Here is a 72,089-nt window from a genome sequence, read left to right on the forward strand (position 1 = left end):
CAATCTATTAAATTTTTTTGAACTATACTAACTTCGGTTACGCGCGCAAAACTCAACGCAATAGGTCCGATATCTAATTTATAAATCATTAATAAACTTCTTCCGATCAGATAAATGATTGAGATTCAAAGGACCTGCTTAAATATATATATATATATATATATATATATATAGAGAGAGAGAGAGAGAGAGAGAGAGAGAGAGAGAGTGTGTGTTAGGATCCGTTGACACCAGGTGTCAAACTTTAATTTGACACCAAATCTCAACCGTCTATGTTTTTTAATCAAAGGCTAATAATAGTTTCCTATATTAACTCACGTGCATATATATTTAGGATATTCCTTATTTTTAAGTTGCATAAAAATTTGATTTATTGTTCTACAAAAAAAAAATGATTTTTTTTTTTAAACATGAGAGTCTAAGCCCGATTTTTAATTTTTTTCTATATGTTGTTATTCTCCCCTAACATTACCTTTGCGTTTTCATTCCCATGGTGTCTGAATTGAGTTTAGGAATCACATATAGGTTATAAATCACCGAAAGCAAGTGCATATATGAATCATCAATCATGGTATATATGAGTATAAAAATTCAATTTATGGTTTTAATATAGAAAACAATTTTAATTAAATTGAGTTGGTAGTCGGTTATTTGTCTGCATAGTTTGCAATTGAAATTAATTTTGACAGTTAACCAAAGGGGAGTGAAAACGCAAGGAGCATAGTAACATGGGGACGACAACAATTTTTTTTTTTTTTTAGAACAACAAATCAATTTTTTTTAGAACAATAAATCAATTTTTTTTACTAAATAAATCAAATTTTTATGCAACCTAAAAATAAGGAATCTCCTAAATAGTACACACACCAGATAATATAGGAAACTATTATTAGTCTTTGATTAAAAAAAAAATAGACGGTTAAGATTTAGTGTCAAATTAAAGTTTGACACCTGGTGTCAACGGATCCTAACTTATATATATATATATATATATATATATATATATATATATATATATAAAGTTAGCATAAAGTTTTAAAACAATATCGATTTCAGGAATAAAGATAATAAATCACAAAACAGAATGAAAGTTTATACACACCTCTGAGTAAATTGAGTCGAATTGAAAGTTTATACACACCTCACATGATAATTATTCTCTAAATTTATGATCCGGTAGAAAAAAATCATTGATCAGGAAAGACAAAAAAATTTCGTGATAAATAATATAGTCAACAATAATTTTGATATGATATACTTTTAAAATTGATGGTGCTTATCAATTATTGTACATAATTTTAATCACAATTGGTATACTTGCCATAGTGGTTAAAATTGCAAGATAAAATGGAGGGAAAACGGGGAAAACAAATTAGGGTTTATGGTTTGCTTGTGTATACAAGCTTAATAATATAAAAGATGTGTGAAGTTAATATATTAAAAATTGAAATGCTTAAACTTACTTGGGTTTGTGTATTGGTATTGGCTTAGGATTTGAGAGTGTGCTTCTCTTGAGATATGAGATTTGATTATCCCTTATGTCAATTTAGGTGGACTAATTTAGCTTCTTAAAAAAAATTAAAATACTTAATTTTTTAAATAAATAACTTTTTTAAATTAAGAAAATGCTAACGAGTAATATCAGAAGCCTTCAAATATTACTCGTTTTCATTTTCCTAATTTAAAATACAGGTTTATTAGTGTAACACACCAAATAAATAGCTTGTAATGTAACAAATGGAACAACTTTTTTACGGATGTAGATATTGCCGACAGTAAAATATCAACGATGTTAAACAGTTTTTTTTTTTGAAAAAGTTAAAATGAAATGTATTACCACATCAGCCTTCCCAACACAAGACGTGCCAAGATAGACTACAAAAGATTACAACGAGTCATAGAAACAAAAACATAAACAAGATTTTTAATTTAAACCATTGATATCATATTAGACTGATAAGATTGAAAATTATGTTTTTATATCAAAATAATTTCAAACGTTGATTTTAAATTAGACAGTTGAAATTGATTACACTATATTTTACCTTGTTACTATTATTAGTATTAGTTTAGATCACGATGTTTTCTCAATTAGACATTATAAGTTTGTGTTCATAAACATACATAAGGTTTGTTCTTTAATTTTATTATTATTATTATAATAAAAGTCATTTTTTACTAAAATTTGTAATAATCCACTTTAAACTATTTATAAGAGGTTCATATTAAACGCACTCTATTCTAATATTTTAAAGTTTATTTTTTTTAAGGTATATATTTAAAGTTTAATAACTATATTATTTGTAAAATATGTAATTCATTTTATCAAACTAACTATTTTTTTTAGAAACAAAATGTTCAAATTTTTATTAAAACAGTAAGAGTAGTTAGGATCCAACATCATATACTAGGAGAATTTTATTCACCTTTCATAATGTGTTAGAGGGTTTCACCAAATAAAAAATGGTCTTAAAAAACTTCCTAACACTTGTATAGAGGACACTCAATTCTACAATTTTACTTTTTTTTTTTTGATAAAAATTCTACAATTTTACTTATCAGTCACTATACCTTGCTCTAAATTTGATCAAATAAATGAACTTAATGTTATTGTCAATTCGTAATAGTCACACTGATAACTGTATGGGGCAAATAAATTGAAGCAATCAAATAAAGCGAGAACGGCAATTACGATAAAGAGCGATAAAGAAAGAATACAATAAAATTGTTTATCCAGATCAGTCAAAATAACAACCTATTCTGAGGGAGATAGCAGTTCTCCGTTCAACTATATGAAGTACTTGCTTACAAATAAATTCTCCAAAGAGATTACAAGAATTAGCATTGATCTTAATTCTACTCTTTGCCCGAATTTCTTCTCGTGGCCAAGAAATTCAATATGAAAATTGTTTTTCAAGGTGATGAATCAATACCCCAACCCTAGAGTTTTCCCAAGAGAGTTCTCTTATAAACCCTAGTCTTTTGTTGGCTTTAGAAACCCTAAAATCCCCTTAAAAAAGTCAGAAAATGCGAGACCAATAAATAGGCTCGCGCTACACCTATCCTGTCTGGCTTGCCTGCGTCTCGCGCAGTGGATGAGTGTGTGTCGCGCCCAAGTTAGGGACAAGCTTCCTCAAGAAAGCCAGAATCGCGCTGCACGCAGGAATGAGCGCGCCCCGCGCCCTGCACTACTGAAACTGATTTTCAATTCGCTGAGATTTTCAAGACAAAAGCAACAAATATTTAATTAGCTTTCGATTTAAAATGAATCGTTTTGAATAATTCGCACAAATTTGATCCATTACAAAATTAATATAGTATGTGATAAGGGGTTTTGGCTAACATACACAAGTGCACCATATGGTGCATGATGCACAAGAGTCTCAATAACATATCAAATGATTGTTAATTTTTTTAAATATAATTATGGATGATCTATATGATATAAACTTTCAATCCAACTGTATATTTTGTAAAATTCGTATTCGTTATAATGAAATCGCTCAATTGTACACCATGCATCATATACTTGTGCAAGTTAGAACTTGCCTATTTATCTTCCAATCAAATTTCTAATTACTAGATATTTTATCTAAGAACTAAGAATGAGAGAGTTGAATTTTTTTATTTTTTTTTAATAATCTTCCAATTTTCCAAACGATCATATTATATACTGTTTGCATGTGTGTAACTGAACTAACACTAAGCCTGCTACTCGAGGATTTCGAGATGCAAGTACAATTCAACTTTTAAATTTTTAATTTGACAAAGCAAGTACAATTGAACTTGATCAATCACCTTTTAATTATTTACTTATATTTCTTTCGATAAATGAACATGTGATTGGGCCTTGTTCTTTGTATGCATTATATATATTATATAAAGTTCTATAGATCTCAAGTTCATTTTCTTCAATTCAATCTTAATCTGGTCATATTTTTTAAATTATGTTGTTCAATGTTGATATCATCACTCTAATGTAGGACCACTATAGTATATTAATCCTCCTTCATGTTGGTTTAAATTCAGTGTGTGTCGTCATGATAAATTTTTATAATCAATTTTTTGGCGCACGTGTTGAAATACCATTGCAAAATCCCTTTTCTCTAAAAAAATTTCAGCTCTTTTTGATGTTAAATTAATTAATTAATACACAAATGGTAAGTACGAGACTTATGTTAAATTAAATTAATTAATTAATTTAAGTGTGAAGCTCCTCTTCAGTCTTCACACTAACTCATAAATGGTGGTCCTCCAAAGTGAACATGAATTTGCATGCTTTGTACAATTAGTGAACATGAATTTATGTACTACGTAGTATATTATTGTTTAAACTATACAAGTTTGTTATGGTTAATTTGAAAAGGTCATGATTAGTTAATTTAGGACTAGTTCAGTGAACATCACATTATAAACAATTTGTCTGCAATTGTAATATGTTCTCTAAGGACAATTATCAAATTAGGGTTTTTGTCCAAACATCTTAATCCTAATTTCTTTACTATAAATGCTATTATGACTTAAATCAACCCTAAAAACCTCACATTCTTTGCTCCTACTTTCTTGATCGTTGGAGCGTACTGTTTGCATGTACATCACTCATGATACAAATCTCGAATCTAGTTTTGATCAAGTAATTATATTGATGTTATTAATTTGAATATAAAAAGCCAACTAATTAAAGTAATTGCATATTTATATTATTATCCAAAAATAACATTTCTAATTAAGTATTATTTAATCAGGACTTTGATTCTCTTTAAAAAAAATTTCTTTCATGTTGTCTCTGCTCCTTTTCTAAATTCAATGATTGGTAAATCACAAAGAATAAAAAACACTTAAAAAGAGATAAAAGAAAAATGAGCGATTGATTATGATTACTACAATATGACCAACATTAAAGAAAAAGTTGGAGAGGATCCAAATTCGCTTAATCATCATCACATGTATACATGCATGCATGGTATGATTGCTAGATTCAGAGAGAGAAGATGAAGCAAAAAATTCTCATGTTACAAATGCAAGTGGTGTGTGCTGGAATCACTAATATTTATCTGAGAAAGCTGAACATGAAGGGCCAATCAACAAATGATGGTGTAATTTTGCATTTTATAGGCCTAACACTTGAAGGAACAAGGACAAATAAAAGTAAACAAATTAATAAGTATATAGTGTAACAAAAATAGCTTATATAAAAAAGCTCATTAATAGTGGAAGACACTGCAGCATGTGCCTTGGACAGTAGTGTTTTAATTTCTACATCTTTGAAGTGATTATTATCCATGTGTATGTTTTGTGTTTTGTCCTTGAGTAAATTATTCTCTCTCACAAGAAGAACAGTTATTGGCAATTTCAAGAAGGAAAATTAAAACAGCTTGTTTTCATGAACTCATCACATGTTTTTCCACTGACCATTCACATAGTTTTTACTGTTAATAATCTCTGCATATCTTATTTTTTGAAGATTTGTCACTGTCTGTGAATCTAACATGGTCCTAGTTCTCGTTTTCCACAAAGTAACTTGGAGGATGGTGACATGACTCTTAGTCCAAGTGAAGTACATTTGAATACAAAAGTGTGGTCCAGGAGGTGAATGTGATGACATGAGCTGGAAAATTCAGTGATACGTTGTGTTATGGTAAAAGAAAAACACATGCATGTTTTTTTTATTAGGGTTTCGGATTCGCTACAAACTTTTATATTACGGTAAAATGTGGTTGATGTGTTCGTAATTGTAGATAAAATTGTTGAATATTGCCTTGAAATAATATAAAAATCAAAAAATCATGTTTTGGTAGATTCTGTCTGCTCACGCCCAGGCGTGGGAGCTGGCGCCCAGGCGTGAAAAACTGGGCTGAACACTGCCTGCTCACGCCCAGGCGTGGAAGGCTGCGCTCAGGCGTAGTGCCTGCGGGCCTATATATATGTTATGCGTTTTCTGACTTTTTTAAGGTGATTTTAGGGTTTCTAAAGCCAACAAAAGACTAGGGTTTATTAGAGAACTTCTCTTGGGCATACTCTAGGGTTGAGGATTGATTCATCACCTTGTAAACACTTATTGATTGAATCTCTTGGTCACGGGGAGAGATTCAGGAAAAGGGTAGAATTTAGGATCAAGGCTAAATTCTTGCAACTCTTGTATTGAATCTTTGTAATCAAACTTTTCATTGATAGTGGAACGGATAGTGGCTCTCTCCCCCAGAGTAGGTCGGTTTTGACTGAACTGGGTAAACAATATCTCGTGTTCTTTACGTTTTCGCGGTTTATCTTTTGTTATTGTTATTATTGTCATTCTCGCTTGTTGATTGCTTTAATCCATTTGCTCCACACACATCAAGGTATTGGTATGATTCAATCCGAATTCACAACAATTGGCGCCCACCGTGGGGCAAGGATCAAAGGATTAAGGTATCATGGGTTCTAAGTGGGAAATTGAGAAGTTCACCGGGAGTAACGACTTCGGGTTGTGGAAGGTGAAGGTTAGGGCAATTTTATTAACTCAACAAAAGTGCGATGAAGCTTATGAGGAAGGCTATGAGAGTGCGGGAGCACTCATAGTCACAAGCTGGGAACCATAGATGATTGTTCGGCCTGGAGAGGCGGTGGAATAATACTCAACATCAGCCTGGAGAGGCGGTGATAAGAATACTCAGGCTCGGCCTGGAGAGGCGGTGAAATAATACTCAACATCAGCCTGGAGAGGCGGTGATAAGAATACTCAGGCTCAGCCTGGAGAGGCGGTGGTAATAATACTCAACATCAGCCTGGAGAGGCGGTGTAATAATACTCGGGATTACGTTTGAAACAACAACTTTATTATTATGAGAATGCGGATGTGCTAGTGTGGTGAAGTTGGGAATCAATGGAGTTGAAGTCATGGATTTTGGATGCTCCGATCACATGTGTTTTGAGGAAGGAGTACTTTGAAGCCCTAGAGCTAGTTGAAGGTGGAGTTTGTTCATCTTGGAGACGGGAAAGCTTATAAGGTTCAAGGTATGGTTGAATTTCTTTCACACAATGCGAGGTATTGTTCTTGAACTTTGTTACTAGTTGTGATTCTCATGGTGTGGATAAGTTGTGAAACTTCGGTTGGTTGTTAGTGACATTGGTTGGTTTTAGATGTACTAGTGAAATGAAGTTTACTAGGTGGTGGAACTAAACCGGGAAGTGTTGGAGACTAATTCAATGGTTAATTAAGCCACAAAGGAGGGAGAGAGAGTGAGAGAGTTGAAATGTTAGAGAAAAGTACTGCGGAGAATCCAAATCCATCAAACGTATCAAGATTTTGAGTGATGAGATAGTCTTCAATCTTCATTAATCTACTAAACAAATAGTCTCTAATTAAAATGTTATTCTCATTGGAGTAAAGTAGACTTCATATTATACTATCTTTAATAAAAACCATTGATAAGTGAAAAATAAAATAGAAATTACATTGATAATGAGAGAATATTAAATGGTGTTCTTGCGAGCATAGTTCGAAAGATTGCTATATACAAAAGCTAGAATTCAAATTTTAATTTATTAACTTATTTATTTTAAAAGTAAAATTATAGTCACTGAATTATTTATAAAAAAAATTAGGGTCTTGCTAACCGGTGCTCCCGGGGCACTAGTTAAGGAACCAAAAGAAGAAATAAAATAAAAGTTGTGCATGGAAAACATCAAAATATAGACTTTTGTTGTATTGACTACACTATTTCCAAGTAAAACTTTCTAAATTTGAATCCTTAACAAGTGCCCCTGGGGCACTATTTAGCATTTGTCAAAAAATTATAGCAAGTGGTATATATATAAGACTTAATGTGAAAAACATCTATCTAATTGGTTTTAGATGCCACTTTGGAGGGATTCATTCGGCCAACAAAAAACAATTATGTTAATCTATAAAATTGGATCATAGTTTCTGATATGATCTCCACGCTGAGGTGGAATTCACTAGTAGTAGACTTTCTGTCTGGTGTGCAATCAAACCTCTCAAGCAAATTAATCTTTTAATTGGTACTTGTTCCTTAGGTTATCCACCAATTAAATGTCACCGGCTTTTATTATTATGGAAACATAAATAATTTTCTTTGTCAAGTAGCCTAGTAGCTACACACATATAAATGTGAAGAAATGTGGAATCCGAGTTTCGAACCCCGCCACTCCAATAAATAATGTCTCTGGGGTACTATTTGAGCTACACTTATGGTACTATGAAAGCTTAAATAATTAAACACTGCATAGCTTGAATCAAGACTTCCGATTGGACGTGAAATCGATTTTTTTTTCACCACCAGTATTCAGTCCATTGAACCTCCTAATCTGGTTCGAGTGTCAATTCTGACATCAAGTGGTTACAATTACCTCTCGATTGCACATGAAATCGATTTTTAAGCAAGAATTTGTTGTTTTTGCCAGCAGTGTTTATAAAAGAAACACACCATTCGATAACTCAAATACACCATTAGTAAGGCTTGCAATGTTAGTTTCCATGTTGAATGGGTAGTCAAAAATGTTTGATGAATCCATCCATATCTTGCAATGATTATTGATTAATCCATATCCTCACTAGATTTGTACAATAATTGTCTAGTTGCTTTTATTAGACGATCAACTGATGACAATGTTCACTCTCTAGCTAGAGCATTTATCTTTGCACTTCTTGTAGTACTTTTAAATTATTTTTTTATCTTATGTCTTTCATTATTACTAGTCGACCGCCCGTGCGTTGCACGGGTTCGACGGAACGTCATATATATGTCAATCATGGACGTTGTCAATCATGGATGTTGATATTAAAATATTTATTAACAAAGTTATGCTACCCAATTATATGAGCAACGCCCGTGCGTTGCACGGGTTCGACGGAATGTCATATATATGTCAATCATGGACGTTGTCAATCATGGATGTTGATATTAAAATATTTATTAACAAAGTTATACTACCCAATTATATGAACAACGCCTGTGCGTTGCACAGGTTCGACGGAACGTCATATATATGTCAATCATGGATGTTGTCAATCATGAACGTTGATATTAAAATACTTATTAAAAAAGTTATACTACCCAATTATATGAGCAAAGTGATACATTAATCAAATTTAACACGCGAATGAGTCTCATCATATTCAAAAACCAACAATGGAATGGTGATAAATAAATGAGATGAAAAGTAATGCGGGAATGATATAAGTTAATCGTAAAACATAAGTTATATAAGTTAATCATAAGTTGGCGGAAATCAAAGTCCATTTGTGTGGTGAGATGAGTCATTGATTTGCAATAATTAACATTTTCCTTTTGTTTTACAAATCTAACTACGTCTTGGAAGAAAATAGTATTTAGAGAAAAATGAGAAAAACTTAAATTGTGTAAATAAAAATATGGAAGGATTTAGATAGAGATAATAGTAGTTATCAACCCTCCCTAAAAGATAGCATTCATAAATAATCCCTTAAAAATAGCTGGTATTGGCTTGGGACCGGAGAGTGTGCTCCTCTTGAGGTCTGATGTTCGATTCTCTCTGGTGCCAATTTGAGTGGGCTAATTTAGCTTCTTCAAAAAAAAAAAATCCCTTAAAAATAGCATTCATTGGGGTACACTTTTTTTTCCTAGTGATATTGTCATATTAATTACAAATAATTAGACATTGAGTAATTGGTATAACATTTATAAGGGTGCACATTTTTATTTTTATTTTTTAGGATTAAGGGTTTGGCATGACCAACTTGAAATTTGTTTAAAGTCAATTGATTTATATGGAAATTAATTATATTGTTTCTATATTTTTTTTTTGCACTTATATATATAAACAAAAATAGGCAAATAAAAATAAATTAAAAGACTTAATTTTAAATAAAAAAAATAAGAAGGAAAGGGGTGCAAATAATAAAAGTTAGGGTGTAAATAATAGGGGGAAAAAAGTACAGGCCCAGTGGACGCCCAAAAAAGCAAAAAAAGGGAGGGGATATCGTGGCTGTCTGATTAATCAGACATCCTTGACTTGATAAGGGGAGAAGCACGATGGGCCGTTTGTTAAAGCTCAAAGGTCAGGATGGTGCGGGTGCACACTTCTGTCGTAGGCGCGCGTACACCGGATCTAGTCCCTATAAATACCCAAGAAATCTAAATTTGCATTTTTCCATTCATTTTCTCTCTCTTCTTCTCCCGCTAATCCAAAAACTCTCTCCTCTCTCTTCTTTCACCTTCACCAATGTGCTTTTGTATTCATTTTTTTTGGTTAAGTTTCACTAAATCATGCTTAGAAAAACATATATTGTTACAATATGTTCATCACATTTTTTGATAGTGCTCTCATGTTTAAACAAAATAAACAACATTCATATGTATTTTAATCTCATTTTCTTCAAAATCAATCTCTTAAACAAAGTGCTTGAATCCTCTGTTTTTTCTTATAGTTGCATGTTTTTTGCTCTAACTTGATGCACCTTAAATAGATGGATTACTTGAGCAAGCCCTTAAACAAAGTGATTGAATCCTCTACTTTTCCTTTTTTTTTTTTGTAAAATTGTTGTGTAAAAATTTGTGTTGTTATTTTTTTTCAATCTTGTTTGTGAGAGATAGAGGAATAAAAAGAAATAAGTAGTTGTGGTAGTGGTAGTTTTGGAGAAGAATATGAAGATTTAAGATGATGTTGGATGAAGATATATGTGGTCAATGCATGCAATATGGAGGTTCCAAAAGTTTCTTGAATGATCACCAAGACACAATTGTCACATGAGCATTAGACTTATTGCATCACAATGACATAAGGCACTAAGTGCAAAGATAATGACACACTTGTCATATCACTATTAGCTCACACATGATAGACCCACACATGCTTATAGGTGTTAAGAGATGGTTGGCCATGATGGAATAGGGTTATTAAAGAAGTTAGGGTTTCCCATGACATCATGCATGATGTCATCCAATTAGGGTTGCAACTTCTATCTTTTATAATAAGTAAAGATAAAGATAAATAAATGAAATGTCTCGAGCTGTTTTCACATGCCCTGTTAAAAAAAATTCTCCAGTGGGACAAATCACTTATACAGATATAATAATTGTTTAATTCTAAGAATAATTATTTAAAAGAAATAGATATTTCTAATATTGCTTGAGAATCAAATTCAAATATAGAGAAATGTGTTTTCATAAGAATCACACTACAATAAATCTAGAGAAAGTAAACAATCTTTTTCTGGAATAAGATTATTGAATTATGCCGCTCTACAATAAATTGAGCATGAATTTTCCGAATTCACCATTATAGCAAATTGACGCGCCCTTCTGCATTACCCAACAATAAGGAATGTGATACTCGTGCTGAAGAGACCTTGTAACCGGACTGTATCACTAAACTTCAAAATGGTCTTAAATACATTATGCGCTATTAACATTGTGCAATGCATTTTTTCCCCTCTCTTGAACAGAAAAGAAGATGCTTTCTTCTATAATCTTTATGCTCCCAATTTGATGGCTGTGTCAATTGCATCAATAGTGTTATTTTGCTGTCCCCAAAGCTGTGCATATCTTCCTGCATTTGCTAAGAGAACTTCATATGGTCCATGCTCAACCACCTTTCCATTTTCCAAAACAATGATCTGAACATTGCCGAAAGAAAACTTTTAATACAAGTAATGAGATGGCAAAAGGGAATATATATATACACAAACACACACACCAAGTAATATATAATGTTGATTACAACAAGGATGTGATATATGAAGGGGTAGAAAACTTTATCACAAATCTACTGTTATGAGATGTATTTTTTTTTAAGTGTCTTTGCTTATGGTGTAGATGTGTCCAACATATATATTACTAATTGAAAGAAAATGACTTAAATGTGTTTTGGAATCATTTGTGATAACTTCTGTAGATAGAGTGAGAACTGTCAAGGATGTTAATCTAGATAGAGTGAGCTTACATCATCACACTGCATTGCAGTGGTGAGCCTGTGAGCAATGAATATGGAAGTTCGATTAGTTGATAGTGACTTCAATGCACTTAAAATCTCTGCTTCTGTTGTGCTGTCTAGAGCACTTGTAGCTTCATCACACAACCTACGAAAATGACACGGCAGTTTAAAGAAATTGGATCAATATAACAAGTGTGTGTGGGTGTGGGTGAGTGAGTATCAAGTTGAAAAAATGACTACCTATCAAAATGGTAACACAGACACTTGTAATCTAAACTAGGAAAGCACCTCTCAAGTTTAAATAAGATAAAGGATAATCCTGTAGTCAGAGGAAGAGGGAAATTGAGAAAAACTGTAGGTCGAGAGATTTGCAGGAAAATAGTATGTATTTAGAAGCTACGAAAATGTTCTGTATTTGGAAGCAACATGTGACATATTTTTATAAAATCAATTGATTCATGTAGCTGATCCTACATGGTGGTGGTGGTGTTTTTAGTGTCAAAAATCACAAGTTAGAGTATACCCAATAGAACATAAGTGTATGGTCATAAAGGCTAGGATACCATCTTAAAAACAAAAGGCAATAGTAGGAGAAATTTTGACACCAATCAATACACATCAAATACATTTTGTAATAAGTAAATATCTTTCTTGACAAAAAAAGTCAATCATCATAATCAATAGGTAAGGTAATATTCAGTCTTTAAGATGAAAATAGCCAAATTCATCGCATTTGTGATCAGTGCATATCATTTGTACTTATCATCATTCAAGTTGCACAAGAATTTAGTAAATCTAAGAATAGAAAGCTACACAGCACAGAAATGTGCCCCAGTATATATATGATCAAAATACTTACAGTATTGCAGGTGCTTTTAAGAATGCCCGAGCAAGGGCAACACGTTGCTTCTCACCACCACTTATAGTCCATGAAATTTGAGATTGTCATGGTAAAATTTTATTTACAGTCCTACATTAGGGAGGAGGGGACCCAACAGTAATGTGAGGTCTTTGTTCCTTTATTTCCCCACAAGCATGTCGATAGGCACTTGGGTGTCAAGGGATGCCCATTGCACATGTCCCACATCGAGTAGTATGAAATACTTGGTGAAGTATTTATGTGGCTTGGTTATTCCCCCATTGAAAGCTAAATTTTAAGGGAGGATTCTCCAAGTGCTTGTCCATATCAAGTTACAACTATTACAACCATTTTGGTCCCTGAATGTGTGAGGCATTGTCACTATTGTCCCTATATGCATTGAAATTGCAAACACATCCATATGTCTCTTTTATTAGTCACTTTGGTCCTCAAATATGTTTTTAAGTAGTCTCATTAGTCCTCAAATGTGTTTATCGTTGGTCAATTTAATTCACAAAATTACTAACAGAAGAGGCACTAGGGATGTGTTTGCAATTCTGATACATTTGAGACTATAGTGACAAAATGGTTGTTTCCTCTAAAATTGCATATTTTAGATCAGTTTTATATTAACTTGACATGTTATCATATATGAAAATAACATTGGATTTTCTCTTATGGGTCCATCTCTTGATATTTGCAATAACAAAACCATATATACCCCTACACAAAATATCATAAAAGCACACTACTGAAAAACATTATCCAAAATAGGTAGTGGTTTCATCACCTTTAACCCTCGCTCTCCCACAACAGTGGAGTATTTCTCAGGAAAACTCATGATAGTGTCATGGATTGCTGCTTTCCAGGCAGCTTCACAGACCTGTAAGCATACAGTAATTCATAAGCCAACAACAAGTTGGAACCTAAAAAAGGAAATTTGTAAAATGAAAAGGCAAGCAAAGGTACAGCACTACAAAAGTTACCTCCTCTTCTGTTGATGAAAGCCGGCCATAGTGAATGTTATGAAATATCGTATCATTGAAAAGTACCTGCACATAATCACTCAAGTTTCAAGACTTGCAAGATCATGCAAGGGCAACAATACGTGATTCAAGAGATAAGATGTTTTGTTAACTTACAGTATCTTGTGGAACAACACCAATAGACTTCCGTAAACTCTCAAGCGTTACCTCCCGAATATCTTGATCGTCTATCTTTATCTGTAGAGCAGGTTGTGAATGAGAATGTGAGAGAAGCAAAGTCCAACTTGAATATAAAAGACAACAACCAAGTTTTAAAATAGTCATTCAGCAGATCAATTACATGTATCAAACCATGGCGTTGGACTCTACTTGCAAGAAATAACTTAAGTACACATCCATATAGCAAAGATGTATAAAAATCTAGTGTTTATAAATCCAAATAGGATGGTAAACATTAAATGTCATATATAGCATGGCAATATAGCTTAAACCCAATACAGAGTATATTCAGTTCTTACACTTCCAGAATGGGGATCAAAAAATCTGAATAGCATTCTGAGAATGGTTGATTTACCTGTCAATCATATATGAATATGAAAAATGTCAAAAATAAACACATTACTAGCATAGACTATTCACTAGCCAGAAAATCCGTTAAAGTGTAGGAAAAAAACTGAGAGAAAAGAGAAAACTGAAATCGAATTTTGTATTCCTTTCTATTGACTGAATGAATCAAAGATAAATTACAGAGTTTATATGGTGCTTAACCTGCACCTGCTGGGACTAACGTACACCCGATCTAAAAAACTTGCTCTGTGAGTTAGACAGTTATAACTGTCATCTAATAACTGATGCTGATGTGGCACAGCTAAACTAACGAAATAGATAAGGATCCTCGAAATGAGCATAACCAGTTTTGGATAGTTTGGAGCTCCAGGCCACAGGAGTGGAGATGGGGTTGGCTTCATGCATATTGGTCCTAACAAGAAGATCCTTGATATATATTGGTTTCAGTTAAGAACATCACCTGAGGGTTGTTTTCTCACCTCAACACTCAAGAATAATCTTACAATCTAGTCCAACAAGCTATAAGCTAGCTTATTGGTATTACCAGAAAGAGCCTTAGGGGTACTAATTAGGGGTATATTTGGAAAATATAATAAATGTATATAGTAATTTAAAATGGGACTTATATTTTTGATAAGTTTTGCCAAAAGGTGCTTATAATTAGGGACAGAGGTAGTACCATGGAGAAAATCATTTGTGATATAGGTCTAAAAGGCTAAAATCTATCCATGGAACAATTTTTCATTCCGACCATAGGCAGCAGGAAAAAGTTTCTAGCGACAATTTTGCAAGTATGATAATTTGAGAAAATAACTAATTTCATCATGGTGAAGCTTACCACTTCCACTGGTCCCAACAATTGCAACACTTTTACCAGCTGGAACAAGTAGTGATATTCCATCTAGTATCTTTCTTTCTGTGAGGTAACTGAATCATGAATCAATATATAACCACAAAAATATTAGTCAAAACATGAAAGAATTTGGTTTGACATGACTGTTGAATAAATAAAAAGGTGTAGTTTTATTTTTCAAGTAGTAATAACATTGGGACAACCGTTGTCTCATAGTTTGTTGGAGTAACAAAATTTAAGAGTTTTATCCTGTATCTCATTTCTAGATTTGAACTGTCCCATAACCATTTTAAAAATTAAACAAAAAATGTGTCCTTTCAAGTACCACATTTTTAAGATAATCAAACAGATCCTATGTCTTGGCCAAAAGTCAATTAAAGGAATGGTAGCATTTTTATAGGGTAGGGACAATCACGCACCTAAAATGTACATTCTCAAATTGGATCCTCCCACCATTAAATCTTAGAGGCTTTGCATTTTCTTTGTCCTTAATGTATGCTTTTTCCTGTAATAATATTAAGAAAGGCATGCGATATCTCAAAGTGCTGCAGAAAAAGAAAATTACCAGTAAATATGGTGACATACACAGCATGTAATCAAATAAATGAAGGCCACAATTTGTGGGGAAAATCATAATCTGACACTGATAAGATTGCAGTCTATATTACGAAATATAATATATTCTGTAACAGAGATCCCATCGTAGAATTGACACCTTTGATAATTGATTCCGGCCTAGGAAACCCCAAGTGTCATGCGATCCAAAGTTAATGTGCTTCCTTTTCTACCTGACCTGACTTCGGATAATTCTAACATAAATGTGTATCAGAAATAAAAGTGAATAATATTCTTTTATTCTTTAATTTCTGAGTTTGCATCATGAACATAGTTACCGATGTGGTATCTACTATACAAGTACTTAGTACTCCAAGAAGCTCACCAGAATGTAAAAACTTCATCACTACTTGAAAGAACTAAACTAACTAATATATTAAACATATTGGTCAAGTAGCCTAGTGACTTAAATTCCACCTTTTTTATGTGAATAAGTGGAGTGTTCAGGGTTCGAACCTCGGCTCTTGCATATAAAATGTGATGTCCCTACCAACTGAGATATGCTCACGTCGACGATATTTTGGTATTTTATTACAAAGAATAGGGAAAATTTACTTAAAAACAGCAAGTACAACTTTGAGAGTCTGCAGTTCCCCATGCCCCAAGGCCACAATTCTTTCCAAAATAACGAAATCACTACCTGTAATCCCTTCCTCTTATGAATATATATTACAGCCAAGCCCTCTAACTAACCCAACCTAATTTTTCCAACTAACTAACAAACTGAGTAGCAACTAATTGGGCAGTACAACCTAATACTTGCATATAGTAATATATGCATACCATGTTCACACACACAAACAAGTGCATACTCAGGCCAAAGAAAGGAACTTCATAATAGAAAATACACATTTAGCATTTAAAAGGAAGATAAATTTTTAAAGTTTAAATAGGAAGATACCTCAAGTAATTGGAACATTGATTTCATGTCAATCAGACCTTGTATAGTTTCACGATAATCACCACCGAGGAAATTGAGGGGAAGAGATAGTTGGAAGAGAAGCCCATTTGCCATCACCTGCATACTGAGCTAGATTATTATTCAGGTCATGATTATTAAATATGGACAGAATTTTTATATTTTACTTTTATTGTATACAAACAAAACAACAAATACATTAAATCGAAGAGAAGCTAATTACCAAGAGACAGGAAGATAAGTGATCCTCAATATAAAAGCAAAACACATGCATTAAAGAACTAATAAAGACTTCATTGAAGAAAAGCTACCCTCAACATGGAATTTAATGCCATGAAACTTTACCAAATCACCAACTGTCATCCATGATCCCATGAGAACACAGAACCATTGCTGTTGAAAGAGCGATACTTAATATAAGATTTTGACCAAAGTTCAACAAAGCAAGACTGTGTTGGGCTTTCAGAGCAGCATCCTCATACCCTGAACAATGAGATCAAATATCACAATAGCACAAGCACATAAATCATACATCAGAAATGTGGAAATATGCCACATAAATGCTGATTATTGAGCAAAATTTATTTCCCAGAAAAAGAGGGGTTTGGTATATTACCTTATCTCCTCATTGCTGGATTTCAGTTTTTATTTTCCTTGTTTATGAGAAATTATTATATTTTCTTTTTAGTTTCCTAGACTGAGAGTGGCTATGTACCTCCTCCGTGTATTAAATCCTTGCAACCCTTTTGTTCTAAACATATGAGAATGCAGAATTTCTATTCTTTGAATCTCTACAGAAAGCATTCAAAATGAAATGAGAGAAGCTGCTACAATCCTCGTTGTTTTATAAAATAACAAACCAAATTGTACAAAATCTACAGACAACAGTGTCATGTTATTCTTTGACAGCAAGATATTTCCAAATCGGCTTGTAAGGCGAAAATTGTCTCAGCTATAGAATCTCTATTTAGGTCGTACCTCTAACCAGTGTACGACATCGATTTTTCCCAATATACCACCTCATGCCGAAGGCTATTGGGCTTGGTATGTGAATAATATGGGTGGTCCACAAATCTAAAATAGGCACTCATACCATTTTAAGTTTTAGGTTTAATAAACCCCACAAAACCATCTTGTAAACTGATGATTGCCTAAGCTTTATAAGCCCTATTTAAGTTATACATCAAGTCAATGTAGGGATTGGGTCTTTTCCAATAATGTTTCTTTCAAGCTTTTTTAAAAGTTGGTCAAGAACTCAGTCTCAAACTCTATTTGACAAAAAGACCGATTACTTACTCTTTAGGTACTTATCGCAATGATCGACTTCATGAGCTTCATTATTGAAATATTTGACGGTCTGTAAAACAATAAAAAGAGAGAAGAAAAAATTAATCCCATAGTGATAACCACATTGAAGCTAAAATTAAACAGCATAATAAATGAAAATATATTGGTATTAGTGAATGAAATGCTGACCTCATAATTAATAAGTGAATCAATTTGCCTAGTACTAGCATCATTATCAGCCTTATTCATGGCTTTCCTGAATTTAGCCCTCCACTGAAAAGACACGAAAAATAAGAGTAAAGAACTTTTCAAGAACTCATTTGTCCTACTAGTGCAGTTGGCCAATATCAAACATACGAGAACTGAAAATACAAAAAGTGAATGAAGTAAAAAGGTGCAACAATACCAATAAAGCATATGACAAGGCACCATCATACCTGTGTGATAGAAAGTGTGAAAACAACATAAGCAGTAACTGACAGGGAAGTAATCCATGCAAAAGGTGCTCCATATTTGTAGGCCAGTATACCTGATACCATAGATATCTGGATGGATATGTGTTAAATCTGTTGAAGTTGTTCACAAAGAAAGAAGCAAGAATTGGGATGGTAAAATAATTTACAAAAACCGTTAATGAAAACATAGACACCAAGATGTTAAAGGTGAAGATACAATTCCCACTAAATAACTTCCGTTTTCCTAAAGCAACAAGAAAAGAAGGAAAACACTGAGGCATACCTCTAATATGGTGGGTACTACATTGAACAACGTAGAGGAGAGAATGAAATTTATTGCACGGCTGCCACGGTCAATTATTCGATTTAATGCACCAGTTTCTCGGCTGGAAAAAAATAACTAGGTGAGAGGCATACATGACGAAACAATTAATAACACATCCACAATCCATAAGAGAAGCATAGAGGTAAATATTAGCAACTGGGCAGAGAAGTCTCTCTTTTCAGTATTTCATTATTTGCTCATTACGTGTTAGTTGTTACTTGTGTAATCAAATATCAAACCTTGCTTTTCAGAGTTTTATCAGTCATTCACTCACACACACACACACAATCACGCGCGCATATGTAAAGGTAGAGACAGATTAGCCACATCTGCATGGCAGAAGCCATACCTTAGATGATATTGAAGGTCAAGGTCGTGCAAATGCGAAAAGACCTGCAACAGTCAGATACTAATATAAATTGAATACCATCATGCAACCAACTATTCTGGGATTTTGAAAAATAAGTGGAAGATACACCACAACATAACTGTCTATATAAAAAAAGAAAAAACTGTGTAATGTATTAATACAAACAAATTTACAGAAATTACTTCTACTTATCAGATGAACAAAACTCATGAATGTAGCATACCTTTCTTGAAACTAAACGAATTGTTCGCAGTGCTACCTTGGAAAACACAGCACTCCGCAGTTCTGCCACAATTAGTTATATCATTTAAATAGAAGTCAACAGAAAGAATCTGGAAAAACCAAAGCTCTTCTCAAAGAAACATAGATAAAAGTAACTACATCAATATTGTAATGCCAATATCTAATAGAGGAGAATCACAGCTACCACGTTGGCTCATGAGCTATTTGAGGCTTTGCTTCCTACAACTCTATAAGCTAGACTCGTTAACTCATTATTTTGGTTTCAGCAAGAAATTTTGGTTCATTTAACTTTCATATGTTCACCTATTTGGTGTGTGTGTGTGTGTGTGTACTCGCCCGCGCTCGCGCATAATTCTAAAATATGTACTAACTTCTCTTTCTCTATTTCTTAGAAAATACGGAGTATTTTGTCTCTCTTAGATATTTGGTTTAGAATTATACTTCCAAGTCAATCCCAATGAGTGAATCCAACATCTATATGTAGACAAAACAAAACAAGTATATCAATCATTTCATTTATAAATACCATTAAAAGCAGAAGCTCCAGAACGTGCAATCCCATATCCGATCAACACACGGGGGTAGCAAAAAGGGCGACCACAGTAGGATTTGAAACAACGGCACCAGCATTGCCTGTGGCAGTATTTAACCAATCAATGGCACCAACATTTACTACTAAGGCATATCAATATCATATCAATAACCTTAGCTCCAACAAGTAAGAACAATGCAGCAACAACTCGAAACTGAAATTCGAGATTATCTTTTATCCAAAGGTAACTAGCTAGCGATTTTAGGATCTTTATATCAGCAATTTGTCCATCACCTGGAGACGATTTAGCAACAGTAAGTAATAGAACTTTTTTAGTTCTTTTGACTTCCATCATCATGAGTTTTAGCTGAAGTTGAAAACAACAACAACAACGATTTTCCATCTACCTTCAAATTCTGTTCCACACAATTTTCCAATCACATTCAAAAACGAAAGAAAGAAAAAATGTAAAATGAGATGTTGTGGTATGAATGGATTGGTTGGTTACTCTTTTATGGAATGATGATAAATCGGAGAGAAAACCTTTTTTTATAGAGAAAAGTAAAGTTGGGGTTATTTTGGTGTTGCGGTTACTACTGTAACTGTAACGGTAACCGTTTGAAAGTGAGCGCACAGTGGTGGGTCTGGCGTACCTCGAAACAACAGCAAGCATTTTTTTAGAAGTTTCTGGAAGTCAACTTCATTCACTTGCAGCGGAGACTTCGATGTCTTTATTTGGGATCAAATTAGGGGTGTACATGGGTTGGGCAAATCCGGTCGACCCGGTCAAACCCACCCAACCCAACCCAAAAAAGTGGGTTGGGTCGGGCAAGTGGGTGGATATGGATTTCAAAAATGAAAAATCCATTAAAAAAATCGGATTTCGGGTAAAACCGGACCCAACCCAAAAAACCCACTAACCCACTAGTGCTATGTTTCTTGAATTTTTTTTATCAAAATACTAAAGATTTTTTCATTTGATTATTAAATATTTTTATATTGAAAATGAGTTATACTGTTTTTTACGAAAATAAAAAAGATTGAATAATTTTTATAAACAAATATGATAACTTTTCACATTATTTTTTTAAAATTTTAAAAAATTGAATAATTTTCATAAACAAATATAGTGATTCATGGTTTAGTCATTTGATATTAAAAAAAGCAAAAAAATCATTTGGATAACACGCTATCCAGCCCGTAAATTAGTAGATTTACACAAAAAAATGGATGATTATTTTTTATAGTGAAAAAAAGTTACCCTATTTTTCAAGAAGATACATTGATTGAGTTATTTTTTATGAGAAACTATGATGATTCAATATTTAGATATTTAATAAAAAAAATAGAAAAATAATTTGGGTAACCCACAACCCAACCCAATCCAACCCGGAAATTAGTGGATTTACCCAACCCGGCCCAATGTTATAACAGGTGGTTATTTTACTAAACCCAACCCGGAGTACCATATGTGGTTTGGGTTTTGGCCAAACCCAACCCAATCCGGCCCACGTACACCCCTAGATCAAATGAACTCAATGTGGGTGGGATTCATTTCATACCTCTAATGAAGTACACCCTCCTCTATTGGCAAATATTCATATTTTTGCATATTAATCTAATAATTGATACATTTGTTACTAGATAGTGGATAGTTATTATATTAAAAAAAAAAAAATAATAATAAGGGTAAAAATGGAATAAAATATAAAAAGTTATAAGCTCATACGCTAATTGAAATATCATCTAAAAAAATGTTATAAGCTACTCTATCCGGTCCTTAATATAAGAGGAATTTTACATTTTAGATTCATTGAGAATCTGATGTATCTAGTCCATATTATTGACTAAATACATTAAAATCTCAATAAATCTAAAAAATAAGTTTTCTCTTATATTAAATACTGGATGGAGTAATTATATAAGTTTGGTACCAAAACACGTCAATTTTTATCAAACAAGTTTACAAGCTAGTCTAATAAACTATAACATAACTTATTGGACTTACAAAACACACCTTAACAATAATATCAAAAAAAATAACACAATTTAATATAATTATATCTCGTTGTCCGACAACATGACGCATTTAGAGTTTTCATGCTTCATTAAAATGTAATCTCTTTCAAGCACATATGTGGGTTGTTTCTCTGCTATCATATTGTATGCCATGCTAAACCTTTGAATGGATAACCAACCATTTGTATTGTATTTTAAGGTGATACATGTTTGCCTCCGGCTTAGTGACATGTTTTTTTTTGTGTTCTCGTGCTGTTTTTTTTTTTTTTTCAGGCTCGAAAATTTGTCTCTTTCGTCTCTCCTCCCTGTCAAGTACGCCTTGTATTTAACCATGTCAAGTACCCCTTGTATTTAACCCGAATTGTAGGTAAAGTATTGTTTGTATTTTTTTTCCATTTGAATAAAAAAAATCATTAAAAAAAAACGATTATACTGAATATCAGATTACCTGTCTCTATTGCATGATTATCTAGTTTCTTTTGTTAGGCGATCAACTGATAACAATGTTAACTCTCCAGCTAAAGCATTCTAGCACTTCATATACAAGTACTTGTTATTTGAAAGTGCTTTAAGTTATGCAAATAATACACTTTATAATCTACATAGATGATAATAATACAAAATCTTGCTGTCCACAGAGAGCCGATAGACTTCATTTATCTATCTAACACTGATGTGTGCCTTGCTAACACCAATAAATTGTGCATGAATTTTCCGAATTCACCATTATAGCAAATTGACGCGCCCTTCTGCATTACCCAACAATAAGGAATGTGATACTCGTGCTGAAGAGACCTTGTAACCGGACTGTATCACTAAACTTCAAAATGGTCTTAAATACATGATGCGCTATTAACATTGTGCAATGCATTTTTTCCCCTCTCTTGAACAGAAAATATGCTTTCTTCTAGAATCTTTATGCTCCCAATTTGATGGCGGTGTCAATTGCATCAATAGTGTTATTTTGCTGTCCCCAAAGTTGTGCATATCTTCCTGCATTTGCTATGAGAACTTCATGTGGTCCATGCTCAACCACCTTTCCATTTTCCAAAACAATGATCTGAACATTGCCGAAAGAAAACGTTTAATACAAGTAATGTGATGGCAAAAAGGAATATAATGTTGATTACAACAAGGATGTGAAATGTGATATATGAACGGTAGAATATTTTATCACAAATCTACTGTTAGGATGAGATGTATTTTTTTAAGTGTCTTTCCTTATGGTGAAGATGTGTCCAACATATACATTACTAATTGAAACAAAATCACTTAAATGTGTTTTGGAATCATTTGTGATAATTTCATTAAATAAGCACTAAATTGAGAACTGTCAAAAGGGTGTTAATCTATATAGAGTGAGCTTACCTCATCACACTGCATTGCAGTGGTGAGCCTGTGAGCAATGAATATGGAAGTTCGATTAGTTGATAGTGACTTCAATGCACTTAAAATCTCTGCTTCTGTTGTACTGTCTAGAGCACTTGTAGCTTCATCACACAACCTACGAGCATGACACGGCAGTTTAAAGAAATTGGACTAATACAACACAGAAATGTGCCCCAGTATATATATGATCAGAATACTTACAGTATTGCAGGTGCTTTTAAGAATGCCCGAGCAAGGGCAACACGTTGCTTCTCACCACCACTTAACTGTTAAAAAACCATAGTCCATGAAAATTTGAGTGTCATCGTAAAATTTTATTTACAGTACTAAATTAGGGAGGAGGAGACCCAACATTAATATGAGGTCTGTGTTCCTTTATTTCTCCATAAGCATGTCGATAGAGATTTGGGTGTCAAGGGATGCCCATTGCCCACGTTCCCCATTGATAGCTAAATTTTAAGGGAGGATTCTCCAAGTGCTTGTCCATACCAAGTTACAACTATTGCAACCATTTTGGTCCCTGGATGTGAGGCATTGTCACTATAGTCCCTATATGCAGTGAAATTGCGAACACATCCATGTCTCTTTTATTAGTCATTTTGGTCCTACAATTTTTTTTTTGGGTCCTAGAATATGTTTTTTGGTAGTCTCATTAGTCCTCGAATGTGTTTCTCGTTGAGCAATTTAATTCATAAAATCACTAACAAAAGAGGTGCTAGGGATGTGTTTGCAATTCTGATACATTTGACACTATAGTGACAACGTCTCACCCATCCAGGGATCAAAATGGTTGTTTCCTCTAAAATTGCATATTCTAGATCAGTTTCATATTAACTTGACATGTTATCATATATGAAAATAACATTGGATTTTCTCTATTGGGTCCATCTCTTGAGATTTGCAATAACAAAACCATATGTATCCTATAAACAAAATATCATAAAAGCACAATACTGAAAAACATTATCCAAAATAAATAGTGGTTTCATCACCTTTAGGCCTCGCTCTCCTACAACAGTGGAGTATTTCTCTGGAAAACTCATGATAGTGTCATGGATTGCTGCTTTCCGGGCAGCTTCATAGACCTGTAAGCATACAGTTATTCATAAGCCAAGAACAAGTTGGAACCTAACAAAGGAAATTTGTAAAATGAAAAGGCAAGCAAAGGTACAGCACAACAAAAGTTACCTCCTCTTCTGTTGATGAAAGCCGACCATAGTGAATGTTATGAAATATCGTATCATTGAAAAGTACCTACACATAATCACTCAGGTTTCACGACTTGCAAGATCAAGCAAGGGCAACAATGCGTGATTCAAGAGATAGATGTTTTGTTAACTTACAGTATCTTGTGGAACAACACCAATAGACTTCCGTAAACTCTCAAGGGTTACGTCCCGAATATCTTGATCATCTATCTTTATCTGTAGAGTACAGGTTCTGAATGAGAATGGGAGAGAAGCAGAGTCCAACTTACTAGATATAAAAGACAACAACCAAGCTTTAAACTAGTCATTCAGCAGATCAATTACATGTGTCAAACCATGGCATTGGACTCTAGTATAAGCCATAAATAAGAGACTCTACTTCCAAAAAATAACTCAAGTACACATCTTTAGATTCATATAGCAAAGATGTATAAAAATCTAGTGTTTATAAATCCGAAAAGGATGGTAAACATTAAACTACCACAAACAAAGTAAATTACCACCAAAAGAAAAAGCTAAATGTCATATATAGCATGGCAGAGATATTAGCTTAAACCCAATACAGAGTATATTAATTTCTTACACTTCCAGAATGGGGATCAAAAAATCTGAATAGCATTCTGAGAATGGTTGATTTTCCTGTCAATCATGTATGAATATGAAATATGTCAGAAATAAACACATTACTAGCATAGACTATTCACACACCAGAAATCATATTAAAGTAAAGGAAAATTGAGAGAAAAGAGAAAAAACTGAAATGGAATTTTGTATTCCTTGAACATTCTATTGACTGAATGAATCAAAGAGATATTACAGAATTTATATGGTGCTTAACCTGCACTCTGCTGGGACTAACCTACACCCACATCTAACAAACTTGCTCTGCAAGTTAGGCAGTTATAACTGTTTTCTAACAACTGATGCTGATGTGGCACAGCTAAACTAACTCAGACACAGAGGGTAGAAACTGCTTTTTATTATAGCAGTAAACCCAAAGAGTTGCGAACTCATATATTCATACACACACCCTCAAGATCAAGGTGGGTCAACTTGAGAAAGAGAACGAGCCACATTGAGCTTATCACGTAACTCAAGAAACCTTGTAGTAGATAAGGGTTTGGTTAGTATATCTGTCTTTTGATGAGCAACATTAAGTTGTTTAGCCGAGACCTTTTCTCTAACAAAGAAAAGGTCAATTTCCATATGTCCTGGCATGGAGCAAAGGATTATGGGCCATGGCAACTGTGCTTTGATTGTCACAGTAAACAATAGGCTAGGGCAGGGCAACTTGAAGCTTCTTAAGAACATAGCGCCTAAGGGTTGTTCTCTGACTCAGTACCCAATAAATAAGCATATAAGCTAGTCCAATAAGCTAGCTTATTGTCATTACCAAACAGAGTGGATAAGCTATAAGACATAACTTGTAAGATAGCTTGTAAGATAGCTTGTTTACCAAACAGACCCTTAGTAATTAGGGGTATATTTCGAAAATATAATAAATGTATCTAGTAATTTGAAATGGGACTTATATTTAGGGATAACTTTTGCCAAAAGGTGCCACTAATTAGGAACAGAGGTAGTACCTTGGAGAAAATCATTTGTGATATAGGTCTAAAAGGCTAAAATCTATCCATGGAACAATTTTTCTTACTGACCATAGGCAGCGGGAAAAAGTTTCTAATGACAGCTTTGCAAGTAAATAATTTAAGAAAATAAATGATTTCATCACGGTGAAGCTTACCACTTCCACTAGTCCCAACAATTGCAACACTTTTACCAGCTGGCACAAGTAGTGATATTCCATCTAGTATCTTTCTCTCTGTGAGGTAACTGAAGCATGAATCAATATATAATCACAAAAATATTAGTCAAAACACGAAAGTTATATTTGATCAGTGTGTTGTTAGCTTTGTAATATAGCAAAGATCTTTTATCAAATACAATTTTCCATGCCTTCTATATTCTGCAACTAATTAGCAAGCATCAACTAAATTATTAATTATTAATATCCAACATGTGTAGAACAATTATATTTGTATTATAAGGCAGCTAGGGAAGATCATGGGTTTGATTTGACTGGTTGAGAAATAAGAAAACGAAGATGCACACAGGAGATTGTGTTTTAAGTACACACCGGAGAATATTATATATTAGATTACATAAATATAAATACAAGGATTACAGTTACCCTAAGTACCGTAATTACATAAAGTCACTTCATAACTATCAATATCATATTTATGATAATTCTTATCGAAATTATGGGGTTTTAGATAGAGAGAAGAAAAAACATAAAATTTTGAATTAAGAATTTGGTTTGATATGACTGTTGAATAAAAAAATGTGTATTTTTATCTTTTAAGCAGTGTTAACATTGAGACAAGAAGTTGTCTCATAGTTTGTTGGAATAACAAAATTTAAGAGTTTTGTCCTGTTTCTCATTCCTAGATTTGAACTGTCCCGTAACCATTTTAAAAATTAAACATGAAACTCAAAATGTGTCCTTTCAAGTACCACATATTTAAGCACATCAAGCAGATCCTATGTATTAGCCAAAATTCAATTAAAGGAATGGTAGCATTATTGTGGAGTAAAGGGACAATCACGCACCTAAAATGTACATTCTCAAATTGGATCCTCCCACCATTAAATCTTAGAGGCTTTGCATTTTCTTTATCCCTAATGTCTGCTTTTTCCTGTAATAATATTAAGAAAAAAGAACAACTCAGTTAAGAAATAATTCAACAAATGATATTCTGGTATTTTATTACAAAGAATAGGGAATATCTATTTGAAAACAAGTGCAACTTCAAGAGTCTGCAGTTCCCTATTCCCCGAGGTCACAATTCTTTCCAAAATAATGAGATTACTACCCTCTAATCCCTTCCTCTTATGAATATATATTACAGCCTAGCCCTCTAACTAGCCCAACCTAATTATTTCCAATCAACTAACAAATAGAGTAACACCTAATTGGGTACCTAACACTTACATAAAGTAATATATGTATATTAATCATGTTCACACAAACAAGTGCATACTCAGGTGAAATAAAGAAACTTCAAAATAAAAAATACACATATAATTTAAGAGGAAGATAATTTTTTAAAATTTAATGGGGAAGATACCTCAAGTAATTGGAACATGGATTTCATGTCAATTAGACTTTGTATAGTTTCACGATAAACACTGCCAAGGAAATTGAGTGGAAGAGACAGTTGGAAGAGGAGCCCATTTACCATCACCTGCATATTGAGTTAGTTATTATAAGGGTCATGATTATTAAATATGGACAGAATTTTTATATTTACATTATTGTATATAAACAAAACAACAAATACATTTAATCAAAGAGAAGCTAATTACAAAGAGACCACAGGATAAGAGATCCTTCCTCAATATAAAAGTAAAACACATGCATCATAGAACTTATAAAAACTTCAATGAAGAAAAGCTACCCTTGACTTCAAATTTAATTTGATTAAACTTTACCAAATCACCAACGGTCATTGTGCCATCCATTATTCCTTGAGAACATAGAACCATTGCTGTAGAAAGAGCAGCACTAAATATAGCATTTTGACCAAAGTTCAACAAAGCAAGACTGTGTTGGGTTTTCAGAGCAGCATCCTCATACCCTGAACAGTGAAATCACAAATCACAGCAGCACAAGCACATAAATCATACATCAGAATTACAATGCATTCAAAATAAAATGAGAGAAGATTCTACAATAGTTGTTTTGTAAAACAACAAATCAAATTGTACAAAATCTAATTACATCAGTATCTAGTTATTATTCCTTTTCCACAACATAATTCCCTTCCTTCTTAGGCTTTGGATCTCACGCAACAACACAAAATCGGCTTGTAAGGTGCGAGTTGTCTTAGCTATATAATCTCTATTTAGGTCATACCTCTAGCCAATGTAAAACTTGGATTTTTCCCAATATACCACCTCACGCACAAGGCTACTGAGTTTGGTGCGTGAATAATATGGGTGGCCCAACAATAACAAAAATCTAAATAGGCTCTCATACCATCTTATGTTTTAGGCATAATAAACCCCATAAAACCGCCTTGTAAAGTGATGATAGTCTCAGCTTTATAAGCCCTATTTAGGTCATACATGAAGTCGATTTGGGGATTGGGTGTTTCCCAATAATGACACTATACCAAGCTTTTTAAAAAGTTGATCAAGAACTCGAAGTCTCAAATTCTATTTGACCAAAAGACTGATTACTTACTCTTTAGGTACTTGTCATAATGATCGGTTTCATAACCTTCATTATTGAAATATTTGACGGTCTGTAAAACAATAAAAAGAGAGTGAAAAAAAAAATCAATCCCATAGTGATAACCACATTAACGATAAAATAAAACAGCATAATAAATGAAAATATTGGTATTATTAGTGAATGAAATGCTGACCTCATAATTAATAAGTGAATCAATTTGCCTAGTACTAGCGTCATTATCAGCCTTGTTCATGGCTTTCCTGAATTTAGTCCTCCACTGAAAAGGCAGGAAACATAAGAGTAAAGAACTTTTCAAAAATCCATTTGTCCTACCAGTGCAGTTGGCCAATAACAAACATACTGAGAACTGGAAATACAAAATGTGAATGAAATACAAAGGTGACACGATGCCAGTAACGTATATAACAAGGTATCATACCTGTGTGATAGAAAGTGTGAAAACAACATAAGCAGCAACTGACAGGGAAGTAATCCATGCAAAAGGTGCTCCAAATTTGTAGGCCAGTATACCTGATACCATAGATATCTGGATGGATATGTGTTAAATCTGTTGAAGTTGTTCAAGAAGAAAGAAGCCAGAGTTGGGATGATAAAATAATTTACAAAAATTGTTAATGAAAACATAGACACCACGGAGTTAAAAGGTGAAGATACAATTCCCATTAAATATCTTCCATGTTCTGTTCCTAAATGATCTACACTATGGGAAAACATAACTAAGAAACAAGAAAAAAACTGAGGCATACCTCTAATACAGTGGGTACTACATTGAACACCATAGCGGAGAGAATGAAATTTATTGCACGGCTACCACGATCAATTATTCGACTTAATCCACCAGTTTCTCGACTGGAAAAAAAATTAATTAGGTGAGAGGCATACACAATGAAACAATGGACAACACACCCACAATCCATATGAAAAGCATAAAGAGAGGTGAATATTAGCCACTGCGCAGAGAAGTCTCTCTTCTCAGATATATTTTCCTTCTTTTTGTTTTTATTTCATTATTTGCTCAGTGCCTGTTGGCTGTTACTTGGGTAATAAAACCTTACTTTTCTGAGTTTTCTCAATCATTCATTCACACACACAAACATGTGTAAAGGTAGAGACAGATTAGACACATCTGAATGGCAGAAGCCATACCTTAGATGATATTGAAGGTCAAGGTCATGCAAATGTGAAAAGACCTGCAACAGTCAGACACTAACATAAATTTAAATTGAATATCATGACATCATACAACCAACTATTCTGGGATTTTGAAAAATAGGTGGAAGATACACCACAACTGTTTATATAATAAAAAAAAATTGTGTAATGTATTGATACAAACAAATTTTCAGAAAATACTTCTACTTATCAGATGAACCAAACTCATGAAAGTAGCATACCTTCCTTGAAACTAAACGAATTGTTCGCAATGCTACCTTGGAAAACAAAGCAGTCCGCAGTTCTGTAACAATTAGTTATATCATTTAAACGGAAGTCAACAGAATGAATCTTTAAAAAACCAAGGCTCTTCTCAAAGAGACATAGATATAAGTAACTACATCAATATTGCAATGCCAATATTTAATAGAGGAGAATCGCCGCTACCACGTTAGCTCATGTGCTATTTGAGGCTTTGCTTCCTACAGTCTATAAGCATGCAAAAGCCAATTCATCTCTGAAGCAAAAGTTTGGACTTTGAATAGGTGCCTAAAATTGGGAAACCTTTTAATACATTTATTAGTAGCTATTTGAGCAATTTTTGTAGTATTTTATGCTCTTTAGGAAAGATCAAACCTTATTAGGCATGACTATGGTCTCAATGTGTTTGAACTTGAAGTCATTCTTAGTTAGTTTGGATGGTTCCTATCAGATGTCATTAGTCAAGCTCATGGCTCAGTCATTGAAGGTCCATCTGAACCATTGTAATTATTTATTGCAGAGTTAATGTTTAGTTTTCTGAGAATTCTGCATCTTTAAAAATGTATCTTTGCCTACAATTTTCATCACTAATATTATGAGAATGTCTGTTTCAAGGGTGTTGTGGTTGCCGTGGCACTACTGCACTCCTATTTCCATATTTCCTTTGCTTTGTTTTAATAATTCATTTCAGTTCTTAAATATATACTTTATCATTGCTGTTACTACTAGTTGACTAAGAAAAAAAAAACCAAAGTTTAAATCTTTAACATGATTATAGGTCGAAATCCAAGGAGTATAAAATGTAACTTCAACAAGTGTTTTCAATGGCTTAGGCACTAAAATTTAGAATTATAATGACTTTCAAGTCCATCTCAATAGGTAAATCCAACTTCAATAGGTAGACAAAACAAGTATATCAATCATTCATTTATAAATACCATTGAAAGCAGAAGCTCCAGAACGTGCAATCCCATATATAATCAACACTGACACGGGGGTAGCAAAAAGGGCCATCACAGTAGGATTTGAAGCAACAGCAGCAGCATTGCCCGTGGCAGTATTTAACCAATCAACTGCAAGCTTGAATAAGAAAGGGACCTGAACATTCACAACCTGAAACATAGAAATAGAGCATGGACCATCACAAGTGAATAAGTGACTTAGCAGCAAAGATCAACTACCAACAACAATAGTCACTAATCAATAGTATCATCATGTTACGTAGTTAGCCACAACACAATGAATAAAAGGGTGTCTCGAAGAGCTAATTTGGGCTTAACTTATTATGGCATTAGTACTTGGGTAATTTTTCACAAGAGCTTATAAAGTAGCTTATATGCTCATAAGATGTTTTCAATTTATTTACAGTAAAATACCCAATACAGTACCTAAAATTATAGGATCGTATTAATTTAGTTTTCCACAGTCCAAAATAAACCCTAAACTTGTAAAATGTTAATCCAATTCGTACCTCTGTTTGGATATGTTATCCAATACATCCCTAACATTATTCACTAAGTTTGAAATGCATCTCCAAGATTACCATCATAATGTCATTACTCATTACAGTCGCTACAAATACCAAATACATATAGATGGACGACTTTGACTAATATTTTTCTATTTTTGGAATCATTGGAATAATGTTAATATAGAGAACTAGGTTGGTACAATCCTACAATTTCAGCAACGAAATTGGACATTTACTAGTTTATTTATTTTCGCAATCTCCCATAACAATTTATAAAATGTTTATACTTTATACAGAGCAAATGCATAGTTACTCTCATTCTCTCTCTACAAGCATAAAATAAACAACTTCTACATAATCACTTAAACAATAAGCATTTTATTGAAGAAAAGCTACCAAAACCCACTAACCTTAGCTCCAACAAGTAAAAACAATGCAGCAACAACCCGAAACTGAAATTCGAGATTATTTTTCATCCAAATGTAACCAGCAAGTGATTTTAGGATCTTTATATCCGCCATTTGCCCACCACCTGGAAGCGATTTAGCAACAGTAGTAGAACTTTTTTGGTTCTTCTGACTTCCATCATCAGTTTTAGCTGAAGTTGAAAACAATGCTTTTCCATCTACCTTCAAATTCTGCACCACACAAAATCAAAATCATTGAATTTGAATAGTAGAAATTGAATCCAACAAATAAAAATCAAAAACGAAATTAAAAAAAATAATTCAGTTAGGCATTTGAACAAACAGGTAATGATATGAATGAATTGGTTACTCTGCCAGATGGTGATGATGATGATGATGATGATGATTCAGAGAGAAAGCCTTTGATAGAGAAAAGTAAGCTTGGGCATGTTTTGTGGTGATAGTTACTGTAACTGATTCCGTTATTGTAACCGTAACGGTAACCGTTAGTGGTGGGAATTGAGTAACCGGTGGTGATGCCGGAAGCAGTTAGAAGTGACCGGATACGATTGCCGCTGCCAGCTGTAGGTCTGGCGTGCCTGGAAGCAGCGGCAAACATTTTGAGAGAGAAAGAGACCACTACTTCGCCTCTTTGTAACTAAATCGAATGAGAGAGAATAATAAGCAAGGGGTGAAGGGGAAGAGATCTTTCAGTATTAGCATGTGTAGCTGGACCAAGAAATGTGGGTTATGAAGAAACGGGGGTTCTCCCTTTTCCGTTTCTCTCAGTCAAGTTCATTATTTTGCAGCGGAGGGTTAGATACATAAACGTGTTCGACAAGGACGATGTAAAATAATTTTATATTTTCAATCAATATTAATTATGTTTTCTGTCACATCATCCCACTTCATCCCATTTTTTTGATATGACATGATAAAATAATAGTTGTTTATTAGACGATTGTGTAAAACTAAATAATATTGTCGGTGCATATCAATTAAACTTTTTTTTTAATATTTTATTTTCTTTTGTAATGAAGAGAAGTGAATGCAGGGATTCTCAATTCGCCAACAAGACTGGATACGTTTTTTTTTGTTTTTTTTTAAGGAAGAAAGGATATTTTCTCACTTGAATAAAATGGAATATTCTGACCAACACAATATTGTTAGTTTGTAACTCTTGTCATCTCAAAATAAATGATTTGTTATTGACTTGTTTACTATTCATATGATTTTCTTGGACCATATGTATATGAGATGTGTTAGAGAATAATATGCCTAAATATCTTTTCAAGATTTTACATTTAAATATAGTTTAAATTTATATTTAAAAGAAGACAATATTAAAATTTAATATTTTTATTTCTATTTAAAATTTTCAGGAGAATATGTTTAGAATTTATAGGATTAGTTTGTTTTTTTATGTTTGTTTTATTTGTAGCTCTACCTATCCTTTATAGAGGATATGCTTGTTTTATTTGTAGCTCTTCACATCATTCATCCCTCACACCTATCATTTCTTCTCTCAACTATTTTGTTGTCAATTATTCTCAAAAGTTTCAAGTTTGTGGGTAAACGACTCCATAGTTCGTCATTGATTAGTCATAACGTTCTTATTGTTCTTCTTTGATGATGATTGAGAATGTTATGCTAATCAACAATTGGCTGTTTGGAAATGAAGAACGACAACATTATATGACCAATCGAACGAAAACTACTAAGTTGTTTGCAAATTGCAACAGAAATATAACTTATTTAATGGATGGGTAATTATGTCACATTTGTGAGTGTGGACAAGATAATTCATTTGCTCTCATCCTGCCTTCAAAAGTGGAGAGTTGAGCCATCTCATCTTTTATCCCTATAGAAAGATGTCGACGGCAAACCCTAGTTAGTTTCATTCTGACACAATTTTATGTAATTTGTTTTTATTGATTTTGATGTAATTTTTATTTAGAATTCAGATGCAATTTGCTTCCTGTTAAAATTTAAATTATTGTACAAGATTAATTTGAGTTCTAGAACTTGAATGAAGGAAAAGAAGGTTCGATTTCTAGGACTCAAAACCGGGAGGATACCATAAAAAATAAAAATAAAAATATTACATCATCAATGAACATAGCAAAAGACAAGAATGACATAAATAAGTACATTATATCAAAATATCATTTCACATATAATAGTTAGCCTATAGTTTCTAATTCTAATCATTTTACATCAAAATATCAATTTCTTTTGTTTATTAAGTAGTCTAGTGATTAGAATTTTACCTTTTAAGTGGATAAGTGAGACTACCATGATTCGAACATCGGTCTCTGTATATTATATGCAATGTCCCTGTCAACTGAACTATGCTCACGGGAACTTGAAAATATCAATTATAATGATATAACCTTTGGCTAGATCTATTGTTTCATCCTCGACACTCAAATATTCAACCTTCGTATCATCGTCTTTCTCAATGTCTATAACTTTCTTATCTTGTAGAGGTTTGACACCATCTCTAATTATCACATCACCTTTTTGTTGCACCTTTATTTTAACCTTATTTTGACATGGACACATTGACGTTATTTTTGGATAAGCAAACTTACGAATATGCTCTTTTATTTGAGATATCTAAGATATGAACACATGAATTGATTTAAAAGCAGAGTCCAAAATTTATAACGGAAAACGTTTAAGGGACTAAAACTTGCTTAAATTTTTTAGAGTAAAAATAAAATTTGAAATATTTATAAGGGCAACAAATTTATTTAACGCTAAAATTAGATATACTTTTATTGAATCATTGTATCTTATATGTTTCATCAACAAGAGTAGAAAAATATTTATATTTTGGAAAATGTTAAATAGTGCACCCGGTGCACTAGTTAAGCAAATAAATAAGGAAATTTTGTCTTGAAACTCTTGCATTCAATGCATTGAAAAGTGTAAAAAGTTGTTTTTATCAACATTAACTTTATATTTTATTTCTATTTTTGGTATGTTTAATAAGTGCATCATTTAACATGACCCTTATATTTTTTTATCAAAAAAAGAATGTCAAATATTTGGCTATTGCACCACCATGTCATGTTTATTTAAACTTTATATTAAATTTTTTTTTTTTTTTACGAAAAACTTTATATAACTTATCTATGTTCTGATTGAGAATGGAAAATATAAGTACAATAGTGCTATGTTTGGTTTGACGTTTCTCTCCGCTTTCTCACGTTTCATGACAATTTTATCGTGAATACTGAGAAGTTGTAAATAGATGCTTCAAGGAAGACGCACTTTAAATGTAATTTCAATGTGAAAACAAGCATGTACCAAATAATATTTATTTTTGATCTACTTAGTTACCGATCACCTAAAATTCTTTAAATGATGTGCAATATCTCAGTGTTATTTTTAGGTAATTCACCTGCATTCATAAAAGGAATTTATATTTAACTCCTCCAAGACATTAAAGGGGTTCGAACCCAAAACATTCAAGTACAAAATCTGTTTTTTTTACCAATAGACCAAACTCTTGAATTTACATTTTACTTCAATAATATAATCTTTTAAAAACTTCAACGAGTCTTATCCGTTGTTACTTTTTTAAAACAAATACTTTTTATTCCTAAATATTTATAAGAACCGATTGCTTGTATAAGAATTGGTTTTACAACCCGTCAAAAACAAAAATGGTTTTACAAAATAAATATCATTCAACGGTAAAATCTATAAAAATATTTAAGAAACCTCTACTCTGCATAAGAGTATTTTAGTGAATTTTATAGAAGGATGGATTTGTTTCTTATTTTTTTCACACCATTGAAAGAACTTGATGTAGCAATATGAATAACATAAAATTTGCAAAAATAGCTTAAATAAGATACGGTATTATCATTAATCTTTGGTTGCAATAAGATATTCTATCATCATTAATTTATGGCTTAATTGCATTTTTGGTCCTTATATTTATTTTAGGTTTCAAATTGGTCCCTTGTCTTTTAAGTTTTAAAAGTTTCAAATTGATCCTTATCTTTTCTGTAGGTTTCAAGTTGGTCCCTCCGTCAAATTTTTCACTATTACCGTTAAATTTGGACATGTGTCATCTTTCCAAGTGTGGTTTCTGTTTGCCACGTGTCCAAATTTAATGGTAATAGTGAAAAATTTGACGAGAGAAACCAACATGATACCTGCAGAAAAGATAATGGACTAACTTGAAACTTTTAAAAGATAAGAGACCAACTTGAAACCTAAAATAAAGATAAGACCAAAAATGCAATTAAGCATTAATTTATCATACCTTAACATTGAAGCAAAATGTTTATGAGTTGCAAAAATATGACAGTGTTGAAAGGACTACTTATTAGTGGCGTATAAAAATCAAAGTAAGTTCTATGAGAAAGACCATTACATATGCTCTTAGAATACACAAGTCATTAATTTCCTAAAAGAAATAATGCAAATACTATTGTTTAACACTTTTGCAGTTGATTTCCAATATGACATCACTAAATGAGAAAGCAAATTGACATCTATTAACTAAAAACAATGGCTTAAATAGCTGAATTGAACACAAGAAATTCTAACTGAACTACCTTATAGAACCTATTCTACTTTTTTCTCTTATGATACAACAACTCTGTTATAATAATATGTTAACATGTTAACCAGTGAGTTCTACTGTCTATCATACTAGGAGTAACAGAGTACATCTTAAATTAACTGTACAGGATCTTCAACAGATGCTTTGCATGAAAGACAAACTTGTTGACGAGAGGTAACATCATGAAACCTTCTGGATGAAACTTGTCAACCTGCTTGCACCTTGGAGTAATTACCTATAACTAATTCACAATAATGTACCAGGTTCACTTCCATGAGGAAAACACTATATTCTCCGTTTTCCATGTCTTCTACTACTATTACCATCTATATCAACTAGCCTTATCGATGGTTGAAAAGGTGAAGGTGTTGACAGGCCAATAGATTCTGGAATATCAAGATTGATGCCAACAGTTGGACCTGCCATTGCACGTTTCATGTCCAACTCATGGAGCTGCATACCTTCAAATCTTACTTTGTCAATCTGTTAATCAAAATGGTGAAACAAATTAATTCACTAAAAGCTTAAACACAGAGATAGTGCAACTTTGTCAATATAAGCTTACTATTTCGATGTGACAAACGGATGCTTGTGCATCAGCTAATCTCTTCTGCAAATCTTCTGATTTTTTTGTCTGATACTCAGCATTCTCCATTACGTTTCCCTTTTCTCCTAATTCTTTATATAAAGCTGCAACAACGAAGAAGTATATTCATATAGTATTTTTTATAAATAAAAGTAAACATTTACAAGAAAGAAATGGAGAAAACACATCCATCCACCCATCTGTTTGTCTATCAAAGTTGCCACTATATGACAGCTAATGCATCTGCTAATTACTGAGCTAGTTTTCTATAGATACTTGTCCGAGGGATTGAATCAAAGTGGCTTTTTTTTGGTATTAACCCTCTGGTTCCCAGGGGAAGGGGGCCCCGGTAATCCAGAGTTCGGCCGCGAGGTAAGTAAAGCAAGCCTGGCCAAGAATTGTTCCCACCAGAAATTGAATTCGGGTTCTCCCGAACGATCCGTCCTAGGGGGAGCTCATTAACCACTTGAACCAAATGTCTTGGTTTGAATCAAAGTTTTCAAACATGAGAGTCTATGAAAACTCATTAAATCTCTGTGGACTCAACTCGTATAAGACTGTAAGATCGTGCGGGCTTATGAGTAGAATCACGATTTTTAACTACCATTATAACACTCAAGTTAATGTTTTCTTCTGCACCACGCAGCCTTATCATTCAACGATATCCATTTCAGGCATTCATGGGAGAAAATAACCATTATGTTATTGACTAGTTCAAAGTTCAAACACCCTCAAACCTCTGATTCTGTGTGAATCTCTACGAGTCTGCCCAAGTTTACACTAACAAATCCATATAATTTTGAGTAGTCAAGAGTTTGACAACCATGGATAAAATCTTTGAGTCTAAGTAATGAGGCTGAAACAGGGCTGGGATCAATTGTTCCAAACAATGATATCCTTAGATTGCTGGTTCGAATCTGACAATTTGGACCAATTGATAAAAGACTATAAATTAAAGAAAACAAATAACTGTATACCAGCAAATGAGCCATATCAGCTCTTACAAAGAGAAGACTCACCATATCTACAGGATTCTTGGGAAAAGATTTTCGTCTATTCGTTTAAAGATTAAAAAAAAAAAAAAAAAAGACCTGCCTCTTCACTCTCCCACTATAACCCATGACAAAATTTGACATATCTGGAACAGAGGGGATTACTTTGTGAACAAGATTGAATCAGGGTGACCTAATCACTGAAAAACTGCATTTACAATCTGCAAACCTCTTGCAGATCATTTGGACAAATAAAACCCATAGAGAATCTGGCCTAGAGTTACCATGCAGTGCAATACTCAAACAAGTAAAAGATTGCTGTATAAACTAGACAATCAGTCCATGCTTTCGGAGAGAAAAGACGCCGGACTTTCCATACCCGGTACTCTTCAACAATATTTATCAATAAACCAGAACAGAGCACAATGCAAGAGATGCAAGACATGGTGGAAGCTATCTAAATACACAGACAAGAATAAAATAGCGTGAGCTGCAAACTATAACTTGGGCACATTTAAAAGTAATAAAAAAGATGCTACAATAAAAAAACTAGTAAACGAAATACCTGTCAAAACAGACAGCACCCATACTTGAGTAGGAACATCATAAAGCTTCTTTGCCAAGGTCAAAGATGATCTCAATATCTCCCTGGCTTGTACAGTGTCACGCAATACAAGGGCCAAACTGCCAAGGGTTGTCAAATATTGGGAAATAAGTTGAAGGTTCCCCAAATAAGTATGTGTCAGCTGCAATCCCCTCGCCAAGCGAATTCTACAACAAATTTGCAACTTAGAGGAAAGAGGAAGAAATAGAAACATTAAACTAAGGCACAGAAACTGTTCTTATTGTTTGTGTCCATTTAATGTTTAAAAAACTGAACCATTGAAATGAAAAAATTGAGGGTCAACCGTTAAACTGCGGATCACAAATATAGGTAAAGTATATTCTTTCATGTAGATACATAGATAAAAATATATTTTATCAAAAATAAATACTCACTCAGTTCCTTATTATAAGCAAAAAAAATCACTTTTTAGATTCATTGAATGATTGATGCATCGTATCTATATTATAGACCAGATACACCGGTTATTAAATGAACCTAAAAAATGATTTTTTTTTCTTATAATAAAGAATGGAGGGAGTATAATAACACCGTTTTTGCCAAAGAAATATATGTATAAGAACAGTGCGATTACATGCACTATATAGCACGTTCGGGGCAAGAAAATTGGTGTCCATGTTGTTTGGATTGTTTGACGAAATGGAATGGAAAAACAAATCCAGCCGATTTAAATGATTTGACTGGTCCAGAGCCAAGTATTTGACCAGATATTTCAACTGAAACAATTTTGATATGTGTATTCACCGGACCAGATATAATGCCCGTTCAACAGTTTTCCGGTGGAACTGGACAGTCCGGTCTGATTTTCTAAACTGATTTGTAACTCTCTTCAAGCTCATGAATTTTGTGATTCAAGTCTTCTTCACTTAGACATGTACAAATTCAAATAATCATGAGATACTGAGATATGTGTGGTAAATATTTTCTTTAAGACAAATGTTCTCTCATTTAAATTGCATTTGCACATAAACTAATTATTGATCTTTGCTTATTATTTCCATGAAAAAAAATGACTTCTATTTTGAAAAATGAAAATAACTAGCTGTCAGAAAGCTTGATTGTCTTTTGTGTCCGAAAGCTTTAAATGATAAGCTATTTTGAAAATAATCTAATCTAGAATAAGTTATTTTAAACAAATTGAAGAATGATAGTTGTGATGCAGACAAAGCAGACGGTGGCAATGTTATAGTTTGTATTTACAAATGAAGTGAACCAAATTCTTGGGGAAATCTTTTTTGCCATACAAACAAGACTATTAATTGGAGTTTCACATCCAGTCAAATAACCCTGATCGAATTTGAACAAAAATTACACGAAAAATTACCTTGCTTCTTGTAGATCCTGTTGCTTCATCAATAAAAGACCATAAGCAAAAAGAACACCTGTTTTCTCTCTAACGCCTACAAAAGAATCCATTACTCCATAAACTGGCGAAATCAAATCAAGTGCCTGCAGGAAAACTCTGTTTTGGTTAAAAAAAAATGCTCACGGAATCAACCTGCATAATAAAAAGTAAGTAGCATTGATTCAATTAGAGGTGCTACTACACCTGCGAAGTAGATTCAGCATCCCCAATGCAGATATTAGAAACAGCTGCATAAGTTTGGCACATAGCTTGCATTGATTTGCTGTCTGTAAGCTACACAAAAATATGAAGTTATTTCTGGATGACCATTAAGTAATCCACATCAACAATTCATATCATTATCTAAACAAAAAAACCTTAAGTGTGATCTCAAGCAAGCTAAACCAGCATATGAATGTATATCACCATTAAAAAAACTGAAAAGACTGAATCTTGATCGCTGCAAAATTATCACATGTATGTTATAGACATAACCTATATATACCTTTACTGCTTCAATATAATGAAAGATGGCTTCGTTATAACAGCCAACAGAATGAGCATATTGGCCTCTAAGCATCTCAATTATGCATTCACATGACTGTAATATAGTTGGAAACCGCATGAACCAATTTTTCATCTCTAACAAAGCCTGAAAATTCGTACAGAATGCATTAATTATTTCAAATTTGAAGTATAACAGGATGCAAATTTACTGCCAACTTTTCAAATCCACTACACTAGTACAAGAAAAACATCTGCAGAAGCAAGCCAGCTAATAAGGTGGGTATTTATTGAGATTTGAAGTTTAACAGAATACAATGCAAAAGCTATCACATCTTCTCAATCCCATCATCGTTGTTCTTAAATGAGGCCATGTGGGGCGGCTTTTACATGGAAGTCACTATTTCCTTGACAGCATGGCAGAAAAACATCCAAATCACTAATCAGCATAAAAGGAAAAGAAAGATGGGCAAAACAAACCCAAATTGTTTTAAACGCTAAAAACCCATTTTACACTCAACTCACTGAACGTTTTAGCCATCTATCATTTGCACTTCTCTGTTGCCTATTATCACCCACACATCTCTATCATATCTCACTTGCCCATCTTTGGTGAACAGCACATCTCCAGTGAATAGCCTATCATCAATGACTTCAGTTTTCTAAAGTATATCATTGATGCAAGCAAGCCATGTTTTGTTTTCCTCCTTTTGTATTATGTATTTCCATTCCTTTCATGCCCTCTTTATTCTGCTCAGCATATATCCCATTTTTACTGTACATCTCTCTCTATTTCTTTCACACTGTTTTGTAAATTATGAGTTTCTCAGACTCTGTTCTGCAAAAAAATATTATTCTTGTCCTACTGTTTTTTTTTTTTTGTTGTTGAGTTTCTATCAAATGATTTAGTTTTCTTTGTTTAACAGGGCTTTAATTTTTCTCCTTGTGTTTTTAATTGTGTTCTACAACATGTTTAGTATACTGTGAGCTCTTTCTCCTTTCACGTGAGCCACGATAAGCCATTAACATCTTTACTCGTCCTTAGGGATCACATAATATACAACAAGAACCCAAATATATAAGCACAACAGAAACATAACCAACCTCTTGTGCTTCGATGAATTCTGCTCGTGTGAGCTCTATGGCCACTTTGTTTTCAAGAAACTGAATCAGTAGCATCAAGTATACTCCAGCCATATAGATAGAAGATGGTGGCAAGTCCACTTCTGCTTAACAAGAAAGCTCAACAAGGTTGAATATGGAATCCTTGTTGCATGAAAGCATAAAATCTTGTAGGTAAAATAAGTAAAATGAATCTCACCTCTGACACAATCAGTAATTCCAAGCTTCGCTAACTCATCTGCAAAGAAGAAAAATTATTTCCATAAGAAATATGAGTTGAAAGTGGCAAGGATTACTCAGTCTCCACAGCAATGATGAACAATATGGAAATCCATTTGCACGAATAACAGAAACAAATCAACTCATTGATCACACTTTCAGAAAGAATAATCCAAAGGAGCCATGTTTCAAAAATGCATTTGACATTAATTAAATCCTAGAAACCAACATAAAAGACATTTTACGGCTGTGAATCTGTGATTGGACATATAGAATATTTGGCAAGTAGTAACGATGATAGGTGGCGGAAGTGCAAGTAGAGAGGTATAACTCAGACAAAACAAAAGATCATCAGAGACTAAGTTGGACGGCATATTAATACAAATTGCATTCATATACCATAACAAGCAATTTCTATTTTGTATTTGCAGTCTCTAATGATATATGCCACCAGCAATAAATCGATCCAAAGCCAAAAGAAGTAAAAGATGCAAATAAACAAGGCAAAAACAGTTGTTGAATAACCTTGAACTATACGCATCCCAGACTGTATGCGCTTTCCACACTCCTTAAACAGTCCTTTTGGGCGCCCAAATACAACAACTATCAGATCAACTAGTGCATAGACAGCACTTTTAGGAAGCCATTCCCCATCAATAGGAGGTGGTGCTAACTGAAGCTTATCTCCCAGTGTCCTTCTGCTATTCCCAAAATATACTGGTTCAAGAGATTCCTGCCCAATTGAACTGAACCCATTCATGTTTCTCAGCTGTTCTTGAATCATTGCTTGCTTTTCAGACAGTGCTGCCCTTTCCCTGTAGTGAAGATCATTCCTGGAAAGACTTTGATCTAAAGCACTGAGCTCCTTCACTAGCTCTTGCATATGTTGTGTTTGCTTCCTATCAGCTTTCACAGCAGCATCCAGATTGTCTACATGGGGTGCAGCATCCTTGTAATCACATAGTCGCGTTCGATAGAATACGTGCAGTAACTCATTATAAAAGAGCAAGCCAGGGCATTGTCGTCTCTGAGGATTGTGTGGAAGCAAATGAATAAAACATTAGATTAAATTAAACAGGAAACATGATACAGTTCAGTTGAAAACATGCACATGTCTATAAGTGTACATTGTCTACATAGAAGAGCATGAAGCTAAGGAACATTTGTACTCACTTTATCTGGCTGAATTGACTCCCAAATCTCATTGCATTTATTAACAGCTTGCTCAACCAAATTATTATCATCCCATTGCATGAGGTGGACATGCAATATTGAAGTGGCAAAGAACATCTGGTCCATTATGATAAAAACAAGGAATTACAGACAGACAGATGGCAATATTATAGCAAACTCATAATAGTTGGAGTACCCATTATTTTAGAAAACTAGAGTGTTGACACACATGCAACATGTGTGAAAAGAAGTAAAATTGTCATAATGTAAGCAGGTAAAAAAGATGAAGGTGAGGAGTTAAGAACAAGGGAAGGAAAAACAGAAGGGGGGTTTATTCATTAAAAAAATTAGATTTACATTATAACTTTATTAAGAGTTATTACAAAAGTGATTTTAGGGTTTTTGGTACAAAAGTTGAAAAGGTAAAGCTGCCAGAAGATTCTACTACCTATTAGTGGTAAGAATTCAGTTAACTAGAATCTCATGCAAATAGCTGACAAGGAAGCAAACGAGATGTCTTTTCTTGTAACCTTTGACAACTAACCTGCAACTCTGGATAGCGTACTTCAGTAGCACAGATATATCCACATTCTAATGCGGAGAATGCACCCCGGTAGTCTCCTTCAACTGTCAAAGCATTTGCAAGCTGTGAATTGAAGTTGCAAGACCACAACTTTGTTGAAATCCTTCAACAAAATAAATAAAAAACTATGAACATGTAGTGGAAGCAGCATTAGTTAGTAAGATTGGCATGCAATTGTAAATATATGTGATAAATAATTTGCTATCTTCCAAGCCCGGAATTTATTAAATAAAATTAAGGTTTCCAGATGTTCATCAATACATAATATTGAACACCTTTGACATATATTATTAGACATTAATACCCATGTGAAAAAGCAAAAGGTAATTTTTCAGGCTGAAACTGTAGGCATAGCCGTATAGGTATACAATTACTATTGAGTTTTTCTATTTAGCAAGAAACAAATGGTACAAATGTGTGAAAAGGAAAAGCAGAAATGATAGGGGATATGGAAAGAAAAAAAAAGCAAATGTAAAAGGTACAATTATGAATTTCCTTTCATACTAATCACCATTACTATTCACTATATACAGGCTATAGCTACTGTTTTTTACACTCTCTCCCTCAAGTTAAGAAATAAGTATACGCACCGAGCATTTTATAATTTACAAACGAAGCATACAACTATGTATTTCTTGACATCTAGCTATACATGCCCCCCCCCCCCCCCCCCCCAAACACTTACCTGTTGTACTAACTACTCTGTTTGATTTACATACAAGAAAAGAAAGAGAAACCTCCCAATGCATTTTTCACCAAAGCAACAATATGTTAGCTTTGTTCGAAAAGCAAAAGCTAAACCAGACATGCTAATAACATTGTCCAAAGTAGCCAACAAATCACAATTTTATATATTCATCTAAACCAGGGTAAGAAAGCAAGATCTAACAAACAAACAATAAATCAAGAGCAATTGTTGACCAAGGTTTTAACTTGTGGTTGCAGCCGCAATCCTTACTATTAATTGTGATCGCAAAGACGTAAAAAAGTTGGGATATCACAACCCAAATTGCGGTTGTCGGGTTGCCAATAGTGACATCATTAAATTTTGTCTCTACGACTGCAATTTGACTACGATTGAAATTGTACCAACCACATTTGACTCCAACTCTCCGCAGTATCTAGGATCACGACAAGATGGATACTGAGGTTTTAAATAAAGGACCAAATCACAATCTAGGCTGCAACATAACAGTTTTTATGTTGCAAGAACTAGGTAACATTGTAATGAAATAGAGCGAGAAAAAAAAGCATCTTTGACCAAGGTTATAAATTGTGAACTTGTTGCATTCCTTGATATTAATTGCAACCGCAAAAATATCAAAAACCTTGATTCCAAAGCCAAAATCAGAGTTACGAATCTTTTCTTAAAACCCTATTGTTGACCAAAGAACACATTTCATTCATAATTTTTAAAAACCATCCACAGGTCGCAACTTGACCAAAACAAAACCCTACTACCCACTACTTAACAATTCTCCACTCCACCAAGATCGCAGTTACAAAACTTTTCATAAAACCATATTGTTGACCAAAGAACACATTTCATTCATAGTTTTAAAAAACCGTCTGTGGGTCACAACTCGACCAAAACAAAACCCTATTAACCACTATTTAACAACAAACAATTCTCCACTCCATGAAAATCGCAATTCCGAATCTTTTCTTAAAACCATATTGTTGACAAAAGAACACGTTTCATTCATAATTTTAAAAAACCGCCCACGCGCCACAACTCAACCAAAACAAAACCCTACTAAGTATTAACCACTATTTAACAACAATTCTCCACTCCACCGCAATTACGAATCTTTTCTTAAAACCATATTGTTGACCAACTCAAAAACACATTCCATTCCTAGTTATAAAAAATGGTCCACGCGCCGCAACTCTACTAAAACAAAACCCTATAACAACTTTCTAACAACAATTCTCCACTCCACAAAATCTAAAATCACAAAAAAACCGCAATTTAAAACCTCTATCGCTAAATCCAAAAAAAAATACAAATTAAAAGCAAAGAAAACATAGGTATAATAAATATCATACTCATTTCCAACAGAAGCAGCAAGATGAAGACCCTTAAACAACACTTGTTTCTGAGGTTGAATAGCTCCAATAAGATGATAACACTGACTCAACAAACTATAAGCTCTACACTTCAATTCAAAACATGAAGGTATAGACTTCAAAAGCAATTGCTACAAAAATCAAAAAAATAAATAAATCATGAACACGTTAATTAATTAAGTAAAATTGAATACTAAACAGAAAAATTAAGGATTAAGAAGATACTAACGGAACGTTCAAGATGTGATTTAGCGTGATTAGAGTTGTGAGAATAATGAAGAAGGATTGTTGCGATTCGAAGACGAGTTTTGACTTCGACGATTGGGAAGAAAGAAACTGAACTTTGACAGATTGCTTCTAAGCATTTTACTGCTTTTGCGATTTCGCCTTTGGTTTCGTGATAATCTGCTAATCCCCATAGTCCTTCTGCTATTGCTTCCATTGTTGATTCTTTGTTTTTTTTTTTTTTTTTTCTGTTGTTGTTTTCGAACCCTTTTCCAATTTTAACTCATAATCTTAATTTTTTTAGACATGTTTAATTTGGTTTTGATTTTGATTAAAATTGGTTTAGACGATTTAGTCAACAGGTCCACTGCAGTGAAAAAATAAGAAAGGAAAAGAAATGTGTCCGCGGATTTTGTTGGGCTTGATGGGCCTTTTTATGTTGGGCTGGGCTTTCGAGATACTATTCGCACCCCTAGCGTTGATAACGAGCGAAAAATGAAGAGCGAAAAAATGAGAAATAAAAAAAATGTGATGCGGTGAGCGTGGATCGAACACGCGACCTTCAGATCTTCAGTCTGACGCTCTCCCAACTGAGCTATCCCCGCAACTCGTTAGATTTTGATATGTTATATTACTTATTCATCGCTAAGCTGGCTGAATTATGTTAAATAACACTAACTGAACATGAATGGGTGAGAAGAAAACAAGTGCACCTTAGCAAGTTGATATCTCCATGTATTATTCCCCTTCATCTTATGTTTGGGAGGGGAAGGAACTATCAAATGTAATGATGTGGATTGTGCTACCTTTACCGTTGAGAACAAGATGGGCTATGGCCGTTATTTCAGAGGATCAGTTGATGAATTTATGTTGGAACACACAGTTTGTGCAGGTCAATATGATCCGATATAAGGAGGTTGAATAATTCAATTGGTTTGAAGTAAGAGTTAAATAGTAAAATGATCCCAGTAAAGAAAAAAATTATTAACCCTAACAATTAATTGTTAACTTTAGCCGTTTCAAAAACTAAAATAAAATATAGTTTGGTATAAGAAGGCGAGGTGTATGACATTTTTCATACTTTGCAGCTGGCTCATAGTATGAGACCAACTGATGTCTATTTCAAATTACATGGTAAATGTATTGTTGATGCTATCAATATAGTTTGAATAATTATTTCAATGAGTTAGACATCATTGTGGTTAACTGTCATTTTGTCTTATATTTCCATGCTGATTATCAGCTCCGTTTTATTAAAAGATAAATTAATAGAGTTGCTTATAAGTTAGAGAATCAATATTATAATCTAGCCTCCATACCTTTTACACTATTTCTCTATGTATTACAACTCTTTGATGAAATCAATAAAATCTACTTTGGCCTAAAAAATGTTACAATAAAAAAACTTATGTTCATTTTTTCATGCTCCAATGGGTTTGCTTTGGTTTTTGTTTTTTCTTTCTCATGCTCCAACTTTTTTAATTACTCTTTCTCTAGTATCTAATTAATGAAAAAAATGTCAACATAATCTATATTTTTAATAAACAAATGTTGGCAAATTAGTGGGGTTTTATTAAATTTAGAGTTTGAATCATGAATCTCTTCTTAGAACTTCTTTGACGTCTATTATTAACTCAAGAGTATAAACCACAAAGTTTGATGTGATAATGATATCTACAAGATGCTTCAAATAGTTTCTGAGACATTGTTCTTAAAATTGCATTTCATTTTATGAAACTCTTTCTAAAGTCTATTTGAATTAACTATACAAAACAAAATTGAGTTGTAATCTAACTCAACCTCTACAAAACAAGTTTATAAGGTGAGAAACGACCACACTTTATAAACACATGTTCATGTCATATCTCATTTAAAACAGAACTCTAAACAGTACATAGCCTAAAAGTAACCAAAATCATGGATCAAATCTTACAAGGTGTGATTCACCATTGCTCATGTGCTATCAATAAATGGAAGTATATGTAATATTCTTTTGTATTTAAAAGTACATATAGCCGTTAAAGAAGGAAAAAAGATGGTGGCTCACAAGTTACAAGCCAGAACAAAAGTTGGAATAAGCTTCTCCCCACCAATGTGAAAATAGAGGGGGAACAAAATTAACTCGGTAAGGACAAAAAGATCGATCTTTTTGAATACAAATTATAAAACCGCCTGAAAATTGTTAATCCTTGTTTAAAGCATCATCGAGATCGACATCAACTCCTATTCGATTTTTCAAAATGGTTTTCGCATCTAAAGGTGTTTTACACTTGTGTTGAAGCTCCTTGCATCTGCCAACATCGAAGTTATACCTCTTGTAAAGCTTCCTTTGCCTCGAAAGAAAGAGTCTCTTCATGAAATCTTGGTATGTAGGGTCTCTTGAAGTGAATAAAAAGTAGGCATAGCCGATTACTAAGCCGGTTGCTGTTGTGAAAAATGTAATAGGCTCCATTACATCCCATGAGAATTCCCAAAATGTTAGCCTGAAAAAGAGACTAACAGTAACGATGCCGAAACCAAGTCCGGACCAAAGGACTCGACGCATCTGCTTATGTGCTAAAACATCGATTTCCTCTTTCTTTATGAGTAGCTTGCTTAACTCTTCTCTTAATGGATCGTTTTCTTCGGTCAGTGCTAGTGGAACTGCTCTTCTAACCAGATCAACCACCTGTAAACATGTGAGGCGATGACCAAGCAACACAAGCGGAATTAGTAAGTTTGAATCAACAAACATTCATGTTATAAACTGAATTCAATGTTACATATTCAAAGTTCAAACTCTAAAATGCATAACTTAGAACAATCAAGGAATGAAAAGTATTTACTGAAAAATGCAAACATTTGATGCATTGTTATGCTTATGCTACAATGAGAGAAGTAGAAAATATATATAGTACTAGGCACTTAAAAGACTAAATTACCCTTCGTAGTACAACTCTATAATAATATTTAGCAACTCTATAACAAAGAATTCTATAACAATATTGGATGACTCTATAACAACAAATAAGCATATAACGTTATCTAAGAAACATTGTTCTAAAATTTGAAGCATTGCGACAATTTTCAGCTTCCAAACAACGAACTGAACGAAGCATAACTGAGGCTTTAGTTTGAGACAATATGGCTAGTTCAAATAAATATAAACCATGCTCTCGAAGGATAGAAATGAATAACAACATTGAAAGTACTCGTCAAGACTGTTACCAAATTTCTAGTATCTCTTATTAGTTTATGTTGCAGCTTTAAACCAGTGAGGATGTTAACATTTAACACTCATTATCATATATCATAGTGTACACTTCCTCGGGTATGTTTGGTTTGAGAGAAAGAAAATGGGAAGAGAGAAAAACACGGATTTCAATGCATGTATTTGGACTACTAATGTTTTTTTTTTGTCAACTAGCTCAGTGACTAAAATTTCACCTTTTTAAGGTGAATAAGTGAAGTGTTTGGGGTTCGAACCCCGGCTACTGCATATAAAATGTGATGTCCCTACCAACTGAGTTAAGCTCACGGAGACCCTCTAATGTTCTTTTTACCTGACCTAACAATTTCCATTAAGAATTTTGATTTTGGCAGCAGATTTCCAAAGAAACACTCGGATATTAAAACAATTATACACTTGATTCTAACTTAACAATAGGATAACCCTCTTCACCACCACAAAGGATCTAAGCTCTTTATTTTCAATAGCTTCCACACAAATCTAACCAAAGGCTAGGGGACCATGAAAAGAGGAAATAGGTAAGCCCCACAAAATCAATTTCAGCATTTAAACCTATCAAACAGAAACAAGAGGGCAAAATAAGGGTGTGTTTGGTTATACCTCCAAAATTGGTTCTAACTTGAAGCTAAAACTTGAAAATTTTGCTTCTACAATTGATTTTTTTACTCTCAAATATAATGTTCAATTCACTTTTACATTAATGTATCCAAATATAAATCACTGGACATTCAACTTACTTTATAGTCGAATCAATTTTGTCACTGCAAAACCAAACACGCACTATAAGAGTTGGTTGTTTTGATTTTTTTTACCTAATCTCAAACCTGATTGTAGACTAAAAAATTTCTAACATATACTTAACTTCAAACTCAATTCACCAAACAACTAAACACAAACCAAAAAGGAAAGGTGATGCAACAAAAGTTAAAGACAGACCTTATCAGGATGAAGATAAACCTTATCCCTAAAGAGAAGAATAACACCAGCTTCATCCAAAACCTTAGCAAATGCGGAAGCTTCATCAGAATTCCTAGCCACACCCATACTCTCACAAGCTTCAACAAGTTCACTATAAGCAATAACTTCTTTCCCATCCGTACCAAGTTTCAACTTAAGAGATTCAACATTCACCAATCTCATAAGTTTCTTAGCTTCAGAAAAAGATATAGCTTCTTGTTTCCCATTAACATTCTCAGATGAATCCTTGTTAGGTGAAGAAACAAATGATGAAGACGATACATTTCTTTTCATTTGGTTCATCACAACAACTGAAAAATATGTAACCCCTTTTCTCTTTTCACCACATTCCATTGTAAAATCCCTTAAATTCAACAAAAATGGATCAAAAGATTGAATCTTTCCACCAAAAACATGATTTTGATTTCCATTGAAAATAGAACACACCCTTTTTCTCAATAACCCATTATTCCATCTACTCCACATTTTGAAAACCCAGTATAAAAATCAAAACTTTATCTTAAAAAAACACAAATCAAACACTACCCATTAATTTTATTAACATAAAAAAGTAATGTAACAACAACCCATTATTTTTTATTGAAAAAAAATGAAACTTGTGCATTTAATGGAAGTGAAAAGAAAAGAGGAAAGAGAAAACTAAATTGCGAAAGAAAAGGGAAAGAAAAAGCGTGAGCAATGGCATGAGGGAAGGAACATGTTTGACAAGGTTGATAGAGTTAGAACCACAATTCAATTCAATATATGATGTTCGGTCCCGTTTGAATAGCTAACATTCTTTGTTGTAGTTGGTAGTTAACGGTTATTGACGGAGGTAGTGAATTTTGTGTTTGCGTAGGAAGTAGGAATTGACACGACACGACATGACATGGATGACTCGGTTTTGGATATAGTTGTCGGGACAGATCCGAGTCACACGTGAGTTGAATTTTTTACTTTTTTTTACCACAAATCCATTTGGCCTAACATTCAAAGTGGTCAATTATACATTTGTACATCAATTAAATTTATGGATTATGGGTGTGCAGATATTTTAGCGAATATAGGTCGTATGTCCTTCGTGGACTCTATAGTTTATGATCATCTTCCTCCAGAGTTGATTCAAGTTTTTGCCGATGATTGTCGAGGTGTATCTCTCCCCCGTTTAATCACCCTGTAATTTTTTTTAGTTGGGCTTATGCCCCTTTTATTACAAAAAAAAAATAAAATTATGGATAATGTTACGAGATCACATTCACAAGTGGTCCATCGTGGATAAGTGGTTTATCGAATACAAATTTTATAAAATTTATTATTAGGTTGAAAGTTTATATTATATAGATCATCCATAAAAAAAATTAGAAAAATTGAAAATCATTTTATATGTTATTGAGACCAATCAAAATGTACGATATTTAATAAACATTTTTTTTCCGCGCTATATTTAATAAACTGTTAATGTTGATAGATCTCAATAACATATCAAATGATTTTTAATTTTTCTAAATTTTTCTATTGATGATCTATATTATATAAACTTTCAATCCAACTGTAGATTTCGTAAAATTCGTATTTGTTATAATATATTTATTTTTTTTACGCAAGTATTTGTTATAATATTATTAAGGGTAAAATATGTTTTCAGTCCCTACTTTTATATTAAGTTTTGGTTTTTGTCTCTGTACTTTAAAATCACTCTTTTTAGTCCTCATTTAATTTTCATTTTGGTTTTAGTCTCAAATGTTAAGTCAACTAACAGTTGATTAATGGAAGTCTATGTGGCGTTGCCACGTTGAATTCAATTGACACATGACATCCTACATGGACTCTTAAGATATTAAAAAAAAATTAAATAAAAGATTAAATTAATGTAGGTAAGATAACTTTTTACATTAAAATATACTCCTTCCAGCCTTATTTTAAGCAAAAGTCAACAAAAAAATTTGACCTTCATTAGTCAACAAAATTTTTTTAAGCAAAAGTCATATAAGCAAAAGTCACCAAAATCAATTTTATTTAATGCTATTTTTCCAAAATTACCTTTACCTTCATTAGTTGTTCTACTTTATAAGATTATATTGTAGAGTCCCAATACATAAATAATATATTATAAGGTTATCTTAGTAATTGTAATAGAACTTTTACATAAAATCAAGACAAAAAACAACTTTTTAATAAGTGTCAAAATTTGAATATTTGCTTATAAAAGTGGCCGAAGGGAGTATAGTTCATATTACAATTTTTTATACGAGATTTATGTATTTAGAGCATGTTTTGTTACACGTTTATATAGCTTGGTTATGACACAAATTAAAAACAAATGTTTGATATGTTCATAAACTAAAAAGTAATATTTTGAATTTGGACCTAGAGCTGTTGCAAAGAAAACTTTTAGATTTGTTACAAAGAAAAAGATATTTGCTTGTGTTCGATGATGTATGGGACGATGAACAAGAGAATTGGCGGAGATTGAGATCTATATTGGCTTGTGGAGGTAAACGTGCTTCGATTTTGGTAACCACCCGTCTTTCAAAGGTTGAAGCTATCATGGGATCGATGCCCTCTCATGATTTATCAGTGGTCTCTGATACTGATTGTTGGAAGTTGTTTAAACAATGAGCATTTGGACCAAATGAGGATGAACGAGAAGATCTTGTGATCATAGGGAACGAAATAGTAAAAAAATGTGGAATGAATTATATTACAGATGATTTTTTCAAGGTATTGAGACAAATGAATTTGGACAAATTGCATATTTCAAGATGCATGATCTTGCTTAATATATCACATAATAGATTTTTCACATTACAAATGATAGTGGCGTACCTAGTATGTCCAACAAAATCCGCCATATCTCAATTTGTAGGCCATTTGGGGAAGTTGATTCAATCACATAACATAATGTTGAATCATTAAAGACATGTATAAATAATGTTAAATGATTTTTTTTTTCTTTGTTTGTATATATATAATAAAATTAAGATTAAGCAAGCGGCCCTTTCATGACTTTCACCCCATGTATTGAAATGTTTTTCTTTACGGGTGCTTGATTTCGTTGAAGAAGAAAAGTTGTCATCTTTAATTGGTCGTTTAAAATATATCTATGGTGCTTGAATCTTTCCTGTGGCAATTTCAAAACTCTTCCAAAATCCTTATGTAAGTTGTGGAATTTATATATTTTAAAGTTACTATTGTCTAAGCCTCCAAAAGTTGCCCAATAGTTTGGTACACTTGAAATTTCTACAACATCTATCTATGAATTGGTGTAATTCATTATCAAGCTTGCCTCCGCATGTAAGGATGTTGGCTTCCTTGAAAATGTTAACCCTATATGTGTTGTAAAAATTGGACCTATTCACAATAATAAACAACATATAAATTTGAATAACTCAACAAATATTATAGAGAATAAATTAAAATAGAGTTCATAAGAACATATCTTCTAATTGCGGTAATTGATGTCGGCAACCGTGAAGTATGCAACCACGATATCACAAATGATGAACGACCTGCAAAATATCAAACCGTGATACAATACCTGAGGCGTGCTGATCGCACTGTCCTTAAGGATTTATCCGCCTCATAAGCGCAAATCCCCCAGGATTCAACAGGTCCTTCCCGGATATGAATCATGTCCGAGGTGACAGAACTAACAAGATATTATTAGACACCGATAACAATTATTATTAGAAAGAATAAAATTAGCTTATTGTATATAGGGACTGCAACAATAAAATCAAAGCATCACAACAATTATTTTTTTGGCTATTTTTGTGTTTACTACCTCCGTCACAATTACCTCCGTCACAATAAAATCAAAGCATCACAACAACCAAAGCATCAAGTGACTATTTTTGTGTTTACTACCTCCGTCACAATTACAAAAAAACTTTGCTAAAGAAGTCTGCAAGCTATCAGATTTGCGCTGCAGGGATACATCCCTCCGAGTCCATTTTCCAAACCTCTTAACACTTGAAATCCAATCTAAAACAAAAAAAAAATATTAAACATAAGTTATAAAGTTGATAATTGCATAAAAAATACATAAACAACCCAAGAGATGTTGTTTGTTTCCAATTTCGGTTCCCCCTGGTGTCAATTTCGGTGGGCTAAGTCCATATAGAGCAAAAAATCGATGGCTTTAAATGGGCCTCCGCAAGTGAGCGGTGGGATTGGTCCCCTTAGTCGGTCCTAAGACCGGATACCAAGTGTTCAAAAAAAAAGAATGAAGTTAAACATAAAATAGAATTGTACGACATGTGAACACTTAAGTCTTGTGAATGTTACAACATTAGATATTCAGGTACTCCTGATTTGCACAACTCACTTTTAATCTCAATAGAGTTTTGTTTTGATTGTTTATTCTATTTTTAGTTGGTTTTAATCTTATCTTATAGTAACAAAAGATATTATCTCTTTTAGGTTGTTTAACAATGATGCTTAAAAACATGTTTTGTTGTTAGTACTAGGAAGACAATGAAGTCAAAAAGAGAAATGGAAAGCCACGCACCAGAAGATAAAGGTCTTCCTCTCTAGAATCAGCAAAAGCAACAAGAAGAAACCCAAAAAATATGAAGATGAGAATGGCTCATGAATACTCATCTTTATCATCTTCATAATTTTTTTTGGTAAATTTAGGGTTTATGAAAATTGAGGATTTCAATTTTAGAGGACACATAAGCTTATACCATTTTGAGGTGTATTTAAGTGTTTTTTGTTGTAGGGTTATTGATAACACCAAAAAATGCATTATTTATTTAATAAAATTAGCTTAGTATTTTACTATTTCTTTGCATTTTTCGTATTATTATTACTATTATTTTTACGTATTTCAGGAATATCCGGAAGTTACCAGATTAAGAAATGGGAAGCATGGAAGTAAAAAAGGAGGTGCAGGCGCAGGAGGAGAAGCAATTGGGCTTAAAAAAAAACAATGCAGCAGGCCAGCCCAAGCCATCGCCCTCGCCATGAGCTATGTGGCGGTCGCCACATCCATTCAAGCAACCAACATAAGTCTTCTTGTGGCGTTCGCCATGTGTGTGTTTTGTATGTATCACGTGATGCTATATTCTAGGAAGAGTTATGATGAGTGGCGTACGCCACACTCATACGTGGCCCTCGCCACTCCTCCCAAATATCACACAATAGCTTTATATCTTCCAAATATCACGCAGCTTTATCTCTTCCGGCCGAATCTCACGCCAACAAAGGCACGATTAGGAACAAATATCTCCTCTTCGCAGCTTTATTCTATTTGTCTATTTATTTAGTTACTGCAATTTATTTGTTTTTCTTCAATTCAGTAACTGTTCGTCACTGTTTAATTAATTAATTAATTTTAAACAATTTTAACTATTATGTCGTTACCGGTAACTATGCCTAACTAATTTATTAAAACTGGGATGTGAAGTTGAAAGCTAATTTGGACTCGGTAGTTAATTTGTATACTCAATTTTTAAACTAGTTTTCTGTATCAGTTTTTAATAATTAAATTAAAGATTTTGCACGAGAGTGAAAACTAACTAAGGTATAAATTAATAGCGCGACAGTGTTAAATTTATACCAGATAGTAAAAACTGAACATTAATTTTAAACACCGCGACAACTCTTTAAAGTTAATTAAATTATACTGATTTTCAAAAAGTATTTTATAAACAATGAGTGAGCGACAACAAAGCATTAGTTTTATTTAGTATAGTACAAGTCAATAGTGCGACAGTGTGAGACTTGTTTTTTTAAATCAATATAGTTTTGTGAAAACTGGATCTTTTATTTATACAAATTAATTATTGAATCCATTGAAGTGACTAAAATTCACATCCCGGTTATTAAGTCATATTATCTTAAATACAGTCTAATTAGTGACCAAATTATCCTATTTGGCTTGCCACTTCATCGTATTTTTAATAAAAAATGAAAAACAATGCCAAGTTTGTTACCATTTATAAAGATAAATGACTTGTATGGGAAAAAAAAGAAGATAGAGGACTAACCTATTACAAATAAATAACATAAAGGACCTTTAGCATAATTTTTTCATAAATATATCATACATGGAAAAAATATATGTTATTGATTCATATATACTAAATAAATCTTACATGTGACAAAATATGTTACTGATTCATATGTTTGATAAACATTTCAAAATAATTATCATATATACTAAATAAATCTTACATGAGACAAAATATGTTACTGATTTATATATCTGATAAAAAAATTATTTATGTAAGTCACAAATGTGAATTGTCCGTAGCGTTACGTCATGACCCATGTGATAGCACGAGTCTATTACTAATATAATATATTCACGTCTATTCTTAGTATAATATATTCACGATCAAACCTCGATGCCTACATATTAAAATGTCTCTAGCAAGCTATGTTGCCTAGGTACGGGTACGGTACCGGTATCCGGTACCGGTACTGGTACGCGGTACGATATTTTTAGAAAATTTAAGGTATGGGTACGTTAGTATAAAATATTAGAAAAATTATTTTTTTAAGTGATCATGCTTTGAAGATTTAATTTGTTTTGTCTACCGTCTCAACTATTTTCAAAAAAATGAGAGATAATTGAAATATAATAAAAAATTATAATATTTTAAGAGATTTTTCAATAGCCAATATGTTTTTTCCGTATTCATCATCATAAATCAACCAAATAAAAATGGATACGAAATCGGTGCGTACCATACGAGTACCATGGAGTATCCGATACTGATACGTACCCGGTACAAGTACTTCACCATTTTAGGAGTATCAATGCTACATAGCTACCAAGATATAATATATTCACAGGGAACATTGTCTTGCGATTTCTATCCTTACCCCTACTGATATATGAATAGATTAAAATATCGTTTACTTTTTCTTAAAGCTACACACACCCATACTTTCTTCATCACGAAAAGATGTAATTTTTATAGAATAAATTTCTTAAAAGTAGTTATTATGTAAAATATTATTCTTACTGTAAACAAAAATAAAAGGGCAGTGTAGATCTCAAAAAAAAAAAAAGGGCATCGTAGATTATGTTTATAGAACAAGATCATCTTTATAGAACAAATCTTTTAAAGAACTTATTCCATATGGTTCATCTTTATAGTTAAAGAACTTTTGTGGTTTTATAGAATATTAATATCTTACATATAATTTTTAACATGCTACTCCATGGAAAAGATGTATCCAGCAGTTAGGTGTTGAAAAATATTAACATTTTTTCCTATTGAGAAATGTGTACCATGATCAAGAGAGGGTAGAAATTAGGTGTCGGGGAGAGTGAGAGTAACACAAAACAGTGAGTATTTTTTTTAAAATCAGGAGAAAATGTAAGGATTTATTTGATTCCCAGAATATGATAGAGAAATGATAGATTAAGAAGCTTGATAAAAATAAGATATGTTAGTGATAGATAAATATTTATTTTATTATGTGTTTGGTTCACACATGCTAAGAAACATGATAATAACATCATTTACTACTTTTTAAGTTTTGATCTTAACTGTTGATCAGAACAGGTAGAAGGCCAGCTGGAAGTCCGTTGAGCAGGTGGTAGGCAGTAATCCGAGCAGATGATCCACGGAGGGGGGGGTTGTACCTGCAGGTGCTCCGATGCCTAAGTCAGTAAGGGTAGAGAGCAAAGAGATACTAGAGAGAAGTTAGAGAGAGAGAGTAATTGCAATAATGAATAGTGTTCTACCTTGCTCTCCCATGAGGGAGAGTATTTATAGCCCCCAGCTCTGGGCCAAAGGTCCTCTTAGTGGGCTGGACTAGCCAAGGCCCATTAAGAGGGACTGCCAAGATATCACCCTTAGATGGTGGGTAGAGTAGTAATTTTACCCTATCTTGGTGGAGAGGTTGTGCCATGCTGACATGGAGGTGGTTGGGCAAGCCATGTGGACTTCGTGAGGGTCTAGGTGGACTAGCATTAGTCTAGTCCAGAACAGGAGCCCCCCAAGTCGTTGCTCCTAGGCATAGGAGTGATGACTTTAGATGTGTGCCCAAGTGCAGAAGGAAATCTCCTTGCAACCTCTCTTGAACAAAAGTGGACGAGGAAGTTGCTCGTCAAAGCCTTGCTCGTAGCAAGTATCTGCAATGTTTTGCTCGAATTGATTTTTCGAGGGTGTTTAATATCCTGCTCGTAATTATGGTTACGAGGAAGTATGTGTTGCTCGTATCTCCTGCGAGGAGATATTGCCCAAGATGGAACAGTTGCTCGTTGTTATAGCGAAGAGATAACAACGAGAAGTTTTGTTGCTCGCAATGATGACGAGGAGATGATTTTTTAAGAAAGAATTGTTGCTCGTTGCTATGACGAGGAAGTTAGCAACGAGGGGGTTTTATTGCTCGTTACTGTGACGGGGAGGTTAGTAACGAGGAGGTTTTGTTACTGGGAATGCGAAAGGGCGCATTTACTGCTTTGATTTTTACGAGGGAGTGTAAGGACCATTGGATCAAAGCGTCTCCTCACTTTCCTGGCTTGATCTATATAATAGAGGAGAGTGAACTTCATTTTTACTTTTCACTCTCTCTCTTCAATTGTGAATTTCTCTGAAGTTTCAACCTACTAGTCAAATCGTTCTTCAGATCTTCTTCATATTCAAGGTAATTCTTCTAAATTTTGCTCTTTAGATCCATTTTTTGTTGTTCCTGCCCAGTTTTGGGTGTTTTTACTTGAAGATTGTATGAACTTATGAACATTAAGATGAATGTGCCGGGCACCATATGAACTTAGTGCCGGGGAGCTTTCCTCCCCTTTAAAACTTTTGGTTAGATGACTAGTGACGGGGAGCCTATCTCCCCGTTTCAAACGTTGGATAGTTTATTAAGAGCCGGGGAGCCTATCTCCCCGTTTGAAACTTTGGATAGTTTGTTTATGTGATGGGGAGCCTATCTCCCCGTTTTTTAACTTAGAAAATTTTGCATGAAATTTGCTGTTTAAACTTCATGCCGGGGAGCTTACCTCCCCGTCTTTATCTTAGAGAAAATTTCACGAAATTTGCTGTTTAAATTTCATGCCGGGGAGCTTATCTCCCCGTCTTTATTTGCCTTATCCTCCTCGGAAACGATTTTGATTGCCATTTGAAAAGGGCTTTGGTCGGGGACAGCGTCCTCGTCCTATCCTGCGCCCTTTCACTTGAATTGCGGTGAAAGGGTGGATTTGATCATCGAATTCACTTTGTTTTTGCTGCATTTCAGGTTGTAAAATGTCAGAGTCCGAGGAGGTTGTGGAAAGTCAGGGTGCGGAGAAGTATACATTGGTCGACTGCATAACCGATCCTGCGCTGGATTGGGTTGCTCCAGAACCCCGGGGAATAGCCTCGGCGCTTAGTTTCCAGGATCCAAGATTATATATGACCGTCGAGCAGCAGAGAGCAGACGGGTTTCAAAATTGGTCGACCCGTATACCCGGGGAGGGTGAACGGGTGTGCTCGTCTTTTGACGGGCATGATTTCGCTATGTACGAATTTGTATTTAAGGAGATGGGGCTCAGGTTGCCGTTCAGCCCCTTTGCGGCCAGCGTGCTTAAAGCCTTGCAGGTGGCTCCGTCGCAGCTGCATCCAAACTCGTGGTCTTTCATTATGGGGTTCGAGCACCTCTGTACGTATAAAGGCGTTCTTCCCACTCTTCCCCTTTTCTTTAGAATCTTCAAAATTCAACGTAAGCCGACGAGGGAGGTTGGGCGAGCACCTCGTCAGAATTGGGTTTCATTAAAGCATCACGAGGATGTTAAATTATTCAAAATGTTTGTGGATTCGGTTAAGGATTTCAAAGAGAGGTACTTCGTCGTCCGGCCAGAGTCTTCATCTGCCCGGGAGAGTTTATTGGAGCTGGAGGAAGATAGGGACGAGCAAGGTGTTGCTCGTAAGGATGCCAGCGGGCAAGTTATATTTCGGGCAGTTCCTAAGTTCCCATTAAGCTGGTCGTATACCCACTTCCAGAAGGAGCCTAAGGAATATACAATCGGGGACGCAGATTTGTCTCCCGAGGACATGGCTGCTTTCGAGGATTTGAAGGCCTTTGTGGCCGGTTTTACTCCCGGGGTCTGGACGACTCGTAAGGGAGTTACGATCAGAGATGAACATGGGGTGCCTAAGGCCTCTCCCCGTTTCATTAATACTAGGACCCTCCTCAAGTGCAAAAATGCCGGGGAGGTTAAACTGTGTTTGGGTATTGCTTCTTTTCTTTTTAACTTAGAAAAATTTATGTTATTGTTGTGTGTATTCCTCGTCCTTTACTAACGTGTTTGTCATTCATTTGCAGACGAAATGGAATCTATTGCCGAGCGCATGTTGAAGGCCAAGCAGGATGAGAAGGCGAGCAGGTCTGGCCGAGGAAAGAAGAAGATAGTTGCCAGAGCTTCCCAGGAAGTGAGGCCGGGGACCCCTTCCGTGCAAGTTATTGGGAGCTCGACTGGTGGTTTGGGCAGCCCTACCTCAGCTCCCCGGCCTCCTCCAGCGAAGAGGACAAGAGAAGAAGATCCCCTGGTTGAGGATGCGGGCATGGGTGCATGCAGCAAGTTTCCTGTTCCTCGGTGCTTTACCGTGGACAAATTTTTTGAGAAGTATCCTCCGGAGGTCTTTGAAGCTGAAAGGTCTGCTATTCTCAACCAAGAGCCTGAGGCCCGTAAGCAGCAGCATGCTCGTGACATGGCTGATGTGGTTCGAATGATCTCGAGCTCCCTAGTCCTCGGTGACGACCGGGAGTCTCTGCTCGAGCAGCTGAACGATGCTCATACTAGGCATGAGCGGGCAAAGAGTCGGATTAACCAGCTCAAGATTGTTGTGGACGATCTTAAGGAGAAGCAGAAGCATTGGGCCGACCAGGTGGAGGAGCACCGCATAAGGGGAGAAGAGTTGAATGCTGCTCGGGCTGAAATTGAAAAGCTTAATGCTGCCATGGCGCCGGGCGAGAACGAACACAAGGCTGCCGAGGGGTTGACCACCCGAGCAGACTTGGTCAAGGTGATTGCTCAGCTGTCCCATGACTTTGTAGAGGGCACTGAGTACGCCTTTGAGAATGCCGTGCAGCAAATCAAGTGCCTTAACCCTGACGTGGAGCTGGCGACCCGGGGACTGCATGTGAACGGGCAGGTCAAGGATGGGCAGATTGTTATCCCGGCCGGCCTGGCCGACTCTGATGAGGAGGAAGAAGATGCTGAGGTGGTGTTCGAGGAGGGTCGTGAAGATGAGCAGGGTGACGGGCATGAGCAGGAGGATAGGTGTGAGGAGTAGATATCCCCGGCCCTTCTATTGTAATTTTATTTTGTCTTTCTGAATTTTGGGGCCTTTGAGCCATGGTTTGTAATATTGAAACAAGTGGGCTTTTGTCCCCGTATGATTTTTATGACAATTCTGGGCAGGTGCCCGTTTTATTTATCTATGCTTGTTTATAACTGCTCGTCTATATCTGCTCGCATGTATGTTTCCTCCTTTTTTAACTTAGAAAATTTTTCATGAAATTTGTTGTTAAAAATTTCAACCGGGGAGCCTCCCCGTCTCATAACTTAGAAAATTTTTCATGAAATTTGTTGTTAAAAATTTCAACCGGGGAGCCTCCCCGTCTCATAACTTAGAAAATTTTTCATGGAATTTGTTGTTAAAAATTTCAACCGGGGAGGTCTGGTCCCTACTTTTAAGTTAACCAAATTTTATGCTAATCTATTGCTCAAAATCTGAGCCGGGGAGCTTGTCCCTATTTTTAACTTAACGAAATTTTGCTGTTAAAACTTTCGTGCCGGGGAGCTTTACCTCCCCGTTATTGAGGTGCTCGTTTGGGCATGCTGGTATGCTTATTCGAGCAAGTTGGTGTGCTAAGTTTTGCCTGTTTATTTTTATGCCTGTTTTGTATACTTATCGTATTTTTGCATGTATGAATGCTGCGCTCGTTGTTATTTTGCCGGGGAGGTTTCCCCTGCTTGATACTGAGCATGTTTTATTGAGGGTAGTCTCCTCCGTTTTGACTTAAACAGTTTAGGGAACTGTATAAGCACTTAGAGTTGTTTCTAAGTTACGCGAATACAAGCACGCTAGTGTACCCTTCTTCGCAACCTGAACCTCCCATCGCGAGCTGGGTGTTAGGTCGTGGCACGGGGACGATGGGCTCGTTTCAAGAGTTATCCTCGTCTAGCAGGAGTTCCATTTCCCTTATGGCGAATTAGTTCCCCTGCTATGGTTTTAGATGAGCACGTGTGCCATGGTGCCCTCCGTTGTTTAAGGTGCTCGATTCGTTGTGTTCTGAAGTGCGAGCAGCCTTTTAGTGTGGCAATAACTTAGCTGTAATATTGTTTCAACTTCTGGGCATTCCAAGGTCGAGGAAGTTTCTTTCCTCGAAGGTCCTCGAGATAGTATGCACCATTCTCTGTTTTGTCAATGACGCGATATGGTCCTTCCCAATTGGGTGCAAGTTTGCCATCCTGGGAGTCTGCATTGCGTCTTAGGACGAGGCTGCCCACCTCGAATTCTCTTTTGATGACTTTGGTGTCATGACGGGCAGCTATTTTCTGCTTCAGGGTGGCCTCCTTTAAAGAAGCTCCTGTTCGAATTTCTTCGACGAGGTCAAGCTCCTCTCGAAGTGCTTCGTCATTTTGCTCCTCGTCAAGGGGCTGCTCAGTCCGACGAGATGGTTCCCCAATCTCTACGGGGATAACTGCCTCCGTTCCATATACCATTCGGAAGGGGGTTTCTCCCGTTGTGGAGTGTGGGGTTGTTCGATAGGCCCAGAGTACATTGTCAAGCTCTTCGACCCATTTCTTTTTGTTTTGGTCAAGTCTTCTTCGTAACCCTCTTAGGATTACTCTGTTGGCTGCTTCAGCTTGCCCGTTGGTTTGGGGGTGCTCGACCGATGTGAAGTGCTGCTTGGTGCCCAGGGCAACAAGGAATGCTTGAAAATCTTTGTCTGTAAACTGTGTTCCGTTGTCTGTGACTACCACCTGCGGTATTCCGAATCTAGCTAGCACATTTCTTTTGAAGAAGCGCAAGACTCTGAGTGATGTGATGTCGGAGAGGGGTTCGGCTTCCACCCACTTTGTGAAGTAGTCCACTGCTACTATCAGGTAGCGATTTTGATAAAGTCCTTTGGTAAAAGGACCAAGTAAGTCCATGCCCCACCAGACGAAGGGCCAGGGGGAAGACAAAGATTTTAGTTCTCGAGGGGGAGCTAAGTGCATATCCCCATGCCTTTGGCATTTGTCACATTTTTTTACGTGGTCTTTGGCGTCCTGTTGCATAGTAGGCCAATAGTACCCTGCTCGTAGAGCTTTCCTGGCAAGTGACCTTCCTCCCAGGTGTTGGGCGTTAATGCCCTCATGGACTTCGCGCAGGATGTAATCTGCTGTGTTCTCGTCCACGCATTTTAGGAGAGGAATAGAAAATCCTCTCCTGTATAATTTTCCATCAAGGATGACATAGGAGCAGGCTCTTCGTCTGACTATAGTTGCTTGTTTCTGGTCGTCAGGGAGAGTTCCGTGCTTGAGGAAGTTGTATACTGGAGTCATCCAGCAGTCTTTGTCGCCAATGACGTTTATGTCCACAACCTTGCTTGGTTTTTCTATGCTTGGACGAGGGAGTATTTCTTGGATGACAGATTTGTTTCCGCCCTTCCTTTTTGTGCTTGCCAGTTTGGACAGGATATCTGCCCTTTTGTTATGCTCGCGGGGAACATGTAATATTTCAACAGAGTTGAACTTGGTGATCTTTTCCTTTACTAGCACTAGGTATTCAGAGAGGTTATCATTCTTGGTCTGATACTCTCCTAGCACCTGTGAGGCGACCAGTTGCGAATCTGTGTAGATTTTTATCTCCTTGGCTTGCAAGTCCTCGGCCAAACGTAGTCCAGCGAGGAATGCTTCATACTCTGCTTGGTTGTTTGAAGTTGGGAAGGATAGTGCTAGGGAGACCTCGATTAGTAAGCCATTCTCATTTTCAAGAATGATACCTGCACCTGCTCCTGTGGCGCTTGATGCTCCATCCACAAAGATTGTCCATTTATCTGCTCCGTCCACTGTAGGGGAGGAGCTCGTCATCTCTGCGACGAAGTCAGCTAGGACTTGGGCTTTTAGGGCTTTTCTGCTCTCGTAACGAATGTCGAATTCTGAGAGTTCGAGGGACCATTTGAGCATCCTGCCCGCCATATCTGGTCGGCCAAGCAAAGACTTGATTGGTTGGTCTGTTCGGACCACAATTGTATGGGCCAAGAAATAATGTCTTAGTCTCCTTGCAGCATAAACTAGTGCAAGTGCTATTTTTTCAATTTGTTGGTATCTTAGTTCAGGACCCTGCAAGGCTTTACTCGTAAAGTATACTGGTTTCTGCCCTTCATTTGTCTCACGAATAAGAGCTGCACTTACAGCCTCTGAGGCGACGGAAAGGTACAGGTATAATACTTCCTCGTCACTTGGTCGTGAGAGGACAGGTGGCTCTGATAAGGCCTTTTTCAGATGTTGGAGAGCTTGCTCGCATTCATCTGTCCATTCGAAGACTGCTTCTTTCTTTAGTAGTTTGAAAAAGGGGAGTGCATGTTGTGCTGATTTGGATACAAATCTGGAAAGCGATGTTAGCATTCCATTAAGAGTTTGTATGGACTTCTTATCGCTCGGAGTGGGGAGCTCGGCAAAAGCTCTGCACTTGTCAGGGTTGGCTTCAATTCCTCGCTCGGTTAGGTAAAATCCCAGGAATTTACCTGCTCGGACCCCGAAGGTGCACTTCTCTGGGTTGAATCTCATGTTGTATTTCCTGGCCTGCTCGAACACCTTTCGAAGGTGCACGACGTGGTCGAGTTCCTCGGGGGATTTTACGATCATGTCGTCCATGTATACCTCGAGCATGTCTCCTATTTGTCCTCGGAAGACTTTGTTCATCATTCGCTGGTATGTAGCTCCTGCATTTTTGAGACCGAAGGGCATTACGTTGTAGTAATAGTTGCCCGACTCGGTCATGAAAGCTGTTTTTTCTCTATCTGCTACTGCCATTGGAATTTGGTTATAACCTGAATAAGCATCCATAAAAGACAATAATTTAAAGCCAGAAGAATTATCAACAAGTCTATCAATGCAAGGTAAGGGATAAGAGTCTTTAGGGCAAGCCCTGTTAAGATCGGTATAGTCGCAACACATCCTCCACTTTCCATTAGATTTTTTGACGAGTACAACGTTGGACAGCCAGGTTGTATACCTGGCCTCCGAAATAAAATTTGCCTCTAGGAGGTCTTTTACACATTTTTCTGCAGCCTCCGATTTCTCAGGAGACTGCCTACGCCTACGTTGTACAATGGGAAGTGCAGTGGGATCAATAGTCAGCTGGTGACATGCTATGTTGGGGTCCAAGCCGGGCATCTCAGAAGCGTGCCAGGCGAACAGATCAGCATTTTCCTTCAAGCAGGCTTTAAGTTGCTTCCTAGCAAGTTCGGGGAGCCCAGTCCCAATCTTCACTGCCCTGTTCGGGTCTTCTCCGAAGGGCATCAGCTCGAACTCGCCGTCTGGAACTGGACGACGGTGCTCTTGGCTTGCCTCGTCGTCTTCCTTCTTCTCCTTGCGGAGCTTCTTCTCATCTTTGTTTTCCTGTTTGGAAAAGCGGCTGTCGAGGTCAATGGAGCTGATTTCTGGCAAGGGCAGGGAAGTTGTTGCCTTGGACTTCTTGGACTCGGGGAGCTGCCCGATATACTCATTTCCTTTGGAGGATGCATTGAAGACTCTCCTTGCAGCTTCAATGTCTCCATGCAGTGTCGCAACTTGGCCTTTATGAGTATAATACTTCATCTTGAGGTGGGCGGTTGAAGGGACAACCATTAAATCAGCAATAGCTGTTCGGCCCAGGATGCACTGGTAGAGAGAAGGGCAGTCTACTACCAGGAATTTCACTTTGATAGTTTTTGCAGTTTCTTCAGAGCCAACGGTGACTAGCAGGTCTACATAGCCCCATGGCTTAGTTGTTGCTCCATTAAATCCGGAGAGATCAGATCCAAAATAAGGTGTGAGGTAGGTTTCATCTAGTTGCAGAGTCTTGAAAAGTTGGGAATACATGATATCACAGGAGCTTCCTTGGTCGACCAGTACCCTGCGGACGTCCATATTTGCCATGTCCACTCTGATGAGCAGGGGTATCTGGGAGTTTGCAGTTCCACCGGGCAGCTCTTCCATGTAGAAGGCTAAGGGCTTTGATTGCCCTTTCGGTTTATCTAGAGTTGCGCTCAGGTTGGAGGAGCCATCTATCAATTCTTCAAATTTTCTCTTGATGGATCCCACAGTCTGTTTGTCAAAACCTCCACCAGAGATAACCATAGCGTGGGCAAGTGCGTCCCATTTGCTCAGCGTGGGAGCAACATAGGTGTCGTCCAAGTAGTCAGGGACAAAGAAGTCTTCAGCTCTGGAGATGGCAAGGGCAACTGGCTTGTGCCCGGATCGTTCTGGTGCAGCTTCTTCAGTGTTGCTGGTCTCAGCAGCTTCTGCCCGGGGAGCATTGCTCCTCTTCACGTATTGTTTCATTTGCCCATTTCTAATCAGAATTTCAATGGCGTCTTTAAGTTGTATGCAATCGTCAGTCAGATGGCCGTAACCTTTGTGATACTTGCAGTACCTGCTCTTGTCTTGGCCAGGCTTTGTGGGTTGTTGTCTTGGAAATTTAATTCCTGCTTTAGTGAACTCAGCTGAGTTGCACTCTTTCCAAATTTCTTCCTGGGATTTGCTAAGGGGAGTATAGTTGCTGAACGTGCTAGGAGGTCCACGGGGTTCCCTAGGCCTTTCGCCTCTTCGTCTTCCTCCTCCTCGGCTGGACTGTTCAGCATTCGAACGAGGAGCAGGTTGACTGTTTCCTGCTCGCCCATAACGGGCAGCGTCTGCAGCTTGTTGCTCTTCATATTGGATATAGGGTTGAGATTTGAGAAGGAGGTCGCCAAAGGTGCGCGGTTTTTCGATGCCAACGGCTTTTGCAAAGTCAGAGTTTGGCCTAAGGCCCCTTTGGAGCAGGTATTTCTTCATGTCATCAGTTGTTTCTACCTGGACGGCTTCCTTGTTGAACCTCTCTATGAAACTGCGGAGAGATTCATTATCAGCCTGGAAGATGGCGTCTAGGACTGCTTCAGTCTTTGGTTGCTTGCGGGAAGCAGTGAAGTGTCTGCGGAATTGGTCGGATAGATCCATCCATGAGGTTATGGAGCGAGGAGCTAGGCTGTGGTACCAAGCCATAGCTCCCTTTCTAAGAGTAGTTGGAAATATTCTGCATCTAATTGCTCCACTGACCCTCAAGAAGTTCAGGGTAGCATTGACTGATGCAATGTGTTCATCTGGGTCAGAAAGTCCATCATAAGCTGGGAGAGGAGGTGGTCGCTCACATCCCTTTGGAACGGGTGCTTGAAGTATGTCGTGAGATAAAGGGCAGCGGGGATCATCCTCGTCACTCTCATGTGAGTTTAGGGGAGGTGAGGCCTCACGATCAGGAGTTGGGCTCCTGGAGAATTGGTCAGTGTGATGGCTGCGGCTTACTGGCTGCCTTTGTTTGGTCATCAAGTTGAGTCCCTGGGGAGAATGACGACGAGGAGGTGTTCGGTCCACAATTTTTCCTTTCTTCACATTCGGAGAAGATATACCCTCGCGGGGAGGGGAGACATGGTCTCTTTTCCTGCCAGGTTGCTCGATCCTCTCAAGGGCAGGTCGTCGTTGTCTGACAGTTTCCTGACGAGGAGGGGATGGAGAAGTAGGAGCTCTCCTCGGGGGAGAGTTATTCCTTGAGAATCGCTGGTTCCTTTCCAAGCGATCAAGCCTCATATTCTGCTCGTCCATTCGGCGATTCTGGCCCTGGAGAGCTTCGGTGGTTTGTTTTAGGGCAGCTATGAGTGCTGCTAGTTCAGCATTGGTAACTGAAGCAGTGGACAAGTCGGTTTCTGCTGATCTGCCCTGCTCGGACTGAGGGCGCTTCCCTGCCTGCTTCTCAGTCAAGACGACCAGGTCGCCGTCCTCAGAAGTCCAGGAAGTTTCCTGCCCGTCTCTAGGGTCAGACTCGGGGAGGGCCTGGAGGTCAGTGATGAGAACAGGAGACAGACGGGGAGAAGAAGGAGGAGCAGCGTCCTCAACGTCATTGTTGAAATGAGATGCACTGGCCATGATGAAAGAGTGATTGATTGGTTTTGTTCTTTGGTTTACTTGCTCGAAACAAAGAAGGGGAGAACTCAGGTCCCCACAGTCGGCGCCACTGATCTTAACTGTTGATCAGAACAGGTAGAAGGCCAGCTGGAAGTCCGTTGAGCAGGTGGTAGGCAGTAATCCGAGCAGATGATCCACGGAGGGGGGGGTTGTACCTGCAGGTGCTCCGATGCCTAAGTCAGTAAGGGTAGAGAGCAAAGAGATACTAGAGAGAAGTTAGAGAGAGAGAGTAATTGCAATAATGAATAGTGTTCTACCTTGCTCTCCCATGAGGGAGAGTATTTATAGCCCCCAGCTCTGGGCCAAAGGTCCTCTTAGTGGGCTGGACTAGCCAAGGCCCATTAAGAGGGACTGCCAAGATATCACCCTTAGATGGTGGGTAGAGTAGTAATTTTACCCTATCTTGGTGGAGAGGTTGTGCCATGCTGACATGGAGGTGGTTGGGCAAGCCATGTGGACTTCGTGAGGGTCTAGGTGGACTAGCATTAGTCTAGTCCAGAACAAGTTTAATTATGTAACATGTTTTATTTTTAACAATGACATGATGACATGATAAAATATGTCATAATTTCTTTTTGTTTATAATGGGGCATAAAGTCGAACACATGACTTCTTGCATACTATCCAAACTCTTCATCATTAGACCAAACCTAGTGACTTAAATATATCATATTTAAATAACAAGATTACCATTATGGAACAATTACATATATCATTTTAAAATATAATTTTTAGAGATATATTAGTAACTTAGTTTCTTATTCTATCCTGAAATTTTCTAACTCAGCATTCAGGATAAAAATTATAACTACAGTTTGAAATAAAATTAGGAACTGAAATAAATTTTTTACAAGGAACATCCAGATAAAGTACAAACTTAGCTAAGCTATCTTCTCTCAACACATGACTAACTTGAATATAGCTATTGATGACTAACTTTGAAGTTGTACCCCTATTGATGAAGTTGACTACTGATATTGAATCAGACTCAAGCATCAAAGTTTCTCCTTAGCTATTTGTAAACTTCTCACAATTGCCTTCGACCAGCACAGGGAGCTGCCACACAATATTTTGATGCAACATGCTGTTAGTTGCAGTACCTGTGGCAGCTGCAAACTCTCTATTTACTGACCTGCACGATTGTTGGATTATTTGCTGAGATGAATGAATTGTATTTGAGAAGACTAACTCATCGCGAGACAACCAAACACAGTCTAATATGACATCATATAACACTGCCGAGCCAGCGGCACTGATTTGCATCAGCAACCTAGTTTTGCAGGTTTTGGATCATGGAAAAAGATTTACTGCATTAACTGTTTTAACACAGATCATCCAATCTTTTAAATTATTGACAAGAAAAAAACCATTTGTTGATGACTTCTTGAAATGGTTCCAAATTGGTTTGATTTTCGTACAATCTCTAAAGATGTGGAGCTCCGTTTCAACCGCTGAAAAACAGAAGAGCTCCATTTCAACTGCTGACATTTTTTCATAGATTGTCATGCCACATTTTTTCTCCTACACATCCCTGTCCTAACATATCATGATGTCTATGCAAGTGCAACTGTATAACTATAATCCTCAAGCTAACTCAAACCACATTCCTCAAATTAAAAATATTTTCTCTTTTATAGACAAAGTGTAAAACACAACTAAAACGCAGACAAACTGCGAGGTTTCAGATTGAATCCCGGCTGAAAGCATCTAACCTAACAATATGACAATTGTGGTGAACTTATGTTCCAAAACAATCAAAATTTACCTGTCATGATTTTCTCACAATGTTCACCTGTAGATATTTCTTACATCATTTTGTCCATTAAATGGAGTCGGCTACTTGGATCAAACAGCGCCATAGTATTTCATCATATATCATATCCCTACCCAACTCACTAATCTCCAAATCTTTCTTAATAGTTTATCTTATAGTTTTTCTCTGCATATAATTTTTCAAGTTTCTCATTAATCTCCAAATCTCCATAACAATATAGTAATATTTTCAAAAGCTAAATTTTCAACTACTTGATATATAATTATATAACTTGCAGCATGAAATAGACCAACTGCAAAGAGTTGAAGTTAAAGATTGATGCATCTTTACTAGTTAAGCAACAGAAACAAGATGCATCCAGCAGTTATTATTAACATGCTACTCCATGGAATAATGACCATAGAACCGAAATCCGAAATTACAGGAAAAAAAAACAGGTAAGATGGCTCTCTGACCAACACATATTTACAAACACTCAAGCTTATTACATAATTCAAGTCAGCTTGAGTGCCGTCAAGGGATTTTCATCATCATCATCATCTAATAGACTAATAACCCCCTTGTATGTAAGCATTCAAGCGATCAAGCTCTTGACGGTGCTCACCCACAACAGCACGGACGACATCTCCAATGGACACCATTCCAAGCATTCCCTTGTCATTTATGACAGGAATGTGTCTGATCCTGTTGTCTGGGAAAGAAAAGGAGTAGAAAGGAGAATAGAATAAGAAAAACATGCTACAATTTAACATTTCTTGTATGATATATCATTTAATTGCATTAAGAATGTACAAAGTTTTACAATGTCAACAAATCAAAACCAATCATACGAGTGACTTTAGAATAGTTATGATTAAAGTCATATATTTTTAATGATTTGACGATAATGATTAACTGAAAGTGTAAAACATCTTTACATTGAAAGTGTATTTGAATTAAAAAACTTTATATGGTAGTGTTTAATATTTATATCCAAAGGACCAAAGAGCATATAAATACCAGTCATCAGCTGCATTGCTCTTAGAACTTTGGTATCAGGGGTCACTGTGATAAGTTTGTTCTGCAGACAACGCGTAACAAGGTTAGATATCATGAATGGTGAAAATGACAATATCAGCCACCGCTGAATTTTGCATACAAAATTTTCCAACACACGAATAATACTGCCAATTATGCAGGGCTACTACAAACTAGAGCAACAGTTTAATTCTCTAAAATTAGTAGAGCACAAGATGTAGGTACCAAAAGGAAACGACATTTCCCTATACAACCGTCAATAATAAGTACAATCATCGTACCTCTTCAGTCATAATATCGCCAACCTTGGTGGACTTGGATGATCTTCCCTGCACGATGATCTTCCTCAGGTAATCTAGATAACAAAAAAGAAGCACATGAATGACTTAATGACAAATATAATTAGAAATGGCATAACATAATATTATGAGCTATGCTAAATGTTACAATTGACTTTTCCTACGAAATGCAAGAATAGTTACGTGTCAGTTTTCCATAAAGCCTAGAAACCGTTCGGTATGTGTGAAGCGGAAATCATGGGTGGAATAGCCAATCAAAGCTTGACATGATTCATTCTTGCCTTCATTATTTGTAATGTTAATCAGTTTTCAAATATTATTTGACTGCATCCAAGAATATATTCGACAAAAACATGCAATTTCCCTCCGCCACATTATGCCTGGTCAGTTAATGGATCTCAGGTTGTTTATCCGGTTTTTCTTTACAGCACACAAAACATTCAAATTTATCCAGTTTGATGTAAGTCAATATCTCGGAAATATAACTAAACTTCGCATCAGACAACAAATGACCAAAAAATAAGTGCATGAACATTGGTTACCTCTTTCTGTT

General features: G+C 35.4%; 5 protein-coding genes and 1 non-coding gene across 8 annotated transcripts in view; all 6 read right to left on the reverse strand.

Annotated features, from left to right (window-relative positions):
- Positions 1–11,097: 11,097 nt before the first annotated feature.
- On the reverse strand, positions 11,098–20,618 carry LOC123920585 (ABC transporter B family member 25, mitochondrial-like). Its single transcript, XM_045972871.1, is given in 21 exon segments — positions 11,098–11,596; positions 11,923–12,058; positions 12,773–12,837; positions 13,563–13,655; positions 13,759–13,824; positions 13,915–13,995; positions 14,277–14,332; positions 15,164–15,252; positions 15,598–15,683; positions 16,695–16,811; positions 17,058–17,076; positions 17,078–17,195; positions 18,009–18,069; positions 18,189–18,272; positions 18,437–18,544; positions 18,738–18,840; positions 19,129–19,172; positions 19,373–19,434; positions 19,919–19,969; positions 19,972–20,053; positions 20,055–20,618. Coding segments are annotated over 21 exon segments (1,938 nt in total). The 5' UTR covers positions 20,328–20,618; the 3' UTR covers positions 11,098–11,452.
- Positions 20,619–22,373: 1,755 nt separating this feature from the next.
- LOC123920584 (ABC transporter B family member 25, mitochondrial-like) lies at positions 22,374–32,937 on the reverse strand. 2 transcript variants are annotated; one of them, XM_045972869.1, is made up of 20 exons: positions 32,463–32,937; positions 32,096–32,323; positions 31,153–31,327; positions 30,196–30,257; positions 29,948–29,991; positions 29,548–29,650; positions 29,220–29,327; positions 28,974–29,057; positions 28,790–28,850; positions 28,036–28,181; positions 27,672–27,788; positions 27,154–27,239; positions 26,285–26,373; positions 25,124–25,179; positions 24,676–24,756; positions 24,521–24,586; positions 24,325–24,417; positions 23,534–23,598; positions 23,312–23,447; positions 22,374–23,003 (listed from the first exon to the last, which is right to left on the reverse strand). In XM_045972869.1, exons 1-20 carry the CDS (start codon positions 32,709–32,711, stop codon positions 22,860–22,862), a joined length of 2,193 nt encoding a protein of 730 aa, XP_045828825.1. In that variant the 5' UTR covers positions 32,712–32,937; the 3' UTR covers positions 22,374–22,859. The 2 variants fall into 2 exon arrangements, with proteins under 2 accessions (XP_045828825.1, XP_045828824.1); XM_045972868.1 differs by having other exon boundaries at positions 32,436–32,937.
- A 3,517-nt stretch (positions 32,938–36,454) lies between these two features.
- Positions 36,455–46,478, reverse strand: LOC123921403 (sister chromatid cohesion protein SCC4-like). The gene is made up of 13 exons (XM_045973922.1): positions 46,126–46,478; positions 45,876–46,027; positions 43,788–43,929; positions 43,244–43,360; positions 42,596–43,097; positions 42,051–42,089; positions 41,834–41,955; positions 40,731–40,877; positions 40,430–40,519; positions 40,205–40,329; positions 38,821–39,026; positions 37,243–37,367; positions 36,455–37,160 (listed from the first exon to the last, which is right to left on the reverse strand). The coding sequence occupies exons 1-13, from the start codon at positions 46,336–46,338 to the stop codon at positions 36,963–36,965; spliced, it is 2,178 nt and encodes a 725-aa protein (XP_045829878.1). The 5' UTR covers positions 46,339–46,478; the 3' UTR covers positions 36,455–36,962.
- Positions 46,479–46,653: 175 nt separating this feature from the next.
- TRNAF-GAA lies at positions 46,654–46,726 on the reverse strand. The gene has a single exon. It is a non-coding gene; the product is annotated as a tRNA-Phe (tRNA).
- A 1,273-nt stretch (positions 46,727–47,999) lies between these two features.
- LOC123882462 (calcium uniporter protein 6, mitochondrial-like) lies at positions 48,000–50,861 on the reverse strand. The gene is made up of 2 exons (XM_045931323.1): positions 50,287–50,861; positions 48,000–48,789 (listed from the first exon to the last, which is right to left on the reverse strand). Exons 1-2 carry the CDS (start codon positions 50,791–50,793, stop codon positions 48,304–48,306), a joined length of 993 nt encoding a protein of 330 aa, XP_045787279.1. The 5' UTR covers positions 50,794–50,861; the 3' UTR covers positions 48,000–48,303.
- A 19,661-nt stretch (positions 50,862–70,522) lies between these two features.
- The window catches only part of LOC123924591 (CBS domain-containing protein CBSX3, mitochondrial-like), a 3,054-nt gene continuing 1,487 nt past the window's right edge, over positions 70,523–72,089 (reverse strand). For both annotated transcript variants that reach the window (XM_045977537.1, XM_045977538.1), the window contains exons 3-6: positions 72,079–72,089; positions 71,519–71,592; positions 71,220–71,280; positions 70,523–70,911 (exon numbers count right to left, since the gene is read on the reverse strand). The exon at positions 72,079–72,089 is cut by the window's right edge and continues 71 nt beyond it. In XM_045977537.1, coding sequence (XP_045833493.1) covers positions 70,769–70,911; positions 71,220–71,280; positions 71,519–71,592; positions 72,079–72,089 — 289 coding nt within the window. In that variant the 3' untranslated portion in view covers positions 70,523–70,768. The remainder of the gene's footprint in view (positions 70,912–71,219; positions 71,281–71,518; positions 71,593–72,078) is intronic.

Source organism: Trifolium pratense, linkage group LG4 (assembly GCF_020283565.1).
Source record: "Trifolium pratense cultivar HEN17-A07 linkage group LG4, ARS_RC_1.1, whole genome shotgun sequence".
Taxonomy (NCBI): Eukaryota; Viridiplantae; Streptophyta; class Magnoliopsida; order Fabales; family Fabaceae; genus Trifolium; species Trifolium pratense.

What these genes read in the sequence shown, in the direction of transcription:
- LOC123882462 (XM_045931323.1), bottom strand. Translation starts at nt 50,793, where the DNA reads ATGTGGAGTAGATGGAATAATGGGTTATTGAGAAAAAGGGTGTGTTCT. An exon ending in TTTATCTTCATCCTGATAAG is followed by an intron (nt 48,790 to 50,286) that starts GTCTGTCTTTAA and finishes ACATGTTTACAG; the next exon opens with GTGGTTGATCTGGTTAGAAG.
- LOC123921403 (XM_045973922.1), bottom strand. Translation starts at nt 46,338, where the DNA reads ATGGAAGCAATAGCAGAAGGACTATGGGGATTAGCAGATTATCACGAA. An exon ending in GGTGCTGTCTGTTTTGACAG is followed by an intron (nt 37,368 to 38,820) that starts GTATTTCGTTTA and finishes TCGTTGTTGCAG; the next exon opens with CTTTATATAAAGAATTAGGA. An exon ending in CCGTTTGTCACATCGAAATA is followed by an intron (nt 37,161 to 37,242) that starts GTAAGCTTATAT and finishes TTTGATTAACAG; the next exon opens with ATTGACAAAGTAAGATTTGA.
- LOC123920584 (XM_045972868.1), bottom strand. Translation starts at nt 32,711, where the DNA reads ATGTTTGCCGCTGCTTCCAGGCACGCCAGACCTACAGCTGGCAGCGGC. An exon ending in TGTTGGGACTAGTGGAAGTG is followed by an intron (nt 25,180 to 26,284) that starts GTAAGCTTCACC and finishes CATGATTGACAG; the next exon opens with GAAAATCAACCATTCTCAGA. An exon ending in GTGTTGTTCCACAAGATACT is followed by an intron (nt 24,587 to 24,675) that starts GTAAGTTAACAA and finishes GATTATGTGTAG; the next exon opens with GTACTTTTCAATGATACGAT.